The 72,089-nt window shown below is 32.3% G+C and overlaps 2 protein-coding genes and 4 long non-coding RNA genes across 6 annotated transcripts; all 6 read left to right on the forward strand.

Moving 5' to 3' along the window:
* Nucleotides 1–13,283: 13,283 nt before the first annotated feature.
* LOC117681148 (multiple epidermal growth factor-like domains protein 10) lies at nucleotides 13,284–14,941 on the forward strand. Its single transcript, XM_034444414.2, has 4 exons — nucleotides 13,284–13,402; nucleotides 13,494–13,552; nucleotides 13,950–14,078; nucleotides 14,167–14,941. Exons 1-4 carry the CDS (start codon nucleotides 13,314–13,316, stop codon nucleotides 14,646–14,648), a joined length of 759 nt encoding a protein of 252 aa, XP_034300305.2. The 5' UTR covers nucleotides 13,284–13,313; the 3' UTR covers nucleotides 14,649–14,941.
* Nucleotides 14,942–22,908: 7,967 nt separating this feature from the next.
* On the forward strand, nucleotides 22,909–24,580 carry LOC105330133 (uncharacterized). Its single transcript, XR_010711135.1, has 4 exons — nucleotides 22,909–23,038; nucleotides 23,168–23,226; nucleotides 23,311–23,442; nucleotides 24,153–24,580. It is a non-coding gene; the product is annotated as an uncharacterized lncRNA (long non-coding RNA).
* A 2,610-nt stretch (nucleotides 24,581–27,190) lies between these two features.
* On the forward strand, nucleotides 27,191–28,879 carry LOC136272334 (uncharacterized). Its single transcript, XR_010710311.1, has 3 exons — nucleotides 27,191–27,256; nucleotides 27,341–27,472; nucleotides 28,190–28,879. It is a non-coding gene; the product is annotated as an uncharacterized lncRNA (long non-coding RNA).
* Nucleotides 28,880–37,613: 8,734 nt separating this feature from the next.
* Nucleotides 37,614–40,024, forward strand: LOC117681149 (uncharacterized). The gene is made up of 4 exons (XR_010710314.1): nucleotides 37,614–37,729; nucleotides 37,849–37,919; nucleotides 38,127–38,255; nucleotides 39,367–40,024. It is a non-coding gene; the product is annotated as an uncharacterized lncRNA (long non-coding RNA).
* A 5,356-nt stretch (nucleotides 40,025–45,380) lies between these two features.
* Nucleotides 45,381–47,970, forward strand: LOC105319287 (uncharacterized). Its single transcript, XM_066076593.1, has 4 exons — nucleotides 45,381–45,482; nucleotides 45,567–45,625; nucleotides 45,729–45,860; nucleotides 46,656–47,970. The coding sequence occupies exons 1-4, from the start codon at nucleotides 45,397–45,399 to the stop codon at nucleotides 47,399–47,401; spliced, it is 1,023 nt and encodes a 340-aa protein (XP_065932665.1). The 5' UTR covers nucleotides 45,381–45,396; the 3' UTR covers nucleotides 47,402–47,970.
* Nucleotides 47,971–55,129: 7,159 nt separating this feature from the next.
* Nucleotides 55,130–57,889, forward strand: LOC105334858 (uncharacterized). Its single transcript, XR_010710315.1, has 4 exons — nucleotides 55,130–55,560; nucleotides 55,653–55,711; nucleotides 55,818–55,949; nucleotides 57,176–57,889. It is a non-coding gene; the product is annotated as an uncharacterized lncRNA (long non-coding RNA).
* Nucleotides 57,890–72,089: the final 14,200 nt, after the last annotated feature.

The raw sequence follows: 72,089 nt of genomic DNA on the forward strand, positions 1-72,089 counted from the left end.
TCACAAGTTTAATTCTGCAGGCGGCCTATTTCATAAAACTTTTGAAATTATAAGTTTTCAATACAAAATTGTATATATTTTCGCCTATATTACTAACATGTATATACTTCTGATGCATTATGTCACATTGCATCTTTTATAATCAAGTAATTTTCTTTTGAGTTGAGAAACTATTCTAACGTGTAGTGAGTTAGTTGAATACAACTACCTAACGCCTGGCTTCCATTGGTTATTCACTAAAGTACAGGAAGCAAAAATATTTTCGAAAGTTTTCATAACCTTTCTGATCACAATTTTTAATTTTAAATGCATGAACAATGAACTTGAAGAATGTAAGAGAAAAGGGAGAGGGGGTCCTCGACTGTCAGCAAATTTGATAAGCAACCTCAATTAAAAAATATCATTGAATGAAAAAGAAATGGAAATGAGAATGATTGGACTGGACGTCGTCTTAACATATATTTAAAACAAATTGGATATGTTCATGTTTCACAATATTGTTTGCACACACAAATACAATGAGAGAGAGAGAGAGAGAGAGAGAGAGAGGGAGAGAGGGGGGGGGTTAATTACACGTGTAGTTTTCTTTTTAAACAACGTAGATTATATAAAAACCAACTTTCAAACACAGAGTAAGTAAGAAACAAATTATACATTAAAACACTGTAAGTTACTTTATTGTCAAACACATTTCAATTTTCCTTGGACTTGAAAAAACTTTACATCATGGAAGGAGTACGTGCTACAGCTCACAGGCTGATTTGATTTACAAGTGTAGCTCGTGAATTCTAACTAAAACTGCTTTGTTGGATAAAAAAAACTTGGATTCTATCACAATGCTTATCACTTTGATCGATAAAAAGGTTATTTATTTAATATAACTGAATTTAAAAAAATTCTGATATTAGTGAATTACAAAATGTAATGTACTCTCTCTCTCTCTCTCTCTCTCTCTCTCTCTCTCCAAACAAATGATGTCTAAACAAATGTTGAAAGTGTCCGATAGAGATGAAGTCAAAAATGTTAAGACAAGATCAAGGAAGGAACCTAATATACAAATTCACCGATTCTACGCTCTATAAAAATGATTATATACTTCATGCACAGTGTTACTCTAATTCTATTAATCTCACTTATTAAGAAGGTTGAACAAACTTGTGTAAAGTAGAGATATATGTGAGACTGCTAATAAGATAATATCTTGGTTTACAAGTTCAAAATATACTTATATTTTTTTAGGTCTAAAGATTCAACAGAATGCTGTGCAGACTTTTAATTTGTGGATGGTACTTGTAAACGTAAGTAAATGTGATAGCGAATATAACATACAAAAATAATTTTATATAGCACATAAACCGTACTTTTTCTACCTTTACATTCTCAACAGAAGAAAGCAGTCTTCATATAATATACTACTCAAATAGAGTCCTAATAAACCATCTAAATATGTGAACATGATAAAAATTTTCAGAAACAAATTTTGTTGTTCATAATATCTACATCAATTTGAATTTTCAATCCGGATAATTAAGTGTTCTAGCTGCAGGTCTGTATCTCCCGGTCTGAAAAAATTCGAATGGACGACCTAGGAGCTACAGTGCCTCTTATAGTAGAAATCTGCAATTTACGGCGCACAAAAAATTGCGCTAGTGACACTCTTATTTGAAAACTATGCAAGTTTTATGAACTTTATAACACTCTTTTAAACGCTGCTATTGATACTTGTGCGGTAATATATCATTTTCATTTGAAGACTTCTGTGAGATGTCCGATCATCCTGTAAGCATCTGGACCAAAATGTAAACCTGTAAACATGTCTGAAACTGAAACGTTTATACCAACACCTGACCTGTTGTCAAAAGATACCATATTTTGAGACAAAGCTACAGCTTAAATGGGCAAGTTTTAACCTCTTTCTCTACAAATGGTTGTAAAGTACATAGTGGACACCAATCGTAATATTTAGACCACGTATTGGCATCTTCAAAGTTTTACTGACTTTTTATTTGATTTTTCTTACTGTACTGTAATGCATGTAATGCAATCAAATCATTGTCAATTTGGTTATTTAGTAATATTTGTTGTAAATAACATTTGTTAGATCTAAAAGAATAGAATACGTATGATGTCTGAATTGATTTTTCATAATTTTTTATGTTTTTATTGTTATTACATTTTCATGCAATATTTTAAAAAATCATTTTGATTTCTCTAAACAATTATTAATACGAAAACTATAAACACATAACACGCCTTTTCTGGACAGTGCAGTTTACATTCTTGTATAAAATGGGTTATTATTTTTCTATGAGTAATTACGTATATGCCAGAAAATGATAGCTTCTTGTTAAAAAACCCAAAAAGGGTTAAAAAAGCAACAACAAAACTGATTCAGGTAAACAAAGACATCTGATTTGCTAACTGTCTATATACATGTAAGAATATATGTTGTTGCAAATGCACGGTATTTGGAATCATTTTTTCCTGTTGATATTGTAATTATCGATAAATTCATCATTCATTTAAATAATTCAATGATCTTTTTATTGTTCTTGCAACTTGTTGACACAGGTACATGTTTAATGTTTGTGACTCGTTAATCCCTGTCGCACCTTGGCTGCGATCTCCTACACCGGCTCACCAACGCAGTGGCTTCTTCATTCATCGTGGTAGGGTCGCCAAGAACACCATTGGACGGCGATATTTTGAGCAAGCAAAAAGTACGCGACGTAATTATGCGTTTTGATAAACACGCAGTAGCAACGAAATGTTGACATAGGGACAGCGATATAATGCCTCTAGCATTGCCACGTAAGGTCTCACACAAAGGATACATTGCAATATATGTTACCATATAGCTTTAAGTAAGTTATTTCCTTTTTGAAGATTTTTCATGTTTACAAAATATATTTATTTTGTAAATCAATTGTCACCGTAAAAGACGAAAAGGTCCATAGAAATATTAAATTCCTACTGCTCCAATTCTTGATCAAATCATGCAGTGTTAATACCTGAACCCATTTCTCCCTAGGCTGTCAACAATGTTTTTACACCGAGAATTTTTAGAGGTGACCGTTGTAAACAGAATCTTACCAAAATACCAGAAATATATAGAAATTATTTGCTAATATGTCACAATTTCACAATGAAGACGAAGTGCGTAGGACTTGGGAATGTTTAAGATTTGTGCTTAACCTATGTTTTATGGTAACATATATCATTTGATTAATGATGATTATTCAATTGGCAAGCTTAACATGGCTAAACACATCCTTTATATTGTAATAATTATTATTTTATTCAACATAATTTAAATGGTTTATATTTGGCCAATCAGATATGTAAATTTTATGTTTGACGAATCAGTGATTAACATATACCCAACAAAATTGTAACACGATCCGACCACTATACATTGTAAAAGGAAACAGGCGTTGAGCAGTCAAATCGACCTGTGGGTTAAATACTCATCAGTAAGAGTTCTTCAGAAAGGGGTTTAAGATTTTTCAGGATCTAGAGAATTGTAGACTGCTCATTCTTAAACATGTTGCTGTACATTTTGTTTTAGTAACTTGCAGTTGATGGGCGTCTATGTGACTTTTCGTCATTGTGATTATCGAATAACCGTGTCTTTATGCCTTGATTGTTCGCTGTTGTTATGTACAGTGGTGGCAAAGAGGATTGTTTGTTTAATTACTTTTTGTAGTTAGTTGGTTATGCATTTACTTTGTAATTTTTTTTTTAATTTTTCCAAAACCAAATCGTCAAGGTATGCTTTAGGGCCGTCTTTATAACTCCGTTTATGTGGTAGTCATAGCCCTTGTTCACTTGTTAACATTTACTTGACTCTTTTGAACAAAATAAATGAACTCACAATTTTAACTTTTACCTAAAAACCGTTACAGCATATTTCCTAAAATTTAAAACACATTCTGTCAATTGTACGCTCGATTGGAAATGCGCACCAATAGAAAACATAAAAAAGTTAAAGGTTAAAGGGTACTTGCAGCCTAACCTATATGAAACATATGTAAAAGAGTTTATTTACTAAAATTTAATGCAAAAAACCGCATCGAAATCGGTGCAAAAATAACGGAGTTACGCCTCTTCAAAGTGGCTAATTTTACCTGCTTTGGGAAATCTAATCAAGAGAAAACAGAATTAGGCGATAACGAGGCTTCAGCGGAAGTGACGTCACGAGGTCAACAGGAGGGAAATTTCCTTACAAAGCTATACAAATTAAATTCGATTTTCAGCCAAAATGATTGATATAGGTCTGATGTTTTGACGTATCTTGTTATTTTAAGTATTGTAGATCTAGAAATTTGTATCCGTTATTATTTAATTACAATCAGATTTCTTTTTAAAGGATTTTAAAATTTGTTATTCTCGTCGCCTATTTACCGATGAATACGATATCTTAAAACGCTTACATGGGCTGATTTATGTTCATTATTCATTTTTAGCTCACCTGAGCTGAAAGCTCAAGTGAGCTTTTCTGATCACCTTTTGTCCGTCGTCCGTCTGTCTGTCTGTTCGTCCGTCCGTCAGTAAACTTTTTACATTTTGAACTTCTTCTCTAAAACCGCTTATCCAATTTCAACCAAATTTGGCACAAAGCATCCTTATGGAAGGGCAAATATAAATTGCAGAAATAAAAGTCCAATCTATATTCAAAGCGGAGAAAACCTTGAAACTGTAGAAAAAGGGGGGTGCATTTTTAAAAATCTTCTTCTCAAGAACTACTGATTCCAATTCAACGTAGTTTAGCATAAATTATCCTTATGGGAAGGAAAATATAAATTGCAAAAATTAAGGTCTAATTCTGTTTCAAATCTGAGTTATTACGAAAATAATAATAAAGGAAAGGCGTGTTTCAATCTGGTTCGGCATCCGGTAAATGGGTAGACAGAACTTGGCCTGAGCAAAACAAAAGATTGGCAGTTATTAATCTGCCAATCTAATTAAAATTTCAGGATATTTGATGAACCAGTATATTTGTATTTGCTGTAAATATTGCTGCAAAAAAATGCGTATTTGGAATTGACGATTGCCGATCTGCCCCGGCTTTTATTTTGCCACGGCCCGGGTTTGCATACCCATTTTACCAAGACTCGTGTTCCATACTTATAAAACGAGGTTCTTTGTTTAAAGCAGACATGACATTATACGAAAAATGGTCGATCTGACTATGATGAATTTGCTTGTTGTGCAACAGTTCGCGAATGAGGGGAAATTTTTGAAACATGCAAAATATATTGGTGCCGATTTTGTGAAGTAAATTGAGGCTAAATATTTCAATGCGTTGACAGTTTTCACACATGAGGTTGGTGTTAGCTTGTTCTGATTTTCGTTTCGTTTTCATTATTCATGCTTTGTAACCTGGGAACTATCGTCTGTATTTCGTGATTTTTACGTATCAAATCAAACAGAGACTTCGGTAAATCATACAGTTAACTATTTACCTGCGCAAATTAAGCAAAATCTGATATATCAAAAACGTACTGAAATACAATTCATTCTATCGGTAATTCGGCATTATCTTTTGCGTAATGGTAGATTAATGCAATAGGTTTTGTTGAGATGCTCGGCATTTTCTCGAGTTTATTCAGTTTAAATAGAGTTTGATATCGCTGTCGGAAATATGTAGGTATATACATGTATATATATGATTCATTTCGAAAAAATAAATTGTGTTCTTTATTTGTTATAGTGCATGTTTCTTGTGTATAATTGTTTACAATTTCTATTTACTAACCATATTTGAGTGCTAAGCTTCGAATTATAAGCAAAATACAGAGATTTGCGCACAATTCTATGTTTGTACACAGATCTTAAAAACTAAAGATTAAAAAAGTAAAAAAATTTCAATATTTATTAAGAACATTTTCAAAGTCTGTTCTTCCAGAAACCAACTTTAACAACTTATTGTATTGTAAACTTAACTTTTTTTTCGTCATTATTACTCCTACTGTACATGTGATCCTTGACTGTTTGTGTACATTTGTATAAACTGATTTTGAACCTCAAATACCAGTGAACTGGTCTTGGGTGAATAAATGAATTGAAAATCTTAGGCCATTCTTTTTTTCCATTTTAAATGCTGAATAGGAAATACCAGGTTAAAAATCTTAAGCTGAATGTAATAAACTCATGTGAACAAAATATGACTCAAATCTAGGCGAACTGTGAGCTTTGTATCTTGCTTAAAATTCTACGATTGACGCTGAAATTTTGGTTGAACATTAGAAATTCTATATGAATTAGAGTATGTTAAATACTTGTACAAACAAAATAAAGAATGATATTCTGTATATACCTACTCTCTAGGGCCCCCTCTTTATACAATAAATAATGTGAAATCTACATGAATTTTGATAGTTTTTCAGACACGGGTAAATAAAAACGACATCTTTAAAACAGTTTCCATAGTTCTGACACATTTCTGTTGCGGGGATAAAGTAATTATCGCTATTCCTAAGAAGATATCACAGCGGAAAATTATCCTGGTTTGTACGCGAAGTAAATAACAGTCATTTAATTATAATGGAGAAGACAAATAAAATTTTTGAATGTTTTTAATTTGAGGAATTGAGCACATTGAGGTACAATTTTCTTCTTCACATCTATACATGTAGGATTTTTAAAATAAAAAACAATAACTATTGTATTTTTTTTAAAAATACAATAGCTAGTAAGTAGTTGATGTAAAAAAATGTAACTATATTCTTTCATATATTTTGTTCGCTTAACAAAGTGGTGGGGGGGGGGGCAGAACGAAAATATAGGGAATTGGAAGTTAACAACTTAACAGTGTACTCCTACCAAATGTTTAGTTTTATATCTTGTGTAGCTTTTCTTATTCTGGTAAAGAATAGTATTTCATGAAGGTACAATGTCAAAGATTACGTGTATGCAAATATAAGTGTAAAATTCGAATACTTTACAATATTTATTTTTTGTTATTCTACCGAGGGACCATACGGCACAATACATGTATTTTTGAACGCCCGTTGTTGCTGATCAAGTGAGCGATGTGGCCCCATGGGCCTCTTGTTTGTTTACTTAATTTCCTTTCACACACGAGTGATTCGAGACAATGACACAGGTAAACAGGTAAACGAAGCCACTGCTCCAAGTTCAAGTTCAAGTTCATTTATTTTCACTCATAACATATAATGTTACATGAGGTGCAGAAGAATTATATACAAAAGTATAAGAAAAGCAGGATTTACAAAAAGAAACAGATTAAAGTAAACAATGAATTTGTTATAGTTGTAACGTAGGATGACCGACCAAATCAAATATTTTTCTAATTAAAGTACACATTTTCGTAAGTATTACATGATTTGAAGATGACATAAGTGTTCTAAATTTTAAGATGTTTGGGTTTTTAAGATAATAATTACTAAACAATGTATTTCTTACATGTGACAGTGCACTACATTCTAAAACATAATGAAATTCATCGCCAATTTGATTGGCTTCACATAAGCCGCATTTGCGGTTTTCACGTGGAGTATTGTTCCACCTACCAACGTGTATCTGGGGTATGTATACACAAGGTACACGAGTCTGGTGAACAAAGAGAGAGTTTCACACCTCTAGACTGGTAAATTGATTTGTGTATAATTAGCTACTCAATTGTTAAAAGATAAAACAGAAAAATGAATTAGACTGGGTAAAATCAAGCATTCGTCAGCTAAAACATGTGTATAGTCCGTCAATCAGTGATTAAAGAATCATGCATGATACTATTAAATAGTAAAACTAATGTTCGAAGTAAATGCCTTTACTGTTACTTATCTAATCACTTAAATAATGACCAAATTTACAATTCAGCAATTGAAACCTTTTTAATGTGATCAAGTAGTTATTTCGGAAGTAATTACGTTGGTCTTTATAATTTCTTATTTAATAAAGTGCAACTTTCTTTCAAGCGCTATGGTCAGCAATTAAACGCTTTAAATAACTCCGTATAGCTTAAATTGTAATACTGACAACGAATTATTATGAAATCTGAATAAACTGGAACATTTTGACAAAGGATGTAAATAAATGTAAAATTAAATTCCATTATCGTATTTTTAAAAGAATACGAGACAGACCTAATCATGCAGCCATCTTGGACTTTCGCATTGATCCGTTTATAATCCCGTGTTTGTTTGTTAAAGAATGCATACTATTTTGATTTTTATTGGTCCGAAATCAATATTATTGAATAATCGGGTGACATCATTTGTAATTTTATGCCTTATATGAGGAATAGACCCCGAGTTACCTTTTACGAAATACCATTATGTATTATCAATATTAATAACCAGTTAATAATGTCATTGAGAAATCATTCGAAAGAATGACAATATTAACAAAATATGTTTCTTATAACAATAATGCTTTGATTAATTGTCATTTTGCTACATATGGTGTGCATTTATATGTAAAATGTTACACATTTGACGAAATTCATGAAGCAAACAAATGTCCGAAGTCGGCATTTTTGTTCGATAAAATACGGGTTAAACTCAAACAACAGCACAATTAGTCATCCAGGGTTAATAAGGAAATAAAACAACAGAAAAAAAATGTTCATATATCGATAAAACAATGCAAGAAAACGAACAGTTTTCATACGATATTCCTGTTTCTCATACAGCAGCGTTGACCCCGTGCCGTCACAGTTCATCTCGCGCCAAATCGGCTTGATTCAAAACGAAATCGGGTTTTCCCCAAATATCTCGAAAACTACTTACTAGTATGCGATCGCTGTAAAATTTTCAGGATGGTGTGTTTACACATAGACCTCCATTATATCAAAAATTGACGGGCACTGAAGGAATTACTACAAGTATTTGTAAACCACTATTTGAATTAATGCATCTACAAATGTACATGCAATTGGATATTGCACATAAACAAACTTAAGATGTTATTACATGACGTTTCAATAATACTATAATTGTGTACAGGAAACATGTAGATCTAGATTTGTATAATTTTTTATCTTCACTTTTAATTCAATGATAAATATGATACAAATTATAGAAATGTTTTAATTTAAAGATTTAATATGTTTAACGGTGACCGTTGGGGCGAGCGCAGCATGTGATCAAATAATGAATTATGATAAATCAATAAAAATAAACGTATCAACGTAACGTAAATGGATTTGAATGCAAAATAAAATATAAACATTTTATATCTTCTGTAGCTTTTTAAAGTAAATTTCCATTATTCATAATTTATAAGATTGTTTATTTATTTAAATAGAACTTATCTCAGATACAATGTTGTTGAACAATAAAGATTTTAACATAATGTTTATTGCATTTTATTTCCTCTTTTTTTGCAGTAGACATTTTTCTTAAACTTACATATAAAAAATTTACTTATCATTTTAAAAAAAATATAATTTACGTATAAAAAATGTTGCTGATCATATAAGAAAAACGGTTTTGGACCCCCCCCCCCCGGAGGATGTAATAAATGTGAAAATAAAGATACCATTGAGCAGTTAAAGAGCTAAATGCATACTACGCACTCACCATTCCTCACCCAGATTAGAATATCCCTGATTTTGAGAATTTCATTTACATTTTGCTTGTAAATATTTTTTGAATGATGCTGCCGCGCCCCCTTTTAAAAAACGTTCCTGGAAATTACTGTAAATATATAGTGAATAAAATAAATGTGAGCATTCATCCAAATGAGAGCAATTAAGTTACAACTGTTTCCTATTTTTCAAAAAATAAAATTTCCCCATTCCTTAGCTTTGCAAGATTTTGAGAAGATTTTGGTATTTATATTTCAGCAGATTAACAATAACTTCTTAGAGTAATTTCCCCTTATTGTGACGTCAAAGTTCACGTCGGTCAAGTGTCGTCTGTCTCTTTGAAAAAAACCCTGAAAAAAAAACTAAGTGAAATATACTGTTTTGTTTACTTAAAAAGCATGATATTCTTGAAATTACACAATTTATCTGTTTCTCAAAAGTTTTACTTTGATTCTCGCGAGAAGGAATCAAGTCTAGTGAGATCGTCCGACATTGATAAATTGCATTGTGGGTCGAAATTTACTGACGCCGAAAAATTATGTGGGATCAATGTGCAAGAAATCCATTGTGACGTCACTCGAAGGAACGACAACTCTGTTAGTCTTATGTAATGGAATTATTTTATTTACAATGCATGATGTACATTATGATAGTGTTTTATCTTGTTCTCGTGAGAGTGTGAAATGGGAAACCATATTTATAGGGAATTACTGGGACGATTAAAACAAGGCATTACTGGTCCGATCTACTGACGCCAAAAAAATCCGTTGAATGAATGTGCAACTAGTCCGAATTTTCTATTCACACACGCCTTGCCGGTAGAGCTCGCTTCGCGACGGCGCTGCGCGCCGGCGAGCTGTGCTCGCTATAAATTCACGCTTTCACCCAAATCAAAAGTGTGTAAATATATTTCAAAACTACAGACTATTTTTATTTAGAGTCTGAATTCAGAAAACTTTTTTTAAAAGTTTTTAAAATTACCTCTGACTTTATATTTCATTTTCTTCAAAACTCCAAACTTTATGTTCTTATAAATGATTTTGTATACACTCTGCTGGCTAATCATACCAATGCCAAAGCGTCGTTTTTTAACAAACTAATCAAAATTCCAATACGATTAAACCTAGAATTATATAGATAGGAAAATCAACGATGCTGTTGGATTCAAATTCATGTAGGACATACTATTATCCCTTATTATTACCTTAATTCCTAAATTTTTCTAGATAATCAGTAGAATATTTTTGCTCTCGTAAATGCTTATTTTCTTTGGGAAGTTCATTTTTAAAGCAATAGGATACACCTGACAGAAAAGTGGCAAAACATGTATACTCTTATTGGCAATGATCTATTTTTTAGCGTAATTTGTTTTTATTTAGCTCACCTGAGCTAAATTTTTACATAGGAATATATTGAGTAAATCTTTAAGAATCTTCTTCCTAGAAACCAATCAACCAGGAAAGCTGAAACCTGTGTGGAGACATCAGGTAAGGAAGATTCAGGTTTTTGAAAACCATGATCCCCGGGGTAGGGTGGGGTCACAATGAGGGAAGTTGAATTTTTACATAGCAATAAATATTTAAATTGAAGTCTTTTGTAATCTTCCTCTTAAGAACCATTCGGCCAGGAAAGCTGAAAATTGTTTCGAAGCATCCTCATGTAGGGTAGATTCAAGTTTGATAAAATCATGATCCCAGGGGATAGGATGGGACCTCAATGGGGTGTCGAATTTTTTCATTGGAATATATAAAGACAAATCTTTTAAAATATTCTTCTAAAAAAGCAGAAAAAACTGTATATATTTAGTGAAAGTAACCTTACATAGTGTATATTGGAATTTGTTAAAATCAAAATCTTCATGAGTAGGATTGGGTCATATTGGGACTTTAATTTTACAAAGGAAAACGTTTAATTACAAAAACTGAAATGTTATAACATATAGGTTTACTTGTATGCAAGCATTTTGACATACCACTGATTCTTAAAATTTGTACAGACTTTACCCCTGGACGATATCTGGGTCCCACAAGAAGTTTAGAGTTTGATGTAGATCTATATCCTATATATAAACCAATGTTATAATCTTTTTGAAAACTGCAATGCTCAACATGGAGAATATGAAATCATCCTGCTAGAAAAGGGACCAGATTGTATACATAAGAATATCAATAGAGAACATGGATTTTTATTTAACAGGATCTATATGTGTTATAACAAGGCTTTCAAGGTATTTTGCATTAAGATTTCATTTAACTGCTTATATTATGTATATTGTTGCTCAGGTGAGGGATGTGGCCCATGGGCCTCTTCTATTTAAAAGTGTACCGTTCATGGATGCAAAGTTTGATGTCTCTCGGAGATGTCCGTTATTCTGCATAGAACTTTGTTCTGTTAGAAGGAAAAAAAGTCGTATAAAAGCTATATAACATCATTGGCGGAAATATTGACCTAAACAAATTAAACACAATATCACGGAAAGATAATTGTTTATAAATGTAACAGGTGGTCAAAAGAGTAGAACGTCTAATCATAAATACATTTCAATGCGTGATGTTGGTACTCGATGATTTGTAGCAGATACATGTTAATCGAAATAAATAAAATAAGGAACTGTTTATGACACCCAAAAGAGAAGAGGAAAGCAGTCTGTGGCACATTCGAGAGGGAATAATAAAAATCATAACATTTTAAACGGTCATGTAAATTATTAATAATGAAAACTTTAAAGTCGAGAATGTAAATGTATTTACCTTAAATTAAAATATGGATAAATGTAACTGTTATCTAGTTACGGTATTTCGGTATATTGTCTACTGTATTTCAATACCAAAAAATAACACCACGTTTAAATATTTATTTCCCATAATAATAATAATAATAATAATAATAATTAACATAATTGATTTTCTATTAACATTCGATTTTCTTAGCAATTCAGATAACTTATTGAATATATGTGTTTTTACTGTTTATAAATGCTATAAATATGGGTAAATGCTCCTTTTCAAAACCTCTTTGAAAAAAAATGATCATTTCAAATTTACCCATAGATTGAAGCACGGGTAAAAAAAAATTAGCAAGTCACATTTACTTAAAACAATATTCTTTAACGCGACGTCAACTATTTAAGTTGGATGTTCATAACGACTTTATAAGTTTTTCTCTACCAATTGAAAACAATTTAATTAATGTACAATGCATGTTAAATATGCATTCTTTATCTTTGTGTTAGTAAGTAAAGTTACTGTGGGGAAGCTATCCCGTTCTCTGAAAATTATATCATTTTTTTAAATGTTAGAATTGATAGAAAACGGGTGTCAAAGTGTAAAAAGAAGAAATAATGCTAACATAAAACTTTTTAGCTAAACATAAGCGAATTCATTTTTGCCAACAAGTGCAAAACTTCATGTGATAAACTGTTTTCAGTTTATCTTTAATGTAAAGCATTATAATTTCTTGTTAATACAATTCATTTTCTATAAAGATTATAAAAGCCCCTTTTCCCCAATATTGAAAGTAACTTAAGATAAACAACATCATCACAGTTGTTTCATTTCCAACAGAGAAGAGAGCAATTTTAGTTTCTTAGAGACTTTAAAGTATGAATAATTCATTTTTGGTTCCATGAATCTATTGACGTTCTGGAATAGACATATAAGGAAATTTGCGGAAAAGCAAAGAATCCCTATCCAATTAAATTAAAGAACCATTTCCTATCGGTACTATATAAAGTATTTTCAATTTTCAAAATTAGAGATCAATGACTCTGGAGATGTGTTCGTTTCAAAATCAGCTAAGGCTAATTTTTTTAATCTCACTTATTAAGAAAGTTGAACAAACTTGTGTAAAGTAAGAATATGTTTTTAATATCTGAGACATGTTAATAGCCTAAGGATAATATTTAGCTTAACAAGTTTAAATAATACTGATATTTTTTTAGTACTAAAGATTCCACAAAATGCTGTGCAGACTTTCAATTTGTGAATGGTGCTTGTAAACGTAAGTAAATATGAAAGCTAACGTACAAAAATAATTTTATGTATTTTATAAATCGTACTTTTTTCCCTACCTTTACAATATTAAAATACTCAACAGAAGAAAGCAATTTTGTTATCATATACTACAAAATATAGTCTTAATAAACCATTATATATGTGAAAAATCTTCATAAACACTTTTTTGTTCTTAATATCTACATGAAATTAACTTTTTAATCAAGATTAATGAGTGTACTGAAGAAAGTTTTAAAGTACGTTATTATATTTCTAAAAATCTTAGAAATAAAACAAAAAACAAACATTGTCAAAAAATGAAAAATAATGAATTCAGATAAAAAAGGAAAACTTCTCAACGAAATACCTTTGGACATGTAAATAGACACATATTGATTTCACAGCTTGTGACCCGGGGTTCTTTGGACCAAACTGCAGAGCATCCTGTCCCTATCCAAATTATGGTCACAGGTGTACAGGAAGATGTGAATGTCACAAAGACCAGTGTGACGTGTCTGAGGGTTGCAAACTAAGTATGTACATGCATTAGTTTAGTCTTGAAATATTATTTTCATTTTGATAACCATAGTTTTGATGCATGATTTGTTCATTATTATAAAGTTTCGCTACAACCAAACACCGCAGCAAATTCTACTTCCGATCAAAAACCAAACAAACAAGTGGCTTCTACATCTAAAAACAGCACTGAACACCCCACAGATAAAGATGACCTCTCTGACAATAGCGACGCCGACAGTCTAATCACTGACAAACCACTTGGTAACTCAAGTCTCCTCTTGATCGTCATTTTGTCATCAACATCATCATTGGTCATCTCAGTAGTCGTCATCGTCTTCGTTGTTTGCCATCGAACATTCCGATCAAAAGGGAGACAGAGTTCACTTCGTCGAAGATCAACTGCATCGACTCGAAGACCAGCTACGTCCTATTATGAAATTGATGACCGCGCTATTGCTCTTGATACACTGAGCCGTCGACAAAGCAATGTAGATATGTATGTATACCTTGACAAAACAAAGGTTGAGAAGAGTAAGTACGCGGCTTTAACTCAACTTCCAGAAAAAAGTGACTCTCATATTTGACAAAAATACAAAACAAAGTATGCAAGTTATTAGGAGATTATATTTCTCTTGTAAACGTACATATTAATACTTGTACAGTAGTATTATGTTTTTATTTGATAACGTATGTTTGAGTTAATATTGTATGTGGAATTCTTAAAAAAACGACTATGACACTAACATTGTATATATTGACAACAGCTAGTGTAACATTTTTTCGAGGTATCTGTGGCATACTATTGTGTATATACTGAGCTTTTTTATTTAAAAATATTAATCAAATTATAGATTTATCAAAATGTCCTGATCATGAATACTTATTATAATGTTTTGAATTATCAAATTGATATTTGTTTGATAAAGACAATATTATTAGATCATTTTTCAAACCACTAATAATGATTTAACAACATTTTATAAATTTTGTAAAGTTGATGAAAATCTGAAAATTATTTTTTGGAGTTTTGTTTTATCTTTAGAAAACGCTTTAGAACGTGCATTTTTAACTTTCAGACTTGACATCCCTCTCCTCTGCTTAACAGTATAGACTCTAATCGTTGATTACTGTTATCAGTGGGAGGAGTTGTAAAAGATATAACCCGTGTGTGAATTGGTCTCAATACTGATATGTAATATACCGGTAATCATGAATAAACATATACAGATGATTTTTTTTAATTAAAAGAGCATTTCTTAAAATTTAAATTGTTTCTTTTTTATATCTTTGAAATCTGTGAATCAAATCTAAGAAAAAAATACAAATAGTAATTTAAAGCTCTTATCAAACAAAAATATTTTACAAAGAAATTGAAACGAAAGTGCAGAATTTTATAAAATTTACAATTTATCAAATTTGAACCAATCCCGAATGAAATAAAACTGATTCTGATCAGAATTATCTTGATACTGAAATTTTACAAAAATACTGCAGTTTATTACGAGTAATCGATGTGCGTTATACGATCAGTAAATAAACAAACCATTTTACAACTTGAGAATTTTGCAAAATTGGGATGTCTTCCAACTTTATATGATTTTGATATGGGTCAGATTATTTGCAATCAGGATCAGTTGAATTGAAGATTTTCCCTTTTTCTTGAATTTTACTACTTTGTTTCAATTTATTGTTGAAATATGACTGCATTGCAATTGCTTAATGAGTGACAGCTTATTTGTAATTTTGATTCATAGATTTAAAAAGTATACTTAGTATACAATTCTTGATTTTCAAGCATGGGCAGCTTTTTAATTTATTTATACATCAGCGTAATAAAAGTAATTGAAAAGTTATTTAAATTACATGCCTTTTATTGAAAGTAATTGATAGAATTACATGTACATGTAATTGAAAATTTGGTCAATTATACATTACTTTTAATTACATCAAAATATGTATTTAATTACACTCAGCATTTCAAATTACCATTACCCCATTTCTGGTTATGAAATGCCTTGTATTCTGATTCTTTGTGTTACTGTTTTTAAAAAGCCAAGGTCTGACAGGTCATAGAAAAATCTTACTGTAACTACCATACGTGTTACATTAATAGATGAACTAATACAATCAAAGTACTGAAGTACTGAAAGCCGGGCTCTTTTGGTGTGTCTTTGTAAGCTGCTATAAACAAAAAATAAACAAAATATAAGTCTGTCTAGTAGAAGTTAAAAAGTTCAACAGTTGCTGCCTTGAATTTTGCAACAAGCATTATATATTCAATCCCCGTTTCTTCATCGTGCAGCAAAGTAGTTCATGGAAATTCATGCGCATTGTATGAGTTCAAAATGCATAGTAATGTTTTAAAAACACGTTATTAATAAGAAAACTAAAAAAGCTAGACAATTCATTTGAAATTTAAAAAAAGAAACAAAATGCCAACACTTTTGACAAAACGTGGCTCTTTGTGTAACTATTTGGTATAGCGGAAGCTTTACCTTGACGCTGTTTGGTTTTTTGTTTATTTGTGCTATTTATAGTAACATTGGCGATTGGCCTGCCTATAGTCAGGACTCTGCTTTCAGCAGAGCCCGGCTAAAAATGTATTTTGGTAGCTCCGAGCCTCAGCACACTCATCGATTTTCACATGATTCTTTGGAAGGAAACCTGAATGAACTCAACGATTTTATAAATGATTATTGTATCTACACCTAAAACCGGTTACAATATTAATTTATTTATTGAAACCTAAAACCCACTCTCTTAATGGTTTGCCTGATTGGCAAAGCGATAACCTTTATAAAATGTATGCATTGTGTTTTGGAAACAGGATTTTTAGTCAGTGAACTTATTGGTACGACAATGTCATGTACTAGCAATGTACTTATACAACCGTGAATTCATTTTAGGTATTTAAGATATCTTGCTGGCTAGTGTTTTTCACGTGTTTGATCTGTGTCGTTTGTAGTATTAAAACAACACGGAAGCTCTAAGCTATAAATGTATCTGATTTTAGTCGTCTATCACAAAACAAAGAAGGAAAAGGAAATTGATAAATTCATATCAAAGTTTATTGTAATTACTTGCGTGTTTAGGTTATGTACGAACATCAAATAAACACGTGATGATACTTAATACTGTAGTTTTTTTCATTTGGTAAATAAGGATTTTGATTTCGTTGGTTAGCCTTATGCATAATGTATCTTATTTTAACTTTATTTTTTTTTTTTTTGGTATTCTTGTTTTGTTTTGTTATTACAATAGTTCGAAGTAACAGGGTTATCGATCTAGAAGCGTCCATTGTCTAATAAGTAAAATATGATGAAAGTTTAACCCAAAATAATAACATAAAAAGATTATGTTTAAAAAGTTTTAGAGTGACTGACAAAGATATGGTAAAACCATGAAACTTCCAGGTATACAATATTACAATAATGTAATTGAAATATACTGTAGATTCCTTATTTTACGTGAGTACTTAATTCCGCGATTCAATAATTTACCAACAAATCGCGAGAACATAAAATCGCGAATGCCGAAATTTTATCGTAGTTTCATGTGGTTTTCATGGGTCCCAAAATTAAAAGCGAGATTCTAGAATTCGCGAGATGGGCTTCTCGCGATTTTACGCGGATATTAATTCCTCGCGTTTAATTAGGAATTTACAGTATATATTTATGTTAATGCACTTTAAATATCTTTAGAATTGACATCTGAACTTGAACTGATATGACTTTAAAAAAGCCTTAAAACCTACTGTTACTACCTTTTAATGAACAAAGTAACTTGGTGAAAGGTTAAAAAGTATATTTCATTTTTAGGGAAATTAAGTGTACTATTTTTAATGTCAGATTTACTAATTTATATTCGATTGATCACACTATTAATATCAAACAAGAAGGTAAAGTTTCCTGAAGCTCTGCAAACAGTTTTGGGGAATTTTTCAGGGAACAAAAATAAGATAGCTCCTATCAAGAACGATCTCTCCTATTGCTAAGTCTTAATTTACAATATAAAAAAACCCTCATAAAAGCCAAGGACATATTATGGTGATGTTCTACCTCTTACTGGATAAATTAATTGACGTTTACCAATTTAATTTTATAAGAGATAGATAAACAGCACCATTACCTATTCCCGTGAATGTATGTATTTCGCAAACACCATGATGGATTTCATAAACAGAAATACTCTTGATAGAATCCATGTGAACATGACTAGTCACTATATTGCATTTTAAAAAATATTCATTTTTATCCAACTTATATAATTAACAAAGTAAGTACTAGCTAGCTGCAAGAATGTAGCTCTCTCCAATGTTTTTCAATAGTACCACGGCCCTAAAACATTATATTGCAGCTACCTTCTTGTTTATGTGTTTGGACATGTACCTAGTGGAAACATCTCACAAGTGCTTTCTATTATATCGACATTGATATCTAAATTATATATTTTCTAAACCTAAGTTTTCTACTTCTCCACTTATAATCTAAGCAAATAAGGGTAATGTTTGATATGTGGTTAAAAATAAAGTTCCGTTGTTCTAGGTGCCGAATGGATTTTGAAGAAGGGAAAGTACATCACTAGATTTCAGTTGTAGGAAAGCTACAAATTAAAAGGTTTCGCCGACTGGAAGTGGAAAAAGAAGTTTTAGGAGGATGACTGACAGACAGACGAATATACAGCGATAACGACTGCTGTCTCCTCGGGTTTGAATCGAAGGATACTTAAAGTCTAAGCTAAGAACACTGCATCCGTAAACAATTGTGTCCTGCTCAGAACCAAAAGTTCCTAGTGTCTTAAATGACTCAAGTCATATGTATTGTATTTTTTGTAGTAATCTAAATATAAATGTGATTTAGTTATGTCAAAATCGTTTTTATATTTTCAAGTTGCTTCTGCTTATGTTTCCTTCTGTAACACTTTAAATTAAACTGAATTTGCTCTTGTAATTAAATAAATTCATGCCGTCTCATTGTGTTTTCATGCATGCAGTTTAGTTTAAATACCGGTATTTGAGACATCATATATGGTCAGTTGATAGGGATGGTTAAAGTAATAAAATGGTATATAACTGTGGATGTTTTTATTACAATGTTGCTATAACAAACAGTAAGGAAGCTTTCAGTAATTTTCATCAAGACGAGGAAATATGGGTGTAAATACCAAGGCAGATAGAGAAACCGCATACAATTAATATTGAACAATTTCCGTAAGTTGTCATGTTTTATTGAAATAATAGATCAAGTCTTAATCAGCATGGGAAAGTGTGCATTACATAATTTACTGCAGTTAGCCTTGATAATTTCAGCTGTAAAGAAATTTAAACAATCTTGTCTTGAGTAAGTATATTGTATTTACTTAAGTAAACACTGGTTTCCTTTTCATATAGGTTTATTCTTAACTTATAGAAAATTATTTGATTTTTAGAACGAAAAATTCAACGGAGTGCTGTGCAGATTTCTATTTCCACGATGGGATTTGTAAACGTAAGTAACGACTGATATAGATGCAACAAATCACTAATGCGAAATAAAATCCCATATCAGATTGATTAAAAGGAAAAGAACCCAACACAGTACAAAAATAATTCAGAAAAAACCAAACTGTATAGCGATGTGTCCCTATCCGTCATATGGCCACAAGTGTATAAATGTGTGCGAGTGCACAAAGAATGAGTGTGACGTGTCTGAGGGATGCATAAAAAGTAGGTATTTATGTTTTGTAAAACATCAGCTCATTTCAAACATACATTTTTCTATTGTATCTTTTCACAATATTTGCAATGTTCAGATGCAATTTTCTTTGGAACAACGGATAAAGGATTGCTTGTACAAGTACATGTATCAACGCTCGTGTACAAAACTCAAACAAGCACCGAAATGGATCATACATCGGACAAACAAAACGACGATAACTCCATCACTGACAATTCACTGGACACGTCACACCTCCTATTAATCGTCATCCTATCTTCAGCATCGTCCTTAGTCATCTCAGTTGTCGTCATTGTCATCGTTGTCTGTCGTCGAAGCGGCCAATCAAAGAAAAGAGAAGAGAGTATACGAAAAAGAAAGTCGACGACATCGCATGGTAGACCTTCTACGTCCTATCATGAAATTGATGAATTTCATCTTTCTCCCGATATACTATTTCAGCAACAAAGCAATGGAGGGAGTTACATTGACCTTGACCAAACAAAGGTAGAGAAAAGTAAATACACAACGTTACCCCAGGTGCCAAATTAGTAACTCGTCAAAATATTATTGAAGGAGAAAAAAAATCTTGGATTCACGCAATTTTATTTATGTTCTATCATGCTGCACAAACTCACCGCAGTTAAATTTTTGCTGAGTAAAAAATTGAATCAAACACCGAGGTTGATATTCAAATTTTCCGTAAGACCTTTTTATTAAATGTGTGTTGATGAAATTCTACATCTCAAAATGGACATGTAAGATTTGTTTTAAAAAATAGTAGCGACAGAATAATTCGCATGTGACGTACTTTGATGAAAAAAAGCAGTTTTGTTACGAACATTCAATTTTATTTTTCAATTTTCTTGTATATAGTCTCAAAGTAGCTTACCATGAAATATATCAATTTTTGTTAAATAAAATCAGGAGGATAATTTTGAAATCATTTTAATTATTTTTTTATCTGTACAATAGTAATCTGAAACATGTTGTACATTTGAAAACAATTTCAAAATATTATTTGATTTATATGCATGTTGCGATCTTGTAATGTCAAAATAACAACTGTTAATATGTATACATGTATTTTTTTAAACCACTTTATGAAACTTTGATGCGTACACAAAATCGATATTCAATTCATTGAACGTTATTTTATCATGAAATCTGTTTATATAAACCTTACTTAGCTCCAATAAAGTTGATCATCCTTATTTTATTAAGAATTTCTGTTGCATGAAATCTTGTTTTCTCTGAAAATAAATTTGGTATACAGATTTGGTTTTGGGTACGATCAAGCAATTTTTGAGACTTATGTCCCTTACACTTAGACATATTCCAGATATTTGCATTTTTTGTTCACTTTCTTCAGAGGGGTTGCACATACTGAAATGAAATTTAGTATGCAGATTTATCATAAGAATATTTAGATTAACTTATGATTTGGGTACGATCGCGCATACGATGTACATGTATGTCCTTTTGGACATAGAAATATACCAATTAATATTTGCTTTTTGTTCATCATCTCTGCAAAGGTTAGACAAATTAAACTGATATATCATAAAATATGTTTTTGTCAAAGATGTGATGTAGAGGAATTGAATGTGCAACCTCTGATTCTAAAACATTTTGGCTTAGCCACTTCATATTTGATAGGTTGATGCATCTTGGGTACAATATGTAGTACCGGTTAGTGGTCCTATCGATTTTGAATTCAAAAAGTAAATTTCAATTCCAGCTATACTGCCCATAATCTATACTGTCCGTAAAAAAAGGCTTGTGCACAATATAATATATGTCCGAGGGGGGGGGGGGGGGGATAAGTGTTTCACAAACATCTATCTCTAGGTTTTACTTGTTTTACGCGATACGCTTGGGAGTTTTTGATTCGTTGAAAAATTTCTCTGAGAATGTTTTAGCCGGATCTACTAAACCCATGATCGCGTCTCCTTGCATCATGGTTATTCCAGGTTGCATAATTCACCGATATAACTCACTTTATAACCAGTTTTAACGAATCTTGCTACATAGTAACTATTATCACGATACGCCAGAGGAGTGGATGCACTAAAGCTGTACGATGTTTATTCTGATGACCGATATTTACGACTGTTAATTTAAAACTCATCGTTTAGAATTCTGAACAGCCGAATTACCGTGATCACATAGATGTACAGTGTTTGCAATCGAAGAGTCATAACTCTACATTATTGACATTCATATAATTAATTTTCGAAATCCTTTTCTATAAATAATTCTAAATCCGAACAGAATTAAAAGGTAGACTATTGATGCAGGTATCAACGACATTTTCGACCAATCAGAAGCGTCTATTTCTCGTTAAACTATTTAATATTATATGATCTTGCCATCCATCTCTGTATAAAGCATGGAGACGATAGTAAGGCGGTGCACCATGCAGCGTTGTCTTTAAATGCACACACAAGCTTGGGTTGGTTTGGATGTAGGTTTAAAGAAGAACATGGAACAAAATGTTTTATATGCAAAACAAAGAGCACTAGTGATAAATGTATATACATTCCAAACATAAATCTCACAGACTCGATTCTTTCTCTAGAATACTATTTGCAGCGGTGTAGCCCCAACATGAAAAAGTGTTTGGAACACATTTTAGTTGTAAAAATTGCGTCATGATTGACCAAAAAAGAGTATATCCTATATTCCCACAATTGTTTTCCTATTCATAATCATATGAAAAGAATTTATACATGAATATCAACGGGAGGGGGAAAGTTTATGCCATCCAATTCAGGGAAGGGTATACTTTTATTCGTAATCTCCGCCGATTAAGACAAATTGAAAATCTTTTGCGATTGGAAAGAAAGGGTGGTAGAAAAAAGTATGGTTTGGGCAAGACTTTGTCTCTTTCTTTTTTTTTTTTTTAAATTCTGGTCATATACCTCCATCAACCTGTGCTTGCTCTTTCATATTGGTCAGTGTATGTTTTGCAGGCGTGATACATTGTAAGAGAGTATTTACGGTGCCTTGATCTTCGTCCTCGGTCTATATACTCTTATATGGTTTATCAACGCATTTATTGGCCTCGAGCTCTCTCATCATAATTAACATTTTCCTTGTTGCAATTATCACTTTATGAAATACTTATTTTATATCCTATATTTCATTAAAGCTAAACACACCTATAGTAATTGCATAAAACGTACATGCATGTATACGATGATTAAAGGATTAACTTGTGTTATATTTTTACACAGTTTTGGCACATATTTTACAGAGGATGACTATATAAATAAGACGTAAGATCGATTTTTCAATACATTAGACATTTGATTATTTTTATTTTTTAGAAAATACCATACATGTGTATACTAGTATATATCAGTTTTACTCTTTAAACTATTAACATTCTTTTTTATATATATTAGATTGAAAATTTCAACTTCATGCGGTGCTGATTACTATTTGAAAATGGGGAAATGCACCCGTGGGTATAATTTTAGATTTAATAATGGCTTAACACAATGTCATATAATGTAAAAGTAGTTTAATCCTGACTTTTCATTTGAAGCATGTCTGAATGGATATTACGGACCTAAATGTATTCAAATGTGCCCATATCCTAAGTTTGGTCGACGTTGTTTGGACGGGCCATGTCAGTGTCCAAAAGAAAACTGTGACGCAAGAACCGGATGTAGACGAAGTAAGAAATATTTGCTCTTATTAAATGACTTAATTCTTTTCCATCTTTGATTGCGGTATTTATAACAATAGTTTTTTTTGGCTAAAAACCATACCGATAAGGCAGTGCACAATACAAGGGCCATAATTTCGCTAACATTCGATTTTTAACAAATATAAATTTGATTTATCCAGACAGTTCCGCGCAGATGGTTAAGACTGCAGTTCACTGACTTGGTTACATGTAACAGTCCGCATCATAGCTCTCTCCTTCCCTTGGTTGTTTGATCACTACAGCATTTTATAATTATTATTCACGCATGCAATCTTGTGTCATATCTGCATGTCACCTATTTGTATTCTTCACGCCGTTTGCGTGGACTAGATCATCAGCAATAAACAGCATGCTTTAAGTAAATTTTAATAAAAGAATCAAACTCAAGGTATCTTCAAAGGTTTATCCTAAACTATGTTTTATTTGCCTGTGTGAACATTTTATTGAAATTTGAGACAATTTTTGTATAACGACCATGGACATTATGTATTGGCCGTGGTTTGAGACAATGTCCATTTCAAGTAAAGGATCACAATATATATTTGATACTAGACCAATCGTTGATTAAAGGCTTGTAAGCAAACTTTTACAAATTCCAACATCTGTAGCTAGTTTCAAAACTAGTCACATATTTCATTTCATAGGATAATTAAAATTTGATTATTCTTTTGTATTAGGTAATACTATTCTTACGTCCACAAGATCAACTGTTGATCGTACTGAAGAACAATTGTTTATGTCTACAAAAAGTAATCTTCATGAGGGGTTAAACCAAAACATGATTGAGATGAATGGAAGAGGAAAATCAAATCGTAGACTATTTGCAGGTAATTTCTTGTCAACAGTTTTTATTACTTTTGTTGGCACGGCCATCTCTTGTTTCTTGTTGTTTTCAATTGGATCTCAGATCAAGTCAAGACTACTGATCAAGAGGAGTCAGAACTCTTACCATACACCTGAGTTACATGTATGCACACATAGGATATAGGAATATCCAAAACCTCAGCACTTGCGAAAAAGCATAACAAAGTGATTGATATCTTACATATATCAAAGAAAAAGTCATGAGTGCAATATATTTAATACATGTACTACATGTATATCATTTATATTTTAAATGTCATGTTTGATAAAAAAAATCTTCCTGTTTGTCTAGAGCAAGTCAAAAATAATCAAATATGGATAATTGTATATTAATATTGTATATTTTAAATTAATTATATATAAGTACCTGTACTTATCAATTAAGTATTGAACGTATGGTGTAATCTTTGATATTAAGTGTTTGTGCGCTGTCATGATTGGGTACATGCTTGATATATGATTTCTAAAATAGTAACCTAACTTTATGTAATAATTATTTATATAATCAAACATCAAAGATTCAAAGATGATAAAGAAAACAATAGCAACCTATATTCGTCTAAAGATTTATTTGTGGTAATAGCCTAACCAGCCAATGGTCTTATTTAGCCGTCCAAGGCGAAAACTAGAACCATAATTCCCACAAAGAGTCGACCATGCCCATATAAGCATCCAGATATAATAGAAACAAATCTTTGTGATCCCCGCTGGTAAGCTGAATCTCACCTCACATATATTGTGAGAGCAACGGCTGCGACAACTTTATTGGATAAAATCCCTGACATTATCAAAATCGTAACCAAGAAACCAAAATTTTATGCAAAAATAAAACTTAAAACAGAGATAACCTAAGTGGGATATCACACTAAAAAAGATGAATTTGAAGTATTTGACGCAATCACAGCTGATGTGATCAGCAAGGGAAGGAGTTTGACTTCATGGATTGAACTAATTTTCAAATTATGAGTAGATTGCATTACAATCGTTGCATCGTTGAATTGGAGATTGAACGTTTATAGTTTATCATAATAATTGAAATTTTTAAAAATAGGACTGGTTGTTATAGTGAATATTTTTAAAAAAGTTCTGCTTCTTTTCAAGATTCGGTTTACCATTTATGAGCGACCCCTCCCCTCTACCTGGATTTTAAAACAATGGTTACTTAAGTGATAAACAGTTCTGGAGAAAATTCGGTGAAAAATTTTCTTTAAAGGACGAACCTAATTAGTAATTAAAATAAATTTCTTCATCTTTAAGTTCATTTGGCTACATCTGGGTCCTTTTCGGCGTAGGATTAACCCAATCATAATTACGAGAAATTTTTAAACATTTAACACCGTTGATAAGGAGTAAAGAAAGTCGAACTCAATGAGAGATAATTGCTGTGTAGGATGGAATGCCTTTGGTACTGTAAAAGTCAGGTCTTCTCTTTTTTACATTCATTTATTCAATTTTATTTGAACACTGATGGAGTCTTGCACTAACCCGATTTTAAACAAGAGTCACATAGGGGTACAGCACACACGTAGGAGTGACAGCATATGCAATATTAAATCAAGATTTGTATTGCATTAAACGCTGCAAATGGATGAATATCTTTGATTTTGATAAACTTAGTTATCATCGATAGGCAATTACATCGGGTACGAGTCAGCTGATCAGGTGCGCAAAATCAATAGTTGTATTGCTACCCTGATTACAAACTGATACAACTCAGTCTGGTGGGTAATGTTGATTTACTAACTGGACACTTTGCATCTTATTATATATTTCCTTTTACAACAATAACATGAAAATTATTGATACATGTATCTAGGCTGAATAAAATTATATATATATATAGAGAGAGAGAGAGACAGAGAGAGAGAGAGAGAGAGAGAGAGAGAGAGAAGTCTAGAAACAATTATCTTTTTGACGTGCATTCTACTGAAAAAGTGCAACATATTTACATGTAGTACAGAAACCTAGTTCAGTACGTTCTTTTACGGAGTAATTGCCTTTTGAATTAATTTTAAATTAGAGTTCATTGTAGTTGCCCTTTAAATTGACATCGCTTACTTGACTTTGAGCGGAAGCAAGTTATAGTAGCATCAAGGTTTACTCAAACCTCTTCAGAAAAAAGTGAGAAAACGTTTAAAATTGAATTGAATGACCATGTAAATAACAAACCTAATAATAAACTGCTAAATATAAGGCTGGAATAAAGAGGTTTTATACCTTTATTAACAGCACTAGTGTTACTGTGGGACATGCCCAGTTTCTGAAAATATTCGAGAAGGCATGATGCGCGTCCTTGAAAAAATCCAACGTAGTGTCCGGATTCAAAGCTACGGGCATATTTCCTTTAGACCCACAAGCAATTCCAGAAGAGGCCTACATTCCATCTTGTTTATACGTAGAAGAACATGACACAAAGACGCATGACTCTGTCGATACAACGGCTGTAAGAGGTACAACTCCTGCTGTCAATGGAACCGGTCCAACAGAGACTATAGGCGTCTATCAACGCATTTATTGGCCTCAAGCTCAGCATAATTAACATTTTCCTTATTGCAATTATCAATTGATGAAATACTTATTTTATATCCTATATTTCATTTAAGCTAAATACAACTTTAGTAATTGCATAAAACGTACATGCAAACATACGATGATTAAAGTATTACCTTATGTTTTATTTTTACACAGTTTTGGAACATATTTTACAGAGGATGACTTTATAAAGAAGACGTAAGATCGATTTTTCAATATAATAGATATTTGATTTTTTTTTTTTTTAGAAAATACCATACATTTGTAGACTAGTATATATCAGTTTTACCCTTTAAACTATAAACATTCTTTTTTTTATATATTAGATTGAAAATTTCAACTTCATGCGGTGCTGATTACTATTTGAAAATGGGGAAATGCACCCGTGGGTATAAATTTGAATTTAATAATGGCTTAACACAATGTCATATAATATAAAAGTAGTTTAATCCTGACTTTTCGTTTGAAGCATGTCTGGATGGATATTACGGACCTAATTGCATTCAAATGTGCCCATATCCTAAGTTTGGTCGACGTTGTTTGGATGGGCCATGTCAGTGTCCAAAAGAAAACTGTGACGCAAGAACTGGATGTAGACGAAGTAAGAAATATTTACTCTTATTAAATAATTTAATTCTTTTCCATCTTTGATTGCGGTATTTATAACAATAATTATTTTTTTCGCTAAAACCAATAACAATAAGGCAGTGCACAACACAAGGGCCATAATTTCGCTAACATTCGATTTTTAACAAAAATTAATTTGATTTATCCAGAATGTATCCAGACAGTTCCGCGCAAATGGTTAAAAATACAACTCACTGACTTGGTTAACAGTCCGCATCATAGCTCTCTCCTTCCCTTGGTTGTTTGATCACTACAGCATTTTATAATTATTATTCACGCATGTAAACTTGTGTCATATCTGCATGTCACCTACTTGCATTCTTCACGCCGTTTGCGTCGACTAGATCATCAGCAATAAACAGCATGCTTTATGTAAATTTTAATAAAAGAATAAAACTCAAGGTGTCTTCAAAGGTATATCCTCAACTATGTTTTAATTGCCTCTGTGAATATTTTATTGAAATTTGAGACAAATTTTGTATAACGACCATGGACATTATGTTTTGGCCGTGATTTGAGACAATGTCCATTTCAAGTAAAGGATGACAATATATATATTATATTAGAACAATTGTTGATTAAAGGCTTGTTAGCAAAATTTTACAAATTCCAACATCTGTATCTAGTTTCAAAACGAGTAACATATTTCATTTCATAGGATAATTAAAATTTGATTATTCTTTTGTATTAGGTAATACTATTCTTACGTCCACAAGATCAACTGTTGATCGTACTGAAGAACAATTGTTTATGTCTACAAAAAGTAATCTTCATGAGGGGTTAAACCAAAACATGATTGAGATGAATGGAAGAGGAAAAACAAATCGTAGACTATTTGCAGGTAATTTCTTGTCAACAGTTTTAATTACTTTTGTTGGCACGGCCATCTGTTGTTTTTTGTTGTTTTCAATTGGATTTCAGTCAAGACCTGTGCTTGCTGAACAAGTCAAGACTACTGATCAAGAGGAGGCAGAACTCTCACCATACACCTGAGTTACATGTATGCACACATAGGATATAGGAATATCCAAAACATCAGCACTTGCGAAAAAGCATAACAAAGTGATTGATATCTTACATATATCATAGAAAAAGTCATTAGTGCAATGTATTTAATACTACATGTGCATGTATATTATTTATATTTTAAATGTCATGTTTGATAAAAACAAAAACTTCCTGTTTGTCTAGAGCAAGCCAAAACTTAATTGTATATTAGTTTTGCATATTTTAAATTAATTATATATAAGTAATTGTACTCATCAAATAAGTATTGAACGTATGGTGTAAGCAGTGTTTGCAATTCACGATCATGCTTTGATCTTTGATATTAAGTGTTTGTGCGCTGTCATGATTGGGTACATGCTTGATATACGATTTCTAAAATAGTAACCTAAATTTACGTAATAATTATTTATATAATCAAACATCAAAGATGATAAAGAAAACAATAGCAACCCATATTCGTTTAAAGATTTATTTGTGGTAATAGCCTAACCAGCCAATAGTCTTATTTCGCACTTGTACAAGGCGAAAACTAGAACAGGAAAGAGTCGACCATGCCCATTTAAGCATCCATATATACTTAAAAAAAATCTTTGTGATCACCACTGGTAAGCTGAATATCAACTCACTAATATTGTGAGAGCATTGGCTGCGACAACTTTATTGGATAAAATCCCTGAAATTATTAAAATCGTACTCAAGAAACCAAAACTTTATGCAAAAATAAAACTTAAAACAGAGACAACTTAAGTGGGATACCACACTAAAAAGATGAATTTGAAGTATTTGACGCAAGCACAACTGAAATGATCAGCAAGGGAAAGGAGCTTGAGTTCATGGATTGGACTAATTTTTAAAAAAGATACCGAAGTTCTGACTAAGATTACATGTACATATTACGTTTTAATTAACAGATCTGATTTTGGTTGGTTAATATAATCGTTCAAAGAAAATAAACGGGGCATGCAAAGATTATAAACTTATTTTCCATGTCATAGACAGTGTATTACATATGTATGACACTACACCCGTATACAATTGAGTACTGTAGCGAATCGACTCTGCTGATGGCAACAGAACCTCATGTACAATTTTAGTAACGCAAGGCAATAGTATAGTGTTGTTATTTGATTCAGCTTGCGATCATGAGTAGATTGCATTACAATCGTTGCATCGTTGAATTGAATGACCATGTAAAAAACAAACCTAATAATAAATTGCTAAATATCAGGCTGGAATAAAGAGGTTTTATACCTTTATAAACAGCACTGGTGTTACTGTGGGACATGCCCAGTTTCTGAAAATATTCGAGAAGGCATGGTGCGCGTCCTTGAAAAAAATCCAACGTAGTGTCCGGATTCAAAGCTACGAGCATTTTTCCTTTAGACCCACAAGCAATTCCAGAAGAGGCCTACATTCCATCTTGTTTATACGTAGAAGAACATGACACAAAGACGCATGACTCTGTCGATACAACGGCTGTAAGAGGTACAACTCCTGCTGTCGATGGAACCGGTCCAACAGAGACTATAGGCGTTTCACTATCACCGATTTGACGGTTAGTTCCTACGCTTGACCCTAGTATGGATGACATCTTACAACACGCATTGACACGATCAGTAATATCCTGCTGAACGTTCCCATACAGGGGTCAATGACAGATTTACCGTTGGTAGTACGTCCAGAGCAAACAAATGGAAGACCTTGGCAGGAGCGAACATATGAAAGACCTTGGCAGGAGCATTCGTTCAGAATTCCAAGAACAGTCAGATTTGTCCGATATTTTAACGATCCTGAAAGTAACCATCCGCAAGGATTCAAAGAAAAGAAAACAAATTGTCGTTATTTTGTTTTAACATCCGATGAGGCTTTCAATGAAATGAAGTAGAAAGGGGGAGGGGGGACAAAGAGAATAAAAGAAGAAAAAAAGTTACAGAGAGAAAATCTGATGCAAATAAAAGCAGCTGAAAAAGAGATAAAGATGAGCGAAAAATTATCGCGGAAAAAAGGTTCTACATGTACAATGATCGATACAAATCAAATTGAAATAAAAGTCGGTTGAATTTAAATGCATGTTTGTTGAATATTAGAAGTTGAAATATAAATCGCTCAAACGACATAATTCTCCTTTGTCTTTAAATTGAAATCGAATTTAAAATAAATAAAACCTCCACAAATACAATAAAAGGAACAACATAATCGATATCGTAAATATAATATAATCCATGGTTATACCGGTCAAATACATTTTGCAATGAACTAAAATTGTGTAAAAACTAAGACCTTAGAAAAAATGAACGATTAATATATATAATCAAGTGCAATAACTCATATAAACTACTTGTCAAAGTTCTTTATGAATTACCTGGATGTATGCATAGTTTTAGTGTATGATATTCCCGTTGATTTTTACCAAAAAAATGTTAATATCAAGCCGTTTGACTTGCAGTCGGATCGTACGACTCTATTTTGTCTCCTCGACAGTTTACCTTAAATGAAGGGTTTAAAGCGTTTGACAGCGTTTAACAAATTTTAAACTACTTCATTAATACTTTCCGACACATCTCGGGATTATTAATACACCATATAGATTATATAACAAACGGGGTTATTGAAAAATCTATTAAGGTGTTCGACCTCCGTTCAGTTTACCCTACTTGAAATGGAATGCCTTTGAGTCAACCTTGCATTTTATAAATTCTAATGTATAAACTGGACAAGTTTAATCACATGAGCATGAATAAAATACTGAATATGATTTGCCATTTTAAATAAAATTTGAACAGGGCAACACTTAATGTTGCGCTTTTCCTCAATTCAAATATGTTATTTTTTTAATCTATCAGATTGGAATTCGCGTCAGGTCAACATATGCTTAGGCCAATGATGAGACAAATCGTTTGGTTTACATTTTATCTGATTTTTCCATGTTTTTCGACAGAAGAAGACTGTTCAACGTAAGATTTGCGTTAAATCGTACCATTCGTTAAAAAATACCACTTGTGTGAGTCACCTGTGATCTAATTTATATTTTAGACCGCGCGACTTAAATGAATGCTGTCCAGATTTCTATATCAAAGATGGGCGATGTACTCGTGGGTATATTTCAAATATAATGTTTAATTTATATGTTGACATTAAACTCAGAAATTCTGATAGTATATATATATATATATATATATATATATATATATATATATATATATATATATATATATATATATATATATATATAAAATCATTTCATTTATAGCATGCTTGAGAGGATATTACGGACCAAACTGCGCTTTTACGTGTCCCTATCCAAGTTTTGGTCGGCGGTGTTTGGAAGGAAAATGTCAGTGTCCAAAAGAAGAATGTAACCATACAGCCGGATGTCGAAGAGGTCAGATTATTTATCATGTACAAACAAACAAGAGTACCATTTTACATGTACTTGCTGCGAGTTTTCAGTGTATGAATTAGTTCATTTGTATTTAAGTAATATGTAAGTATGAAAATAATGCTAAAACACTTAATTAAGATTAACAATGTCTTATGTCTTGAGGAAAACTTTTTTTGAGTTTTAATGAAATGTCCTTTTAGTAAAGACTAAAACTTTTAAACGACGTACCTCGTGACACGACATTTATACATGTATGATCAGTATCTGTGCAGTTAAGAATAGGATTTACTCTCAAGATTTCATCAATCTTAAGCATTCTTTTTGATTTAAGAGGTACCTGTAGATGGTAGAAAAAAATGTAATTAGTAAGTTGTCTAATGATAGCGATTTATTTGCAGCATGTCGGAGTGGATACTACTGTTTTATTGCAGTTCTATCTGCCCCTATCCTTATTTTTGGTCTATATTGTATAGAGGGTCAATTCTAGAGTCCAAAAGAAAATTGTGACGCAGAAAACCGGACGTACACAATGTAGATGCATAAGGAATATGGATATGTGCTTCTATTAAATTTTTCTTTATTCATCATTAATTGTGATGTTTATTACAATTATTGAAATTTTTATTAAATAGCTGGGAACAACGCACAGACTGCCTCGTTGGAAGCAACAAGATTTTATCCAGAATTTTTTAACACGTCTTCCGTACTTGTTGTAAAAATATTTTAGTTTTTCAAAACTATAAACAGTTCGTATACAATATCTTTCTCCTTCTCATGTTTGTTTGATTACATAACGCATTGGTTTTTTGGAGGGGGGGGGGGGGGGAGGGTAAAAATATCCACCCGTGGTAATGTACATAATGTCGTATTGAACATATTTGAATTCTCCACGCCATTCGCTGGGACTGCATTATCATTATATGGTCATGTTTGTCGTAAAATGTAATAAATTATCTAGGGTTGGGACAAATGTCAATCTTTGGTTACATGTATAATTCAGTCGTAATCGTCACTAAATTAATGAAATACAAGATATTCTCATGTCAAACACCTACGGTCAGATTAGATAGAATTTTCAGTACTGGCAGTCGCAATAAGGAAACTTAAGGATGAAGATATATACTAAGCAAATTATCCGACATTTCTAAACCTTACAACCAATCACAAAATTGTTTTGTTATTGCATTTAATTTATGTATTTGAATTATGATAATTCTATTGTATAAAAATATAAGTACTTCCAATATATAGTCGACAAGAGAAACTGTTGGTCACATTTAAAAACAAGTGTTTAGATTTCTAAGAAAATCAAGCTTTTTAAAACAAAAAATAGATAAAGAAATAAAACAAAAAATAAAAATGAAAAAGATGAGAAACCACAAATTCCATTTACAATAAATCATGAATTAATTGTATGTTTTTACAAGTTTGTCTTTGTTAAAAGAACCTTTCAATTACTTGGAGAGCACCAAATCGTTTGAAGAAATTTCAACTGTCAATCTACACGATACGGCTCAGAAGCAATCAACAGGTAAGGATTTCATATTTTGATGAAGAAAACAAAAGCTAAATAAGAAATGAATTGTTAATTTAATCACAAATCGCTCGAGATAATACCAATCCAAAAGAACTTTTGTTTCCATTTAGAAAATAGTTTTTTTGTTAGAACACAGTCATCCAGTTAATTACAGAATATATAAGTTTTGGAAAAAATCAGTTAAAGGTAAAACGTTAGCATCTACCGTAATTATTTATATATCAATATATATTGTTGGCTGTTGTCTTTTTAATATTAAAAAGGACTCGGGTTCAGTGTTTGATTCTATCATTCAAAAAAGCAAATGCATTGGATCACTGTAATGATTCTTGTTTTTGAATGTTGCGTTATAATCAAGACTATAGTGGGTTTTTTTAAATAAATATCGGGTCATTTTTTCGAGTATGTGTCGATTTAAAGGTAAGAGACTTTTCGTTTATTTTGTTAGATTGTTTGTTTGTTTTTATTTATTAAATAATTATTTTTCGAAGTTATAACCAATTTTATTGAGTATTTCCTGTACGTATAATTATTTAAAATGAATTTCCATACTCAATACCGCAAACATAATTTAAAGAATATATTTGTGTATTTAACGAGGCCAAGTACAGAACGAGTACGCACGCTTTCGCGCAGCGTTTCATTTGGATTGTGACGTCATCTTTTTGCTTGGTTGACGCCATGGCGTGATAGATTCAACTGCAGATATTCAGCGAAGTTTGTTGAAAATAGCTCGTTTGATGCGTAAAATTAATTTTATATTGTGGAATAAACATAAATGTCTCGAAGTATAAGTATATTTGGGCTCGGGTCGAAAACGTGAAGAGGATTCAGCAAGCCTAGCCCTCTGTCACGTTTTCTTAACCAGCGTAAATATAGCTTAATTAATTCATATATTTCAAGACAGTAACCATGTATTTAATATTAATGACCCTTAATATGTGATGTTATATATCTTTTTATTGTTTAAATATGTCTCAATGATTTAAAAATACTATATAGATCACCTTTTCCGCCTTTGTCAAATAAAAAATAGCCATTATCTGACGAATCTGGGAAATTGGGCATACAAAAATCAACTTTGATAAGACCCCTGGAACAAACCAGGAGGTAAAGGCTTTTTTTATTTGACCATTTGATGCCTTTTAGCAATAACTTTCATATGTAGAACAGAAAAAGAAATCCCGAGGGTAGAAGTTTTAAACAAATGTAAAAAATGTGCAAAATTGATACATTTCATGCAAAATCCCATAGGGGCTTATGTTAAAGATTTACAAACTTTGAGATGACCCCCTAAACAAACGGTGTGGTAAATGTCTTATTTTTTAATCTCAAAATAATAATTATATCAGTAGAAATTCATGTAAAAAATTTCATCCAAAAATCTAGGGCAGAACAAATTAGAGCCGGCCTCGTTAAAACAACTTTATTTTAAAACTTTATCATCAACTTTTATCCTACTTAAAGGGAAATCGTATTGACTTTACATAGTTTATATCCAAGTTGTTTCTCTTTGCATTTTTTTTCGGGAAATCAATCATCATTTACCATTTATGGAGAATTACATACTTTTCTTAACAAGACACTTGCGTTTTTTGTTTTAGGTAGTATTCAAAACAATTTAAGAATCTTTTCAGACGTTCGTTGTAAGTTAATTGGTTTTTAACATTAAAATCTCGGTTTGAGCAGACGATCTTGTGATCAAAAGATACTGTAGATTCCTTATTCTACGCGAATACTTAATTCTGCGATTCAATTGCTTTGCTCCAAATCGCAAAAGTATAATTAAAATCAAAAAGCAAACCCCAAACCTTGTTTAATAGTTTCTTATACTATCAAAGCGAGATTTCAAAATGTTCGAGGTGTGCTTCTCGCGATTTAACACGGATATTAAATCCTAGCGTAAATTTAAGAATCAACAGTATTGTTTTTTATACGAAAGGAAATAATTTGTTATATACATGTATAAAACGTCTCTATTATTATAATAGATGCATTTTATACATGTATATAACATACGAACTACTTAGGTAACTTTATGCAATTGGTCTGCGTAAGACGTCGTGCGTCGTGGGGTTTGCGTCGCGCGTTGTGCGTAAACAGTTTAACATTTTTTACTTCTTGAAAACAACGATTAATTGTTACCAATTTTGATGTGCAGCATCTCTATAGTACGAGAAAAACAAAGAGTACATTTCATTGCTTTACCACCCCGGAGCGCCACAGGTGGATCAAAATATGCAAAAAAAAACCCCAAATTTTCAAAAATCTTCTTTTCTACTCCCACACATGCGAGGAAAAACTGAATGCATTGTTAATATTTCCTAGATGCTTTCTATCAAAGTCGTGAAATTCATGGCCCCTGGATTCATGGTTCAGACTCTAGGTTGGGGCCAATTTTACCATATAGTAAAAATCTTTTAAATCTTAGAAAATCTCTTTCTCTATTGTCATACAAGTATATATTTGTTAAAAACTAAATTAATGGTAATGATGTCCATGAAGTCTCCTACCTATATTGTGAAATTGATGATCTCTGAGACAGAGGTTTTGGCCCTAGGGTGGGCCAAATATAGCCACATAGTGAAACTGTATTTAACATAATAATCTTCTTTACTCTCACGCATGAAAAAACTGAATGCATAATTATGATGTCCACAAACTCATCTACCTTAATGGTGACATGCATGACTCCTGGTTTAGCCCGTAGGGGGGGGGGGGGGGCAATATAGTCATACACTGTTAATAAATACAAGGTTTAAAAATCTTCCTCTCTACTCCAACAGATCTCTAAGAAAAACTGACTTCGTAATTATGTTAACCAGCAAGGCTTCTACTAAAATTATTAATTTCATGTCCCCTGGTGTATGGGTTTTGACTCTAAGGCGGGCCAAAACGGATGTGCAGTGTTACTGCAGATAATGCTTGACCGTCATCTTATCTGTAAGGCAAATTGAAATTATAATTTTGTAAACCAGGAAGCCATACAATGATTTTGCTAAATATGCCAGATGGTGATGAAATGTTAATGGAGGTTGAAAGTTCAAAAGCTAGAACAGAACTGATAACACATTATAATTTTTAAAGGTGGTTTATTTTTTATAAATGACAACAGGTAGAATTTTTGTCTCCTCCTTTGGATTGGGGATTAAAGTTGGTTTTTAATAAAACATGTATGCTAGCCACCTTAAATTTATTTATTTTATCTATGAAAACATATAAAAAAAAACCTATCTTGAAAGTTTACAAATATGGGAAAATTATTTTCTATGAGAGTCTTGTTCCTTTCGAATATCAGCTCATGCACTCTATTATCTTTCAGGTTTTTTTTGCTAAGATAATAGGTTTCTTAGTTCTTTTTGAAAGATTGAAATTCAGTGTTAAGGAGGCGGATCTACATTCTACTCCTGAATGAAACTTTATTAAATGCATATATGAGACTCCTTGACAAGTTTGTGTATGGGCTATGGAACTCAGCTGGCCGTTAAGGCCTGCTGGCCTCTTGCTTATAATCAGGTAATGTTTCAATCACTTTAAATCATTAGGTTATCAGGGTAATGAGCGACCTGGATTTTGCAATTCATTGTGGATCTGCACCAGGTGCCTACTGAGAGAGAAGCACTTGGTGTCTCAATCTTCTTCAGATTTACTGCACCAAACACACGGACCTGTCTTGATATATTTTTTCAAGAAATAAGAGGCCAACAGGCATTGAGTCCACTTAGTTCCATAGCCCTTAGATGGGTCTGTCAGAGAGTCACGCGTTGGCATTTTAAGGTTCATTTGGGAGTCTAAAGATCAGCAACATTAATATATTGAAGTATGTCATTATTAAAATAGTATCATGCGCGGATCCAGAAAATTTTTCCAGGGGGGGTCCGAAGGATAATTGTGTTTGCCAGGGGGGGTCCGCATATTTTCGCGATAATTTTACTATGTAAATTTAATAAATTTTCATTTTCCAGGGGGGGGGGGGGGAGGGTCGGGACCCCCCCGACCCCCCCCCCCCCCCCCTAGATCCGCGCATGAGTATTATCTGATGGCTAACGTCTTCCTAATTATATACAGCATTGAGATGTTATATACACTAAAGTAATATAAATGATTGACGAAAAGATATCAAATCTTTAAAATGTCAACAGTTTCCTTATTTTTAATCATAAGTATTTTTTACTTAAATATGTGAATGTGTTTAGTATGGTTTAAATGTATCTCAAACTCGCAATGGAAAGCTTTCATTGGATTACTTTACTGTTGAATTTTAATTTTCAACATTGTTCTGCTAAGGACGACTGTTCATTGATGTAAGACTATCTATCTATCTATCTATCTATCTATCTATCTATCTATCTATCTATCTATCTATCTATCTATCTATCTATCTAAAATTATTTATCCTAATTTTGTGGTATATTTTTTAAAGGGTGAAAAGAACTGGAACTCTATTTGGATGTTGTCCTGCAGATTTTCATTTAAGAGGAGGGAATTGCATTCGTGAGCATCTTTTACGCTTCGAATATATTGATACACATTTTGCGAAGCAGTTAATTACCTGTATTTCATAGAAAATATTTATATTAGTCTATATATTTATGTGGAAAAAACTAATATACTCTAGGCGTTGCCTTTTTGTCCAATCCCTTTATGTAGTTATTTTAAAAAATAATAAAATATTAATAAGATTTAATTAAATCTAATTAGCTTGCCTTGTCGGATACTATGGACCAAACTGCAGTCATAAATGCCCGTATCCCAGCTACGGGCATCGATGTGTACAAAACTGCAATTGTACAGAGGAAATGTGCGACATTAAAGTCGGCTGTGAAGGTCGTAAGTTGAATTTTCTCACGTTCGTATGCATCCAGATCACGCAACAATTACTGAATTTGTTAGCATTAACATGAATTTAATATTTATGTCATTGTCGACATTAAGAAATGACTAGAAAATTTGCTTCCTAAAGGACCAATTCGTATATTCTCATTTCTGTTCAGTGTGATGTATTTAGCTTTATTAATTCCTTCCATCTATTGGTTCTTCGGGGCTAAAGTTCTTGGAAGAAACCCTACTGTTTGTTATTTACATCAAATCAAGAACGTCAAATGTAACTTTATATCAAATACAATGCATGACGCAGGCGACAAGGCAATGAAATGAGCATGAGCGATATGGGCGCTACCATAAGTGTAAAAAGAGCAGTTTGACGGGAGCCCTGCAAGTCACATTTCTAAAATATTGACAAATCCATCAAAGAAAAAAAAAAACAAAAAAACCCAGACTTTTTGCTATCAAATTAGCACGAGTGTAAATACATGTAGGACATATTTATTTTTCTTAAGATGTTATGTATATTACTAAACGGACTTCAACACTGTGATTCCTTGATCATTTTAGTAATGTTTCTGATATGTCTACGGAGAAAACACTTGCTGAGATCTGCCACGCTCCTTGTAGCATTAGCTAGTGGAGGGTTAACCCGTTAGCTATGTCAGTAAATTGTTGGTCTTTAACATGAGGGGTCCTTGGGTCGAGCCTTTTTTGGAGTCATTATTCCTATTCTTTTACATAATTGCAGAAAAAAATAACCCACGTGACGTAGAGTGGTTGGAAGAGTCTAGGAGAAATTATAAATAGATAATATGTTTATATAGGCCCAGTACTATCATGCTTCTACCAGCATAAGCCAATAAGTTAACCCTTTAGATCAGTTGGTAGAGCGCTGGTCTATAAAATGAAGATCTCTTGGGTTCGAACTTATTACATAATATTTTAGAGGGTGATGGGTAAGTATGCGACTTATAAAGATAAGCCTCATTGTTTTAAAAAGCAGGTGTGTTTGTGTAAGGAATTTGGCATTCGCCAACAATAACGTATGATATCATTTTATAAATGTTCAATCTATATCATTATCCTTATAAAGAGACGGCATTAATATGTCCAGGTACGTCAAGATCACCAACATATAATCCTAAGAAACTGGTGGAGGAAAGTGTAGGTGAAAAGAAAACGGCGACGAACAGTTCGCATGTACTGGATTCCGCAAAGAAAACAGTGCAATTCAATTACGCTTCAGTTCTCCTGATTACCGTTGCGGGAACTTCTATCTCAGTCTTGCTGATGGTAGCAATTGGATTTCAACTCAGGTCTAGGGTAGTCTTATCAAGGCGGAGAATGACAACGGAAAGGAATATTCAGAAATTGGAAATATTTAAGGAAGTTTTTCAAAACAATATCATATGGAAAATCCAAATTTGCTGTTTATAAGACCATGTTTTGATGTATTATACTTATTTGATTATAAAGCATTGTTTATTAAATATTTGATATATTATTGAGCATTTTCATATGCCTCTTAGAGGTGGGATTTATATCTAAGTTGCAAACGTGCACGTGCTCAGTTGGTTAGCACTTTTTAGTCCTTGGTTGTCAGAAAAAGACAACAAAAAGTGAGATTTCTTTGAAAAGGGAATAATGAAGAAGGCGACACCCCCATTCCCATTCAGGCTAGCGGTGTACCAGTGGGAGGGTGATTTTTGTCGCTCTCTTATTTCTCTCCAAGGTAGTAGCAGTAAGATAATTGTATCTCTCACTAACACTACCACCTTCCCATCTACATGTACTACTACATGCGTTTTGCCATTAATCTACAGGAACATGTAATCCGTGTACTTCTTCTGCTACATGAATTGCTCAATTTAAAACACTGATAAAGACAGACCAAGAAAAAGAAGCTTTGGCATCAGGGCTACTATCTCCATTTCTGTCCTTGATTTGTCATTGCTTAGTCTTTTATTTTCAATGTACACAGCTTATGAGCTTAAAACTGTATGTCGCTTATATATTTAGTTATCATGAACAGAAAATATATCCCAGAACATCTTGCACAATCTTTCAACGTTATGTTCACGGTTATTTTATATCGTTTTTGATATAAAAAAAACCCTCCGTAGACTGTATCTTTAACATCGCCTTAAACATCAAATTCAAGATAACGGGAGCATTTCAATTTTATATTTACCATTCTCATGAACCCCCCCCCCCCCCAGTTATAACCCTCAGTGTATATATAAATTTGAAAGTGAGCGCACAAGATTGTAAGTTTGCAGGAATCCTCGACATGAATCAATTGGGATTTAAATGTCTATAACCTCGAAAGGCTATGTACAGGTTTCAACAAAAATATATTATGTTGAGAGTCGAAGTACATGGCTATTCCGGTTATTAAAAAACTCACAAAGCTTTCAAAAAATGGCAATGAGAGGTAAACCGATAACTAGTTGGAAATGTTAATGTAAACATATTTTAATGAAGTTATATTGTGTATATCCTAAAAAACTAACAATAAGAAAAGAATTTTTTTATAGTGTTCATACAGCAGATCTAGAAATTAATGAGAACAAATTAAAATATTCCGGTATATTATAATTCAACATCATGTTATAATAACAAACATTTAAAACAAAAAAGTTTATTTTTTTTTTTAAAAAGACCACCAGTTGGATTTGAACCCAAAACACTGAATTTATGTATTCACTAAATCCAGGACGAAACCACTGCGCCACGGAGACTTGTCAATATATGCTCTATAAAGTACTGTTTGAAACAACACTGTCATATCAATGGACTTTGTTTTTTATCCTTCAAAAAATAATTTGAAAAAGTACATAGTTAGTCATCTCTGGGTCATCTCTCCATCTTTTTTTAAAAAGCGACATTTTTAATGTTGAAATATGTTACCTTTACACGTTTCAAATTGGTGGAGAGAAGACCCAGAGACAACAAAATCATTTAAAAACAGTTGTAAATAAGTAGGATTTTGCATGAATTGCATCGTGTTGCCATATTTAGACCCATATTATAATAAAACCTTTTGCTTTTCAAATATTTTTCCACTCATTCCACATCCAACAGAAACCAAATAACGGTTATAATTCGAAAAATATTCAAACTTAATTGATGAAATTTTCACTCTCCTTGTGCGCCCAGATTCCTGCCGAATCTACATCTTAAGCGCCCACATTCTTTCATTAATTTCAGAAAATTTGCTACATAAACATCTTGGAACAGAATACATGCATATAGGATACACGTACAACATCTCAAAATCTGCGATGAATGCACTGTACTGTATGTTATTGTTCTGTCAGCTTATCAGACTCAATATTGTTACCTTTAAACGACAAAACATTTCATGTTGAATACTAGTATTTAAGTGTTTGCCGTACAAAACTCACGATCATTATTACGTACTTATTCAAAATTTATTAAAATTTTAATTGCAACGTGTCTGTAATTAAAAATACAACCAGGAAATAATTTATACTCACTTTTACTTTATTAAAATACGATTCCTTGGCAAAGTTCGAGATAATAGTATATTCTTTGGATTTTAGTAAACTCCAAATGACAATTCCTTTTTATAAGATATTTACAATAACATTCGAACGGTCTATCTTAAAATAAATTTTGCATAAAAGATATAATGGCATATGGTATGAAAGTTCGATTGTTTCATAGGTTAAATAATCATTATTAATAAATACAAGAGTAGTTCATGTAAATGGAATCAAATTAATGAGCATACATGTACTGTCACACTTCTATGATATGATTTCTAAGCTCATCAAAATTTTATGTTGTATCAACTAAAAACGATTATTAAATAAATCATTCGAGCAGGAAAAAATAAAAAAGAATTGATATTAAAAACTTATAGGAAAAAATGTATTGCTATTTTACATTTTTAGTGTCTATCTGTGATAACACTCGAATCAAATTGTAAATCGTAGTTCATTAAAGTCATTTTTGACGCAAAGGAAGAACTGTCGGGTCGCAATCTGGGTTTTCATAAATATTCCAAAATAACGTTATCATGTGAAAAGAAATCCTTTTTTAATTTTACTAGGTGATCAATACGGTCGGGATGTGATCAAAACTACTTAAAGCCCTTCAAGCTTTTTTTAATTTCTTACGAAGATTCATATTTTAAAAAAATTATTGACACCGTTTTTATACCCCCGCTCCGAAGGAGAGGGGATATACTGCTTTACCCTTGTGTGTCTGTCTGTCTGTCTGTCCGTCCGTAACAATAATTTTTGTCGCATTTATCGCAGCAACTGTTTATCGCAGATGCTTGAAATTGTTACACTGTGTTTGTGAAGGCATGCCATATCGTAGGATATATTTTTGTACCAATCAGACGTCAACTTCCTGTTAAAAGAGGACTTTGTTTATTTTTAGCAAAAATTTTCAAACAAATTTTTGTCAAAGAATTCTCAGCAACTGTTTATCGCAGATGCTTGAAATTTTTACACAGTATGTGTATAGGCGTGCTATATTGTGGGATGTATTTTTTGTACCAATCAGACGTCAACTTCCTGTTTAATGACGACTTTGTTTATTTTTTTCAAACAAATTTTTGTCAAAGATTTTGTTTATTTTTTTCAAACAAATTTTTGTCAAAGATTTCTCAGCAGCTATTTATCGCAGATGCTTGAAATTTTTACACAGTGTTTGTTAAGGCATGTCATATCGTGGGATGAATTTTTGTACCAATCGGACGTCAACTTCCTGTTAAATGAGTACTTTGTTTATTTTAGCCAAAATTTTCAAACAAATTTTCCTCAAAGATTTCTCAGCAGCTATTTATTGCATATGCTTGAAATTCTAGCACACTATTTGTTTAGGCATACCATATCGTGGGATATATTTTTGTACTAATCTGACGTCAACTTCCTGTTAAATGAGAACGTTGTTTATTTTAGCCAAAATTTTCAAACAAACTTTCCTCAAAAATTTTTCAGCAGCTTTTTATCGGAGATGCTTGAAATTTTAACACACTATTTGTTTAGGCATGCCATATTGTGGGATATATTTTTGTACCAATCGGATGCCAGCTTTCTGTTAAATGTCGACTTTGCTTATTTTGCATATTCTCATCAGAGCGGGGGTATCACTAGTAAGCATTGGCTCACAGATATCTTGTTCCATTTGAAAGTCACTCGGAATACCTCGAGCAATTTTTCAACTTTATGATCCGGGCACTTTCATGTCGCTTGTAATGCAAAGGTACAATTGTATATAATAAACGACTTTCACAGTCGTTGTCCAAGCGGTATGAGTTTTAAACGATTTTTTTTAAATTTTGTTTTCAGTTTACACTATAATACGATAAATGTTCTTTAAAAGCGTTTATTTACAACGAAGGACATATTAGCAGCTATCGAAAGTTTGAATGACGCATATCAAAGGTCGCAAACCCTTTGACTCTTTGCGACAAATAATAAAAATTCGCCTTTTACTTTTTGCATCAGAAATAACAGGGAAAGTGATGTTTGTTGATGTAAAGGAATTTTTACCTAGCGTTCAAACACTATCATCATTAACTGCACATTTCTGTATTAACAGCTGCATTCTTTGTATAAGAGGACGTCCATGAACCTGATGCCGGTCTTACAAGGGAACGGAAAACTTTAAGTGACCAACACCAAATTATTTTTTAATCTTTAAACCTTCCTCTTCCATTTTTGGCTTAAAATGTCGCAAATGCGCACATTCTTTGCAAAGAACAAATTGCAGTTACTGTGCAGTACTTATGTTTTTCTAATGCACAAACTATTTGGAAATTTTGTTTGCGTTGAAATATGGATTTATCCGAAGCTAAAGTGATGGTACTCTAAAACAACTCCTACTAACCACTGTAAATATGTAATTTTTCTTATACTATTCTATTTAATATAGTTTAATTGGCATTATAAAATATGAATTTATGAATAAAATTAATGTATGATGCTTATATTAGGTGACCTAAAATGGCTACCCAAAAACAGAGGAACGAACCTCTTGAACGAAAAAGGTCGAAGTTTGGTATGCAAAATGCACAATATTGCATAAGAAAAATAAAACACTGTACATAAATGTTGTTAATTTTATAACAGAAAAAGTATGCTCACAGATGAAATTGAACCAGGACACAAAAACATCAGGTGTGATATATAGACCATTATGATCAGTTCCTGATAGTTTTGTCGTTTTTTATTGCAAAATTCGACCCCAGGACCGTGGTGCTCCTAGAAAAATTCTATCTTAATGTATTCCTTTTAACAAAAAATATCAAAATATCTAAGATTTTTAGAGTGGCAGGCCGGTATTAAAGGATATATAGGTAAAAAACCATGCAGAAAATATATTACATTTTTATTAAGAAAAAACTATTTAAGCTTTGAAGATAGATAATAAAATTGCAAGAGCAATATTGATATGTTCAAAATGCAAATTCGAAAACGTATATAGTTACGATAGAAAGTACTAAAAATACTTTGATTTTCAAAAGTGATTTTTTTCCGGAAAATCCAACTTTCCTATAGATCAATTTTTTTGTGAATTTGTTAATGATCCTTACCTGAAGACTTCTTATTCTTATCTGAGAACCTAGAGGATGCGTCTAAAATTAGAAACATTTTTTTCGTCCTTTTGATGTCGTTTAAACCCTGAGGTAATTATAATTATTGAGTCATTAAGCAAATTGTGAATTGATGATATCTTGGGACAGAGTATAGTGTATTGAAATTTGGAATTCGGATTGGTTGTTTTTCTTTTGTTTATTTAAATTAAAGATTAAAAATTAAAGAAAGCTTATGGTCATTCTGCAATATAGTTATATACCTAGTCTAATGTTTGCTATGGAAGCGGGGTTTTAAATGTTTTTTTATCAGTTTGATTACAAACCATCTTAGTAATTACAGATTGCCTATGTCGATTACTTGAAATGAAATGCTTTGAGTCAACATTGTGTTTGATTAATTCTAGTGTATAAATTAAACAAGTTTGATCTCAAGGACATGAGCATGAATTTGATTGTCTGAAAATATAATTTGAATATAGGAACACTTCAGCGTTAATGTTTTCCTTATTTCAAATACGTTATTAATTTAATCAATATTACAGATTGGAATTCGCGTTATGTCAACATATGCTTAGGCCAATGATGAGACAAATCGTTTGGTTTACATTTTTCCTGATTTGTCCATGTTTTTCTATAGACGAAGACTGTTCAACGTAAGATTTTTGTTAAATCTTAACATTTGTTAAAAACATACAATTTGTATGAGTGACCATTGATCTTAATTTGTTTTATTTTAGATCGGACGATATAAATCATTGTTGTGCGGATTTCTATATCAAAGATGGGAAATGTACTCGTGAGTATACTATTGAATATGACGTATAATTACGTTTTTTTATGTTGGCATAAAACGCATTACTTCTGATTGTATACTATATGTATAACAATTTAATTTGTAGCATGTTTGAGTGGATATTACGGACCAAACTGCGTTCATACGTGTCCCTATCCAAGTTTTGGTCGGCGGTGTTTGGAAGGAACATGTCAATGTCCAGAAGAAAATTGTGACCCTATAAGCGGATGTCGAAGTGGTAAGAGTGTTACATGTAATCATGTGCGAACAGAGAAATTTACTATATTTCTTGCTGCGAGTGTTTTAGTCTATGAATTAGATATTTTGTATTTACGTTGCATATATATATATATATATATATATATATATATATATATATATATATATATATATATATATATATATATATATATATATAAAACTATTGATATTAACACATTTGAGAAAATTGTGACAGGAAGGTCACCATAATGTCTTGAAAACAAAATTAATTTTTTTTTATGCCTAATAGTAAAGAAGATAAATTTTAAACGCAATAGCTCGCGACGCATCATTTATGGTTGTAGTTAAGGATAAGAAACTTTTAAGATTTATAAATTCGATGCATTCTTTACCTTTAATAGGTACATTACATTTATATGGTGGACTATGAATTGTACAATTCAATTTCAATGCTTCACAGATTTCACATTGATTTTGAATAGTAGTAGTCACCATGTTGGTTTTTAATAGAAATATTTTTTTAAGTAAAGATATCTCTATAACCAATTGGCGACTTATAAGGCACACTGAGAATTAGGCAAAGTTCTAATTTATCACTGAACCCGATTCAAATATGTTGATCGGCATATCTTAATAATTATCTTTTTTACTGAAGGAAACTATTGTATGCATGTTTGAGCGAATTTATACCATTCATAATGTTATCTATTTCACATATCACTTGAAGAATATATGTACGTGTGCATACATAACAAATAGCAACACTTTGTTCAAAGACATTCAAAGTATATGTGAATATTTTATATTTCAGAGGAATCCACCCGTAAAAACAATTATGAATCTATCTTTGAGAGAAAAACATCAAAAGAATATGAAGGTAATGTAAATTCACCTTCTATAATTGAAGAAAACCCTCAAAGCGACGAAAAAATAAAAGACTCGAAGGAAAATACGTCACTGCCTTCATTGCCCGTTATTGTAACTTCAGTCGTTGCTGCTGTTATAATAATAGCACTCGTTGCAGTCATACTATTCCAAGTCAAAGGCAGAATACAAGCACGAATACAAACCCTTGACACAAAACGACGATCTAAGGTAACGAGTCATCGTCGTGTCGATACTTATTGTGATATTGACGAAGACAAAATGGAAGATGTAAAATGCAACATGGACAATGAACTTGAACCGTATGAATTGATTGACCAGTCCAAGAAAGATGCAACGAAATATACGGAGCTTCCAACGAGGCCGGGAGTATCAAATCACGAGAGAAATCTGCTGTCCACAATTTCGATGCAAAAGATACTCGATGATGTTGGCGATGATAAAGATGATCCTAAGCATGTTGATGGTAGTGAAAGCAAAGTACAAATGAGAAGAGAACATGTACATCATGCTGTGTTACCAAAGAGAATGGGAAAGACCTCCACAAAAATAAGTGGATACATCGATATGCGTAAGAACACTCCCGAAAGCTACGTGTCTATGAACGCTGAACAACTCGATACAGAAGCAAACTCTCAAATTGCAGACGATTCTATGGATAATGAATCTTAATAAAGGTCACTGAAGACGCGGTACAAATCATTATCAAAAAGATATACATATACTAGCCATTGTTGTATGTTGTTTTTGAAGTTATAACAAGAATTTTAATGGCAAAATATTTACGAAGACGTCTGTTGAATTTATTTGCGTGTTAATTATCATGAAGTAAGCCAAAGTCTGTACCAAGATATCTATTCAGCACATTTGAATGATTTTTGATAAAAATACACATACCTGTGGAAAAACTGCAATTGAAATAAATATTAAGGAAAGTATCCCAGATGATTTTATCACACATTATTTGTTTCAGTCAAAAAAAGTCATAGGAACAAAAACTAATTTCTTACGGAGATTTATAATGGGGAATGTTTACATTCTTTCTCCATTCGGAAGTTACTCGTAATACCTCGCATAATTTTCCAAAGTTATCATACGGGCCAGTTGTAATAAAAAATCCCTGTAGACATCATATTTTTAGTCGTTTACTGAAATCTAATAAGGAGACGTTTCACAGAAAAACTCTTAGAAATTTCTTCATACTTTTAAATAAACATCGTTTGAACCCAGATGTATCTACAAATATAGATTAATTGAGCAAAATGTGAATCTAGGATATTTTGGTACAGAGTATTATAATTCAGATACAGTTGAGACCTTTATTTTTATCAAATTTCATAAGTAAACCCAGATCTCGAAATTTAACGTTGTTTTAGGAACTTCATTGTCAACATATCATTATCTATATCTTTTTTTTTTATATTCAGATTAATTATTTTTAGATACTTCAAAACATAAGATTATTTTCACTATTGATTATCCGTCGTTTTTATCGAATTTTAACATACTTTAAAGTATTAGTACATGTATATGTCAAAACATCAAGTCCAGTCTGCATTGTTGTGTGAACAATTTTTTGACGACATTACACATTCGGTTTTATAATTACATAATCAATAACGATGCCGCTGTGAAAAGATTAGAGGAATTTAAAAAAAACCAGTTATATTTTTTTGCAAGTACGATATACATTTTTCTCGATTAATGTTTAACTTATAATTTTGTAGGGTTCAACAATCATTTTATGACTTTGTGATAAAACAGGTTTCTTTCATACGATCTGAAATAAATTTGCTTGAAAATAAATGATAAATTTTGCAAGAATTGTATAAATGTTTCTCGCTTAATGTTATTATTTCATAGATAGGGTTCAACAATTATTGTATGACTGTGTTAAAACAGATTACTTCCATACGATATGAAATAAATTTGTTTGAAAATAAATGTAAAAACAAATATGAATTTCTCATTCATTCAAGTGATGCGTATATTACTCATCCAGGCATCATCATCTTTGCTAGCTAAGGTTTTACGATCCACTCTGCTCCTCTATAACCTTGGGCAGAAATAGTCGACAAAATAAAAAATCTGATTGGCTGCGAAGAGAAGTGAACGCATGGAATCTCTAATGGTGGTGTATTTCGTTGTGTTTTACACAAAATTTCAATCATTACTACAATTTTTACCTAATTATTTAATACCATACGATGTACAGTTACAAATACATGGTGTTTTTTCTTATTCTATTTTTTTCTTTTTTTTACCGGACAATTTAGAGAAATACAAGGTTTAATAAAAGTGAAAGTTGTTTCACTACAACTTTCAAAACCATCTAATAGTAACAATGGCTTTATATTTATGCTGCAATTCTTCGTTTTCTTTTCGTAATTCCTTATTTCTTGATATTTTTGGATAAAACTTGACATACTTTAAAAAGTGAACTCCTTATTTATAAATCTGTTAGTTTATATCATTATTTAGAACCCAAAACATCTTGTTTTGTGCTTTTAAGCACGCCCCGAATTTGCCGAGATTTTACGATTTACTGTACCAGTTATCGGCTTCGTGATAATAACATAGTAAAAATCCGTGTTCATGTTGATATTATACTCTGCTAAATGTAGTTTGAATTATGCCCCTTTGCTAGGTCCGACTAAAGTATTCGGGGTCATGATACATTATAAACAAATCTCATAAAATAATTCGTTTATTATCATACGGTAATAGACCAAATCGTATACTATTCAATACATAATTGTGCAATCAGGCGTTCAATTGCGCTACGAATTTCTCGGAAATTCGTGAATTCCTTTTGTTTATACATGTTAAATGTATTTATTTTATATGTCAAATCAAAAAAGGGATATAATAACGTATCACAAAGAGGTAATATTCTATTTTTAACTTATTACGTCACTTCCCCCACTGCTGAAAGTGCAAAGATGTAAAATCAGCGGTAAACAATGATCGTTTAAGCTCATGTAAAAAACATATTCAAGAAAGTTTTCAAGCAAACTTACTTTTCTTTATTCGAAAAAGACGACTGAATCAAAAAATCTTGGATTGTCGCGTGCTATAAACCCGAACACTCAGTTTAGCCGATAACTGGTCTTAGCCGATAACTGGTACAGTACCAGTACTCAAGGAATCCTTTCGTTTCCTCGGAAACTTTATGAAAGATACAATTTAAACGTACATATTCAAGGAATAGGGAATCATTCTCTGAGTATTTACGAGGTGAAAATTTTGGTCGGGGCGTGATCAAATCCAATAAAGCTCGAAGGGCTTTATGATAGATTTGATCACGCCCCGATCGAAATTATCACCTCATAATACTCAAAGAATGAGCTTATTACTTATATTTATATAATTTTAAGCCATCGCACGATTAAATATTAAATCATAAATAAGCAAACCCGCTTGCACCTCCATTTGGCGTCATTTGAAGTTATGGGTTACATAGTACAAAACGATACGAAGAGTTATCACAGGTAAAGACACTGGAAAATAAAAATATATTATCTTAATACTGTAACGTTTTAAGAAAAAAACCCCGGTATTTACACACATGTGAAAGTTTTTGGAACGACAAATGCATCAACTCATTTCTGCTATACCTTTGTCTGATATTTAAAATTGCAAAGGTGCAAGTGATATAAACTTCCAGTAAATAATTATTTCATACGAATTTCTTTAAATACGATCGTTTTCATTGTCTTTGTAAAAATGTATTTTCAATTTCAACAAAACAAAATTGCCATAAGAAAATTATTTTATTTCATCAAAAGTAAACCAAACAAATAAAAGTTGTATCTATATAGAAGAACATTTAGAAACAGCAAGTAGTGTATACTAGTACTATTAGCTGTAATTTACCTAAAATGTAACGGATGTCTGTGATTATAGAAAATCTTTGCAAAAGGTCGAGGCATCAGGAAGAATTTAGAAAAGCAGCAATAAAAACACCAAAAGTAGGTTTGGTTTGTTTTAGGTTTACCGTGAACATTGACATTGATTTTTTTAATGAATAGCAATATCCTAATTACATAACATAAAGCATCTATATTATATTGATATAGATGCTAACGATTTCCTCTAATATAAATCAACTTTTGAGATGGCTGGCGGCTTGTGATTGTCATTTTTCATTAATTAAAAAAGATCAAAATTCATAATTTCATACAGATACAGACTCTCCGGTTTCATGGAATATTAATCTATCTCTAAAGCAATGCTGCTTGTGTTACATACAGTATATAATTTGACATCTTTGTCACATGTGTTATGAAAAAGTTGGTAATCTCAGAATATTTGCCTCAGTGGCATCCAAATATTTTCAATTATTATTATGCATGCAAATTCTAACCCAGTCTGATTAAAATCATACATTCCACTAGCTACTTTATTTTGATGGTCGCGACCATCAAAATAAAGGAGCTAGTGGAATGTATGAAGTTAATCAGACTGACTCTAACCTAGAGCATAGAAATATGATTTATATACTGATTATATGCCGAATACAGTTTTGGATGGCAAAATCGGACAGTTTTCTATCTTAGTGGGCTTTTAACCCTTATATTATTTCATAGAGAACAATATTCGAAATATATCGTGCTAAATGATTTACACATTGCATATAAATTTCGCTTTGTTTACTTGTTGCTTTACTTGAGACAGTCTGATTTCGAAAAATATAAATACTGTCACAAACTAAAACTAACAGTGTTTAATGCGTGTGAGTGTGCGATGTGTTAAAACTACAATTATACAGATGTTCTGTCTAGAGTTATTGAATGTTGTTGAAAAATAATTTAATGGCAATGAGGCCATATCAAAAACCAGTAAGTACTTAGATGAGGTTGTACTAATTCATTCTTCATCAATGTTATGGGTGCGTCTGTTTTCCTCATATTTGGTTTTTATTTCCTGGAAGTTTGCAATACACCGCTTCAAGAAGGAAGTGTTTCATAGGATATCAAACATATATAGCATGTATATATCGTAATTAACTAAATATTGTTTTCAAGTATAAGTGTATTTTTTAAGTGTTTAAATGTAGTCCTTTATTAATTTGACAATCCTGGTAATTTTGTAAAAGTTAAACACAGAAAACATTAGGAAGTTATTAAGTGTTATAGGGACATGGTCGCAATTTTGGTCAAATTTAATTTTTCTATTTTTATTGTTAAGAATATAATGCTTTAGTGCATTTTTAATGATGAAGCAAAATTTAAGTGTCAGAGTATTAAGCAAGACACATGGCTTACAATTCTTTGTAGTAAGACAAAATTAATTTATTAAGACTGTTTATTTCAACATTTAATATATATACATATTATTAAAAGTTTAGGATAATTAATATTTTGGACCCCTACCCCACTTCTAAATAGAATGAACTTTAATTTATAATTTTAGAATCGAAAAAAAAACTAGGGACTGGTATAAAGAAGACTCACACATTCAACACATATTGTTTAGAATTGACAATCAGTTTTTCTATGAAAATAAACATCAATGTCCCTCAACAGACACAGGAGTTGGTTCTAAAAATAGGCCCCATTCTGACAAATAAAAAAGGGTACCCTATTTTGAGGCAAAGTTACAATATTACTATGCAAGAATAAACTTTTTTCTCAAAAAATGATTGTAGAGAAAACACCGATGAACACGTTTCATACTTTTTTCATAATTTTAAATCTTCAAAATAAGTCTTAGACTAGTTGTGCAGTTCTTCAGCTGATTTAAGTGATTAAAAAGACATTGTTCTGTTCTTGTATGTTCCAGATGCATACAAACAGCATTTAAACCTCATATTTATTGTGGTTTTTTTCTAATCTTTTGACAACAGTTTTGATCAGTTTTTGATAGAAGCAAGCCAGTCAAAAGAATGTTTACATTTTAATAATAAATGAACAAGATGGCCGCACACACCCCTTAAAGACTTCGAAAAAACAAAATATTTAAATTGAATACTTTTAAAGTTTACTAAGGCCCCATAGAACTATCTTGTTTTTTTATAATACATGTGTATATCGAAGAGTCATGCGGTTAAAGAGAAACGGTGTTTGGGTCATATTATCAAAATTAACCTAAAGAGACGTCCAGATCTCTTCCAATTCAAAAACATATACTACAGGTAAGCACAAAGGTAGGTTCCAAATATAGTACTAGTAATTAATAATCAAACAAATCTTGAATTTGTAAAACCCAATCTTTTTTTATTTATGCCTTATTAATTAAAAAGCTCTTTGTTTTTAGCAGCCAAATGTGCCTCTTATTAATCTTTGACCAATCTTGCAAAACAGGTTGTGTTGCTTTAGAAGAGAAGGACTTGTATACACACTTATCAACTGAACATTAATAAAACATCTTACTCTTACTTACTGAAAGGATATAATTTTAAATAACATTGGGAGATGCTTTTGAGTATGTGCAAAAATAATGCAGAATCATCGAAGAAAGATCCAACTTCAGATAATAAACTTAAAAGGGCATGGTCACAATTTTGTTCAAATTATATTTTTCTGCTTTTATTATATACAATGCTTTAGGAATGCATTTCTAATGATCAAATGAAATTTGAGCCAGTCAAAGAGTTATAAGCAAGATACAGGGCTCACAATTCTTTGTCATATAAACAAGACTCGTGTCCTGCTTTTGTTTACATAGGTTTAACATACCAATAAAACATCTTTCTCAAGCTGATTTGTCTATCTTCTTTATTATTTTAAGCATAAAATTAAACAGTTTCTAAAGTTTAACACTTTTAATTAAGGTCTGTAAGTGGAATTTTCACTTCAGCATTCAAAATGTAAACAAAATCTTGGTTTACATAGAAAAGAATTGTACTAGGCTCTGTAACTCTCTTATAACTCAGCAATGGCACTCATTATTTTGCCTATTAAAAAATCCATACTGAAGCATTGTGTACATTAAAATAGGAAAATTAATTTTTGACCAAAATTGTGACCACGCACAACAGTTCAGTTGATAGTTCGTCAAGATACGTGTTATATGTTTTGAAACATATTAAAAAAGCGTAAAAGATCAAAGAAGTAAAGTTAAAAGGCATCTCAAGTGGGTGTTTTGATCAGGAAGGGCAATGACTTTATGCTGCTTGCTTTCTAAGACGACATGTTGTATTAGGCACGTAGATTAAAGTTTTAATTACTTTTGTAATGATATTAAAACAATTCATAATAAATATTTTAGTCATTGTTTTGAAAGCAGGCTGCAAGTTTCTGAACGAAAAGGTTGCGACACATGGAAAAAATGTTTTTTCTTAATGATCGTATGTAGAGGAGAAATTGTTATGCATCATTAATCTTAAAATTGAACACATGTACCGCTCGTGAATAAGCATTGTTACACAAGCCCCTGGTATATAAACCTTTGATTTTGTTTCATCCGATTGCACACCAGAAACTTGAGGTCAACGTTTAGTCTGTCTTTCGTTGTCTTCGAATTTGTCTGCATTTTATTCTTATTTTTTGCGCATATTCTGTTTGTAAATAATGCATTGACCAGTTTATTTGATGTTAATACTGTCCTGGCTAGCGAAAAGTGCGTAAAACTTGATAATTTCATAGCGACCGAATAAAGCGAGGCAAGATGTACGTCCATACAAGTTAGACCCCTACAGCGAAATGGTTTAAACTGTTAAAAAGTCTGTGGCTTATATAGGGGTTGTAGGGAAAGCAGTGCTGAAAGATAAATTTGGTGGACAGTGCTTATTTACGAGCGGTGATCAGCTTTCATGTTGGATTAAGAATGAAATGTCGTGATTCAGTTTTAGGCGGGAACAGTTTCTTGTGGTGTTCTGTTGGGGCAACTCGCACCTTTGCACTTTTGCCTTTAGGGCAAAGATGCGAGGGTGCAAAGGTGCAAAGGTGAACGTGTGCAGTTGCGACGACAAATTGCGAAGTGCTATGGCAAAGGAGCCATATTACTACCGCTACTTCGCCTTTTCTCTCTCTCGGTCGATTACATGTAATTTGATGGAAGTTGTCGCCCGATGTTTGCTGAATGCTCTCGGATGTTTTTGGTACGCAAGTGCGTTAAACACTCTGGTGGCCTTTGTGCTATGAAAATTAATTAATATTGTACTAGATTATCTGATTTATCTTTTTCCAGTGTTGGCTAAGCCTATTCATTATTTTCTCCATATAAAATGCAATATCCACCATAATGTGTGTGCACTTCCAAACTACGTTCACTCTTAATAAACTCAGTAATATTTGGATTTCATTATACGACAAAGTGTTAAGATTGTAAGTTAATAGCAATACTAGTTTTTCTTAAAAGTTCGTCTTTTTCCACAGATGCCATTTTTATAGCTAAAATAATCTTGAACAATAAGCTCCACGCACACTTACTCTCGCATCTTCGCCCTAAAGGCCAAAGTGCGAAGGTGCTAGTGGCCTCAACGGAATACCATACTGTCTGGAGGCTGTTTAAAATTTGTATAGTCGCATGATCTTTCGAGAGTAGTTGAACTCTCAATGAGCATACAGGAAAACATAGACAAAAATGACTCCATATATCTCTCTGGGCACATTGATTGTCATGGACACTACTTGTAGTATAGAGATGTTTTTGAATTAGCGTTTATCAAGTAATAAGTGTTAGTTGATGAATGTAACAAGTTTTATATCTCAGTATGTTCAATCGGTCGATAAAATTTTTAATATAATCACAAATTATTCTAATTTTTCCCATTTTAACGTCCATTTATTCGAAATGAATGTACATGTACTTTGATTTTTCATGATGTGGCGAGTATTTTTGTGCATTGTATTTGCGACTCATTCCATTGAGGAAGATTGCTTAAAGTAAGATATTTTATCAGATTAAAACGTTTTGTGACAGGATAAATAACCACGTAATAAATTATTATTACTTTATTTTATCTTTTTTTATTTAGATTGGGAATTTCAACTCAATGTTGTGCTGATTTCTACATGAAAGGAAAGAATTGCATCCGTTGGTATATTTTTGAAACATATATGGATACATTTTGTGTATGAGCAGGCTTGTTTAAACAGATGCCTTTATGTCTTTCGTTTTCTCTTCATTTGATATTTTATAGCTTGTCCAAAAGGATATTTTGGATTGAACTGTTCTTACATGTGTCCATATCCTACTTATGGACGACGATGTTTGGATGGAAAATGCACGTGTCCTAAAGAATACTGTAATGCAAACACTGGATGTAAAACTCGTAAGAATTATTTAAATATACAAAAATTATTTTTTCAACGAAAAGTTGAACGTTAACTTTACCTTTTAACTTTTGTAGAAAAAAATTTAATGTTTGAATGAAGCTTAAATATTTGGATTTTTCTTTACATAAAAGTAATGTATGGCTAAAGACATCTTTTAATCTGATGGCTGTTGACTACCCTGTTTGTTTGATTAGTTTATTTCAAAAAAGGTGCCTTGTAAACAATCCGACAAACCAACTGTACTAATTGCAGAAAAAAGACCATAGATGTCAAAATAATTTACTTTATTTCGACAGCTTATATATCATAAACACTTTTGCATTCCTTAATTTAAGTATCCTGTTAAGATCCTATGCGGTCTTTGGTTTTTCTTTAGTGAAATGTTTAATCAGTGAGAAGTGCTGAATCATTAATATTCATTCATTTAGATTACAAATTTCATAGGAAAAGTATGGTGGCATATCTCTGTCCCTTGTGTGCAAGTTATTTTTCTATTAATTATGTCGACATGCAAGATAAATATGTTGACATGCAAGATAGTTATGTCAACATGCAACATAACTATGTTGACATGCAAGAAAACTGCAATCAAATAAGAGTTATAAAAAATCTCAAATATTGCCAACATGTGACATCCAAGATGCTAGATACGCTACCTGCAATATGTCAACATGCAACTTGGTTGTGATGACATTCAACTTATAAGTTGCATGTTAACATATTTATCTCGCGTGTAAACATAAATAAGTTGCATGTCGACATATTCATCTCGCTTGTCGACATAAGTAAGTTGCATGTTGACATAAAGAAGTTGCATGTCGACATAAATAAGTTGCATGTTGATATAAATAAGTTGCATGTCAGCATGTTTATCTTGCATGTTAACATAAATAAGTTGCATGTCGACATAAAAAAGTAGCATCTAGCATCTTGGATGTCACAGGTAGGCGATATTTGAGATTTTTTTTCGATTTTGTATAATTCATATCTGATTGCAATTTCTTGCATGTCAACATAGTTATGTTGCATGTTGACATAATTATCTTGCATGTCAACATATTTATCTTGCATGTCGACATATTTGATAGAAAAATAACTTGCACACAAGGGGCAGAGATATGCCACCATAGAAAAGTCCTTAAAAAATTATTTCAATTTCAGAATAGCGTACTTGAATTTTATTACTTATTCCTTGAACTGATATATTATTGCTTTTATTCAGAAGGAATCTTAGACTCAAATGTGAATGATCATCAACATAATGGCAAAACCAACAATGCCAAAAAGAGTGAATCATCATCAACAGTGGTAACTGTAATATCAATTGTTTTCACGCTTATCATACTTATGCTTGTTATGGTTATTGTACTGTACATCAAAGGCAAAATTAAAATACGGAACCAATTGTTTTCATCAAAACGAGGCTCTAGGGTGGCTAGTCAACGTAAAACAACTACCTATTATGAGATTGATGAGAAAAAAATGGAAGAAAATGAACTTGATAATATATGCCCTGAACCTGAAATTTATGAATTAATTGACCAATCCAAGAAAGACGCAACAAAATATACAGAACTACCGATGCGACAAGGTGTCTCAAAGCAAGAGAGAAAACTGATATCTACCATATCAATGCATAAGATTTTGGATGATGCTAGAGATGATAACGAAGATGAAGAGAAATGCGTAACCAATAAGAAATCCAAAGTGCAAATGAGAACAAATAAGGTTCATCATACAGTTTTCTTAAAGAGAATGGGTAAGACTTCGTCCAAGATAAGTGGATACATTGAAATGGAGAAGAAAATTTCCGAAGATCATGTGTCTATGACCGACCAAAAATAACATTTTAAGATATTTTCTTATTAAAACCATTTAAAAAAGAAAATGATAATATTACCATTTTTGACACTTTTATAATAAACATGATTTAGAAGAACACAAATTCTTGTTTACAATATCTAATTTGTTTATTATATTAATAAAAAAGCTCAAGTCATGAACTGTGGTAAAAAAGAAGGATATTAAAACTGGTTTGTTTTTAAAATGATTCACTTTTATTATATCAAACATTTAGCAAAGTCCACACTTATCAGGGGCATTAAATAAGGAATAAGGAATCATTCTTTGAGTATTATAAGGTGATAATTTTGGTCGCGGCGTGATCAAATCCAATAAAGCCCGAAGGGCTTTATGATACATTTGATCACACTCCGACCGAAATTATCACCTCTTAATATTCAAAGAATGATTCCTTATTACTTATATTTATATAATTTTAAGCCATCGTACGATTAAATATTTAGATATAAATAAGCAAACCCGCTGGCGCCTCAATTTGGCGTCATTTGTATTATGGGTTATATAGTACAAAATCGATACGTAGTGTTATCACAGGCGAAGACACTGGAAAATATAAATATTTACATATAATTCCTTTTAAAAATAAATTGAAAGCTCAAATGCTTCAACACAATCTCACATATTATTATTTTAAGCATTAAAAATTATATCTAAAAGGAGTAGATAAACCATGTTGAATTTAATGCCTTGGGTGATTGTCGACGGTAAATTAATTGCAATTTGCGATATACATTTATCTGTAATCAAATCGAAAAGTTTCAGAAGAAATAGAGTTTTCACTACCATTGACAATCTTATCATTAAAGCTAACGGAACAAACATTCTAAGAGTATTGCATAATCAATACCTGTCCTCTACTGGTAACCCCTTCTATTAAGAATGCTAAAGTTTGAGACCCTGTATTATAAATAAATAAATTTACTTTAATTGCATGAAACATATTTCATATGGGAATTTTTACTGTTCAATTTATTGATCATATATGACATGCTCTACATTAATAAGAGATGAAAGAACAGAGCAAATTGAAATTATACAGCTGGCATCGAAATTAGATACACTGTACTATGATTTCATTGATATTCAAGGGTATCAATTTTCGAGGTTAAAGTGAAAAACAAAGTTTCAAGGATACTTAAAACCGTGGCCAATGATCCTATCAATACAAACTTTTAGTAGAAATTGCACTTCAATGAACTTTAATTTTCATGGATAAACTTAACAACAAAATCCACGAAAATTGGTATTCAACGAATATTGATGAAACCACAGTACAATTTGTGTAAAATAATACTCTTTATTATATGTCGAGTGATTTTGCCAAGTCATTCGCTGATAGAATTTGTGAAAACAATGCACTGTTATGCACAATATACCATTTTTACAGTCTTCTGTACCACGAATCAAACAAAACAGTTGATATGGTTCTCTAATATTGTATAGCCCGAACCCGATAGTAATAATACAAAAACAATGTACAACACAGTGCTTGACACTATTTCACAGAACACATTAGTTTGTTAGGGATGATAAAAGTAATGATACGAATAATGCATAATATTATTTCTAACCACATCCTGTAATAATGTAACAATAACATAATGTAAAATAAGTAATATTCTCATAAATATGCCGTTTAGACGATACAATAGTGTAAATTTGATCTGTTGTTTGAAATTTTAAAGCTGTTCAGCAAATGTCATATATAAGTAGACACGATCTCGTTGCGAGCAACGAGGAGGTCTTCCGTCCGCTGAAGACGGAAGACCCTAATAATAAAAGACTGTTTTTGTCTAAATCTTAATTAAAGAGTGTTTTTCAACTTGTACTACAGTCCAACACCCTTTTATGTTGAATATTTAAGTTAAAAAATAAATAAAAAGGAGAGAAAGAAATAGAGAGAAAGAACAAATCTTGGCTTCGGCGAGATTAGAACACACAGCCTTTGCAGGTGTCTCAAAACATGGCTGACGCGAAATAATTCCCGAATTTGTCTTTGAATTTTGGGAGTTTCCGCCCGGGAGAGGAGCTGAGTTTTTGTATGAGATGAAAAACAACGTGTAAGATGTCTGACTATTCAGCTTTGGTAACAGTGCGAGGTCATTTGAAATATTGATGCGTGTTTGTGTCTGGAGGGGGGGGGGGGGTGAAAAGACCCGAGCTTGATTTTCGTCTTAAATAAATCGAAAATAGAATTTTGAGGTGTGGATCTCGGATTCGGTTAACAAGAATTAGGGGAAGTCCTAAAACAATGACTGATGCATTTTACCCATGTATTTCAGTGTTGAGAAGGTTTTTTCGTGTCGTTTACTATTATGTTTGACTGTTTTATTTCAGCGGGATTGATAAAATCTTTATAAATGTAGAAATAACGAAATCAGTAACACGTAAATTTATTCGGTAAAAATTTGATGACAGTAATTTCCACAGTTCTAACATTCATAAGTAGTTCACACGCTATCGTAGATACAGACTAAACGGAAAACAAGAAATATACATGCAACAGAAATATTACGCGGCTGCTTACATCCCTTGTACTGTGTAAATTTTAAGTCCCCGTACAGGCTATACTCGCCGTTTGATCTCAGGAATTTCTTCTTAATTCTTCAATCCGCTGCATATTTTACAGACAATAAGAATGGGGTCCGAGGTACATTTACACAAAATTTCCTTAGGATTGAGTAAGGGGCTCGGGAGTTAGAATTTTTTTCTACAGTACATGTCAAGCACGCCAATCGAAACTCGAATGCCCAAAATTCATATCTCTCTCAAAAATGAACGAATAGGTCTGGTCATTAGTACAGTAATCTAAACTTGAACTAGGTTGAAAATAAAGGTTCAAGATGACAGATCCAGTAAAATCAGGCCAGAAAAACTAAATGATTTTGTGAATAGGAAGGGGCGGGGGGGGGGGGGGGTCGGTGCGTGTACTGTGTAAATTTAATTTCCAGGTAAAGGCAATAAGCGCCGTTTAATTTCAGGAATTTTTTCTTAATTGTTCAATCCGCTGCATATTTCACAGACAATAAGAATGGGGTCCGAGGTTCATTTTCACAAATTTTCATTAGGATTGAGTGAAGGGCTTGGGAGTTAGAATTTTTTTTATAGTACATGTCAAACACGACAATTGAAACTCAAATGCCAAAAACTTCATAACTTTGTTATTAATGAACGAATTGGTCTGGTCATTAGTACAGTAATCTAGAATGGTAATTAGTTAAAATTAAAGGCCCAAGATCAAAGATCAAGTAAAATCGGGCCAGAAAAACTAAATGATTATATGAATTGGGAGGGGGGGGGTCGGTCGTTGACTGCTATATTAAACGTAGAATATTAAATTCTAAATATCACATATTACACAATTTCTAAATAAAATTCATATGTTAGAACAATATATAAGCGTTGTTTGAAAGATGTAACTATTGATTTTTTTACATCTATTTATTCTTAGGCTCAAACACTCATAAGCGGGTGGTCAGTTTTTAAATCTTGTCGCAGTCACCCGTTCGTTTGGATAGTTACGTGTATAAACTTCGGAGGCTTTTCTTAATCCCGACAGGCAACAGATTTGTATCAGTATATAGACATGCACAAAAAAGGAAAAAGTACACCATCTTTAATAAAAATGACTTTTTAGCGTTGACTTCCAATCAGTAAGAAGACAATCATTTAACAATGAATTTCAAATTATTTGAATCCATAGACATTATCCCGTAACTTGATATAAAATATGTATAATTTTTGGACGCCAATGTACATTTAGCTTCTATCCAATTTACTCCACGTTACCTGTACTAGTTCTTATTCAAATGCTAAAACATTTGTACTTGAGAGAGAGAGAGAGAGAGAGAGAGAGAGAGAGAGAGAGAGAGAGAGAGAGAGAGATTACATAGCGTTTTATAATGTTCAGGAAATCAATATATAAGCAACCTATGTCAATAAACGCATGTATACATCTATATATGGGATTAAATACTAAGCAGTCCTCCTTTTTAAGCCGAGTAGAATAGTTCAAGTTCAAGTTCTTTATTAACTTTAAGCTATACAGCTCATCAGTACAATAAATATAAACAATATACACGTACAGGTAGGTTAACAGGAGAATGTGGCAGAAGTGTACATACTATGATATCAACATCTAATTTGCATTAAGTAAATCTTTTCTTAATTTCAAACCAAAGTGAATAAATTTACCCAGATTACATAGTTCCTTTACATTTTCAACATTAAAAAGTTGCAGAAGTTTACACATTGAAGGTTTTTTCCAGTAATAAGGCTTAATGTATTTTTTGCGATAGCCTTCGTATATGGGACATATTAAAATAAAATGAAATTCATCTTCAATAGAATTTGAACATAAAAAACAATTTCTATTGTGTCTTTCAATATTATAAAATCGACCTGTTTCTATCGACAATTGATGTGAAGACAACCTGAATCTGGAAATACACTTTTGATATTTGTTTGGAATAGGTTTCCTTAAATAAAATTGTAAATTATGGGTTGCAATTAGGTATTTGAAAAAAGAGCATTTACTAGAAATATCTAGTTGAGAAAAAATATACTGTGTAGCTTGGTCAAAAATACGTTGCTTAACAACAATGAGATCTGCAGCTGTTATTTTTTGTTTTTCCCACAATTCAAACATACCCAGATTGCATAAAAAATCTTTAACATGATACAACCAGTTTTTTGCATTATGTTTTTCGACACAGTCATATAGTGTATAATAGCAATGTTGAATAATACAATTATTATGGTACAGTATTTTTTTCCAGAACTTAACTATGTTGAACATTCTTTGGTACATCAGAGGACAGCGTCCTAATTCAGAATAAACTGCTACATTACAAGTTGACCTTTTAACTCCCAAGATATGTTTACAAAAATCAAGATGAAGTTTCTCAATATTAGGTGCTTTGAGTGAACCCCATACCTCAGAAGCATAGTTAATGACACTGCCAACAAAGCAATCAAACAATGATAGCAAAGTATTATGGTTAAAAAACATGTTTCTAATATTTTTTTTCAATACAAATAATGCCTTCCTGCCTTGCTCAGCAAGTTGTTTCTCAGCTTTAGAAAATTTATTATTGTAGTAAAAAATAATGCCAAGATAAGCAAACTGATCTACAATGTCAAGTGGTTTACCATAAATATACCATTTTTCGTTTTCTTTTACCCTTCCACCTTTTCTAAAAACAACAATCTTTGACTTATCAACATTAATGTGTAATTTCCATGTGCTACAATAATATGTTAATTCATCCAAAAGTGATTGAAGACCAGCAATTGTTTCTGAAAAAATCACCATGTCATCAGCATACATAAGAAGGAAAAGATTCAGTGATGAAATTTCAAATGGTACACATTCAGAATTTAAAAAATTGATTTCAAAATCATTTACATACAGATTAAATAAAATGGGTGAGAGTACTTCACCTTGCATTAAACCAAGATTGCTGTTAAAGAAATCACTCAAGTGTCCATCAGAAGTCACACATGCTTTAACATTTTTATACAACCCTTTTATAACACGTAGAAGTTTTCCTTGGATACCTATTTTTGACAATTTCATCCAAAGTTTAGACCTATCAACAGAGTCAAATGCTTTTTTGAAATCAATAAAGGCACAGTAAAGTTTTTTATTATTACTAGCCAACGATGAAGTAATTAAAGTATGTAGAGCAAAGATTGCATCACTTGTACCACATTTAGATTTAAAACCAAATTGTGCATCAGTAATGACATCATTTTCATCTGACCATGTTATAAGTCTGTTGTTCAATACGGAAGTAAAAAGTTTACACATGTTGCTAACAAGGCTGATTCCTCTATAATTATTAGGATCAGATTTATCTCCCTTTTTAAAAATAGGCACAATAATAGAAGAAGACCATGATTCAGGAAAAAAACCTGTTTGAAGTATACAATTAAAAAGTCTATGTAGGATAGGCAACAAATATTCTTCAAATTCAATGAAATATTCATTAAGTAAACAGTCGTCACCATGTGATTTACCTTTTTTTAATTTCTTAATAACTACTTTAATTTCTTCAACATCAATATCCTTATCTAGTTCTTCAAAAATACAATCTTCAGCATCATTGGAGATATCATTATCAATAGTAACATTGCTTTGTGAAGTTAATTTAAAATGGTCAAAAAACTCACTTAGTTGCACATTAGATTTAAAATTAGATTTTCGTTTAAATTTTGCAAAAAATTGCTTAGGATTATTTTTCTTAAGAATTTCTAGTCTTTGACCTTCATGCAATAAATACTGTCTTTTGCATTTAGCTTCACAAAGCTTATATGTGCGCTTCTTGCATATCAATACTTGATGATTAACAACACTTTTACAAGAATTGAATTTACGTAATGCAACAATATACTCTTTATACAGTGATTTTAATTTACAATCGAACCATGGTTTATCACTTGTAGATAAATATAATTCATGTACATTATCTTGCTTTGTTTGATTTCTTCTAGTGCTACAATCACTGGTGTCAAATTTCTTGATTTCAAAAAATGGATCTACAATTTCATGAAAAACTTCATTAAATTTGTTAATACAAGAATCCATGTCAGTTTGAGATGAGATATCTTCAATATTAATACAATCATTCAATCTGTGTTGATTTTGGATAATAGATTCTGTGCACGGTCCGAGGTGTTCCACTTTCCATGAGGAACGTTTACGTTGAGAGTATTTATGCGAGTCAGCCAGCTTTTGGCATGGGTTGTTGTTCATACTAATGTGCAGTTCTATGTGTAGTGGTGCATGGTCAGAAAAAGCATTGAAGTTACAGACAATAAACTTATGAAAACAATCAAACATATGAACAGGTGATAGTAAATAATCAATTGTACTGAGTCCACGTGACCCATTGAAAGAAAAATCATTTGCGTGACCGCCTTTATGTCTTCCATTCACAATACGAAGACCTGTGGTCTTACATAATAACAATAGTTTTGTACCATATTCATTACGCCCAGTGTCAGGGTTCATTCTTACAGGTAACTTGCTGTCAGCTGTATATGTAGGCAGACTATCTAAGATATCATTATGTAATGAATCATTTTCAATAAAATCTGGTAATGATTGCGTTCTACTATTAAAGTCTCCAAAAACAAAAACATCACCTTGATTCAAATAATTACACAAAAAATTTTCTAATTCACTAAAGATATCACAATTTAGATTTTTTAAAAATACAGAATTCGCAGGGGGTAAATATGTAAATGCGCAATACACATCGCATTTATATACACAAAGAGATTTGTCAATTTTGAACCAAATAATCATATCGTATAAAGAATCAATAACAGACACATATTTATCATATATATCTTTTATCAGAATAATAGTTCCTCCTCCCTGGACGGATCTAGAATCTCTATGGAATATGTGTGTTTTATAGCCTTCCACATCAACGGAGAAGTCTTTACGAATCCAACATTCCGATAGACATATAATGTCGTATGTACACAGATAGTGCTTTAATTGACCCCACTTGTTTTCAAAACCACCGTTAATGTTCCAACCAATAATTTTGAGGGTATTTTCATTCTCCGGACCTCCTCACCTCGACTGGGATCCCTTTCGGTTTGGTAATGGTGTTGTTCCCTGGTCCTGTCTGTAGAGTCGCCCATCAATGAAAAGCTTATCTTTAACAAAAACCGTTTTCCTGTTGTTGGCCTTCGCTTGCTTCAGCACTGGAAGAAGTTGTTTTCTTCTGTCTTGGATTTCCCTTGGGAATTGCTCGGAAATGGAGAGATCTGTGTTTTTCAACTTAAATGCACTCTTACGCACAAGCTCCCGCTGAGGAAATCTGGTGAATTTCACAACAATCGGGCGAATCTTTCCACTCTCTCTTTTGCCGATCCTGTGGGCTCTCTCGATACTGACGTCTTCCATTATTTCCAATTCAGATGAACAGATATCCTGAATAATTCGGACACAATCCTCAGTTTCTTTGTTTTGAGCCTCCTTGATGTTGTAAAACAGCAGGTTATCTCTCATCGATCTGCACTGTAAGTCCAGGATTTCTTCTTTCATTTGTGCGTTTAGCTTAATGGACTCCTCAAGTTCTAATTTTAACCTGCTCATAACACAGCTGTTTCCCTCGGTTTTTTGTTTGTTTTCCTCTACTGACTTGGAAAGAAATTCTTGGCTTTTTTCCACTTCACCAACTCTCGAAGAAAGGGTTTTCACTTCTCTCTGTATAGCACTTATTGATGACTGGATACTGTCAAGCTTTTCGAGACGGCGAGAAATTCCGTCTAACCTGCTAAATATATCTAGCGCCCACTGAGGTGGAACGCCTGTACTTGGTGACGGAATGTTATTGTTAGGAATGTTCGATTGAATGTTCGGTTGAAAGTTTTGTTGCATATGAGTAGGATGCGTACTTGCATAAAATTGTGGATCCACTGCCGATTGGTGGTAATGCTGTTGTTGTGTAGGGACTGGACTGGTACCTGGATGTTGAAATATGCTAGGAGCGGGACCCGTCATAGTAGTGTTCATGTTAGACGCCATATTGTCTTCCTGACCTCCCTTTTTGGATTTAGTTCGTTTTTTCTTCTTCGGTGGTTTCACTGGAGACACAGAACTCATCCTATTGAAACGGGATAGTGTAATAAACGGCACACAGCATTTTCACATAAGATATCCACTGGGAAAAATGAAAACTTTGTAAAAAATTCACTCTCCTTCCTCACTCACTGCTAACCACCTTGACGCATGCGCAAAAAAAAAAAAAAAAAAAAAAAAAAAAAAAAAAAAAAAAAAAAAAAACGTGGGTGCATTGCTAAATGTTGTGTGCATACAGTCATTGAGATGGCGGCATTTCTTTGATGCCGGTGTCGTATAATTTAAGGTCCGCCCCGTAAAATGGTCCGGGGCGGACCCTTAATGTTAACATTTAGGGTCCGCCTTTGCTCTTAAAGGGTCCGGCCCGTATAAGAAAAGGTCCGCCTAACATTAAAGGTCCGGGGTATATATTTTCATTTTTATTTTTTCAATTTCGACTATTTTGTTACAAAATAAGTGGCATTATTTTGTAATTCTTATAAAGGAGTACCTACCCGAGGCGAGTCAGTAAATATCCAGCACAGAGTTTTAATGAAAATACTTATACATGTAGCTTGGTGAACACAAATAAATCACAAAAATTATTACTGTTTAAAACTGGATTCTCATTTCAACCTTAGTTTTGCCGGTCTATCTTATATAAACAGGAAATGAAACTGATTGGTGTCATAAATCAAACAATGGCTTGAACCAGGTGTTGTATATACAATCCACCCTGCAGGTGAGAGGGGTTCACACCTTCAGGTTTTTGACTGTTTGAAATAATCATGTAAACAATGGACATTTCCAAAGTCCTCTTTTTGCACATCTTTCCAATACGATACACGCTTAAAAACGTTACCCTTTTTAAAATCAAATATTCTTTACAATTCAATTACAACGGTATCATTGCTACTTTTTATTTGCACTAGGGCACAGGGGCATCGTATCCGCTCCACTCTCTATGACAAATATATAAATAATACATTGAGAGAGAGAGAGAGAGAGAGAGAGAGAGAGAGAGAGAGAGAGAGAGAGGGGGAGAGAGAGGAGAGGAGAGAGAGAGAGAGATACGACGCCCCTGTGACTAGGGTATATTATTAAGTGAAAGTTATGTTAATTATTATAAATTAATCAGTTCTTCAATCCCTCTTTCTATTTGGAACTTTATATTTGGATCGGACTATTATAAATCAAGGAAGGGGAGTATCCAAAGGAATTGATTTGTTTATAAGAAATTAAAAACATACATGTAAGATTAGTAAAAAGCCCTATTCCTTCGGCTATATATGCATTTTGCTTCTGGCAAAATAATTAAAGGGATCCGATTTTCTTCAGTCTTAGAAAAAAAAATAACACAGGTGCTTGAGAACAGGACCCCCCTCCCCCCCCCCCCCTCTGAATTTAGATCCCTGGGGTAGTTGACACTGTTTTGGTAGAAATTCCTTTAAAATCATGTACACAACTAGCTCCAATTTATTTAAAACAACCCCAACCTGCATATAAAAGATCTTTTTATCATTTTCATATGCAATGGTGGTGGTTGGGGGGGGGGGGGGGTTACATTAATCGTTTATTTTCCGTTAAATTATAGATATTTAAAATGGAACATGTTGTGTACATGACTTTAATTAAAAGAATTTCTATCCAAAAAAAGTCAACTTCACCAAAGGTTCAGACCGGGGGGGGGGGGGGGGGGTGTCCTCATGCACCTGTGGAAAATATTTGTGTGAAAAAGCCGAATGTTCACACTCCGGTAAAATGTTACTCTAGATTCCTGCCTGCTACCCCCACATATAGCATTCATTATTTTTCCCACATATTTCTTATTGCCATTAGATGAAAATCGATATCGTCAGACATAAAGGACAAACCTACCTTAATATTTTAAGATTATATCAACGAAACGGACAATCGTTTGCAACGAATTTCATGCGTTTGTCACATTTTAAAAGTCGTAGGATAAAACTCAATTTAAATATGTTTTACTACTTCTCTTACTTAACATTACACTAATTTTTAAGGACACAATGCATGTACATATATATGTACATGTATCGGGTCTCGCCCCTTAAATTGAAATATTTTACGATAAAAATTATTTATATTAATATTATTACAGTAAATGTGTAACTACTCTGAGTACATTTTAAAAAATAAAACCTAAACTGAAGTCAGTTTCATGTTCACTCCAACATTACGTAGTTCAAATGAAAAATATCACAATAAAAATCTATAACAAACTCACTACATTCATGCATGACTATGCAGTTCTTTTAACGAGGCGGACCTTTTCTTGAACTATTATGTTGGGTCCTACCTCAAAAATGAAAGGTCATCGGGTCAAAATACTGTGAATTTTTTGCAAACAGTATTTCAATGGGGTGGACCTTTTCTAAATGAGCCATAATATTACATCTAGGTCCTATCCCTAAATTAAAAGAACATCGGGGTCAATCAAAGCAAGTATCAATATGAATGTTAATTTTCTGCATTGGGTATTTCAACAAGTGGACCTTTTCTGTGCCATAATATTAGGTCCTAGCCCTACCTTTTCTGTGCCATAATATTAGGTTCTAGCCCTAAATTAAAAGATTATAGGGATAAATCAAAACAAGTATTTATACGAATATTTAGAGTTATTAATCTATACCAATGCAAGATTGCTACTCTAGACACAATCCATTTGATAAGGACGTCAATATTTTACTCCATGGAGATACAAATTTTTTCTTAAATCAACAAGGATTTTTTTTAGGCAGTTTACAAATATATTTCTGCAATAAAGCGCTGTAGCAACCTCTAATGATACAACGTCCACTAATGATATAATGTTGCATTAGTGGTCAGGATGTTGACCACTAATGATATAATTTTATCATTAACGAACAACCTAACCGTCCGCTAATGATATAATTTTAGATTTATATCATTAGCGGTCAAAAACCGTAACCTCTAATGATATGGAAAAAAACTAAGAAATAATGACTACCTTGACCACTAATGATACACATTTGCACACATTTTTAATTGCATTAGTGGATGGATTTGCAACCTTTAATGATATAATATGATATAATTTAATATAAAATTATATATATATATTTGATTTGATTTTTATACGATACTGCATAAGAATTGGTTAATTTTTATTTTTTTTGGTGGGGGGGGGGGCGTTATTTGATCATATACATGTATTTTGTCCTTTAAAATACACCATTCTGACATTACCCTGATATTTTGCCTTTTTACTTGAACTGAAACAGTCGCATACAGACAAAATACATACCATTTATGACTTCGTTTGTTTACTTGAAGATCCAAATTGATTATCATTAATCAAAAAGGAGTTGTGCCAAATATTTTTAGTTGAAGAAAGTTTGAAGAAAAGCAATTTTACGATATTAAAACATTATTGATAAACTTTTAGCGGGATTTTATTAACATGAAAAAGGTCCAATTCATAAGACTTATTCTGCCTGGTGCAGGCAGATAGCTAACCTTGCACAACGCAAACAAAAGTCACACGGGTTTCATATTTTATTTTGTGTGGAAACGTTGCCGTCATGAATAATATTGGTAAAAAACTACAACAAATAGAAATAACAAATTACTAAATAGGAAAATATAGAATTTAACTTTATACCTTTAACTGTAAATTACTATAAAGACCATAATGGTGTGCCATACTTTTAAGAATGTTTTATCTGTAAAATAAATTTCCATCTGTAACTATACTTCAAAAATACAATTTAATACTAACAAATTTGAGGTGATTATGTCGGTGTAACAAAAAATGTTAACCCGGGTTGAAAATTGACCCGGGTTTGATAAAATTATATCATTAGTGGTCAACATTCTGTCCACTAATGCAACATTATATCGTTAGTGGACAGTGTATCATTATATAAATAGTGCCTGTTTGGGAGGGTAACAGTTGAAATTGACACCCCGAGAGAACCATTGTCAACCGACGCGAAGCGGAGGTTGACAATGGTTTTCGAGGGGTGTCAATTTCAACTGTTATCCTCCCAAATAGGCACTATTTATTTTATTATACTGAATGTCTTAATTTTAAAGAAATTTTTCTGCTTTTGTATAGAAATGACGTGAATTCTACGGCGAACTGTACGCGCATAATTTACGCGCATGTAACAATTCGTTGTGTTACCCGTTGCCAAGTGTGTTGCTAACGCTGAAGGTAATAGAACAAATTATCAACTGCGTCTAAACCAATCAGATTTCAGTATTTAACATGAAAGTATAATACAAGAGGTTGCTACATACCGCGTTTTCAGTCAAATGAAATATTAAATGATTGAAGTCAGAAAAATCAACCTTTGAAATGTCAAATTACCCAAGACGGCAAATATAGCGGATAGTATGAAAGAGTTAAAGTTTTGAAACCGAAACTTTAAGTACACACATGTACAATTAAACTGTGAAGAGCAAGTTACACTTCTGTTCAAAGACAGTTCAAAACTCTGAAGTCGGAGTCAATTTTCAACAGGGTCAGTTTTCAACGTGTCGATGTCCTTAGAAGTTTGAAAAATATTTTTCAAGCTGTTGAAAACTGACCCCAGGTATAATTTCACGACTTTTGGTATCAATTTTTCAACGTTGAAAAATGATATCCGGGTCAAATTTCAACCCAGGTCAAGATTCCTCGTTACGCCAGCGAATGCGTCATAAATGTCCAATACTCCCTAAACACACCCACGAAAAAGTTTCTGTGTAGTGTTTGTATCTGTATTGAACACAATATTTTTTTCTGTCAAATCAAGATAAGTAGCTTATTAATCATAATTTTGTTAATCTTGCAAGTTTAAGAAAAGTTATTGTTAAGTTGAATTAATTAAATAATCACTGATCGCGACTTGTCTGATAAAAATATGAAAACTGCTCATTATTGTGCTGTCAGTTAATTATCATGACTTCTCAAAATAAATTAAAGTTGAAGCGATTTACCGGAAATATAACATAAACGGCCGGTATTGGTTTGACAATCTTAGCAAACCACGGTCAACATGAACGATCATGGTGGAGAGAGATATATATATAAACGGACACCGGACCATGGCTTGAGACGATGTTGTTTGACATATATTCCTCTTAGCTCTATCTACACAGTTTAACAACAAGAGACAGAGTTCTTAGTCTTAATAACAAACTGTTGCTATCGGGAAAAAAAACCCAAACAAAAACAAACAAAAACAAAAATCCATATCAGCATGAATATCGGACAATATTAGGAATTAAAACATGGAGCTGAAATTTTTTATCAGATACAAAATAATTAGGTAGAGCAAGTTCCATTTCAGAGATAGTTCAAAAACCTGTAGTTGGTCAATTTTCAACGTGTGAGGTCATCAGAGATTAGAAAAAAAAACTTTTTTGAGCTGTTGAAAAATGACGTTTGGTCGCAGTTTTAACGTTAGAAAAGCCCCCGCCCCTCCTACCCCCCCCCCCCCGCCCCCCAATATCCCAAATCAATAATCAATGTTGAAAAATGAAATCCGGGTATACATTTCACGACTTTTGGTCTCAGTTTCCAACGTTAAAAAAGCCCCCCACCCCCACCCCCTCCCCGAATCAATAATCAATGTTGAAAAATGAAACGCGGGCCAATTTTTAACTTGGGCTAATATTCTTTGTTACAACGACATGATCCCTATTGTTTAAGTAGTTTTAA

This window comes from Magallana gigas, chromosome 2 (assembly GCF_963853765.1).
Source record: "Magallana gigas chromosome 2, xbMagGiga1.1, whole genome shotgun sequence".
Taxonomy (NCBI): domain Eukaryota; kingdom Metazoa; phylum Mollusca; class Bivalvia; order Ostreida; family Ostreidae; genus Magallana; species Magallana gigas.

Bases quoted from the DNA above. Each gene is read 5' to 3' on its own strand.
- LOC105319287 (XM_066076593.1), top strand. From the start codon at position 45,397: ATGCTTAGGCCAATGATGAGACAAATCGTTTGGTTTACATTTTTCCTG. The intron at 45,483-45,566 runs GTAAGATTTTTG...GTTTTATTTTAG, and splicing joins ATAGACGAAGACTGTTCAAC to ATCGGACGATATAAATCATT. The intron at 45,626-45,728 runs GTGAGTATACTA...TTTAATTTGTAG, and splicing joins CAAAGATGGGAAATGTACTC to CATGTTTGAGTGGATATTAC.
- LOC117681148 (XM_034444414.2), top strand. From the start codon at position 13,314: ATGACTCTGGAGATGTGTTCGTTTCAAAATCAGCTAAGGCTAATTTTT. The intron at 13,403-13,493 runs GTAAGAATATGT...ATATTTTTTTAG, and splicing joins GTTGAACAAACTTGTGTAAA to TACTAAAGATTCCACAAAAT. The intron at 14,079-14,166 runs GTATGTACATGC...ATTATTATAAAG, and splicing joins GTCTGAGGGTTGCAAACTAA to TTTCGCTACAACCAAACACC.